A 71,757-nucleotide genomic window follows, 5' to 3' on the forward strand; every position below is an offset into this window, starting at 1 on the left:
GATGCTGTGACTGAGGGTAAAGGGATGCTGTGACTGAGGGTAAAGGGATGCCGTGACTGAGGGTAAAGGGATGCCGTGACTGAGGGTAAAGGGATGCCGTGTCTGAGGGTAAAGGGATGCCGTGTCTGAGGGTAAAGGGATGCCGTGTCTGAGGGTAAAGGGATGCCGTGTCTGAGGGTAAAGGGATGCCGTGTCTGAGGGTAAAGGGATGCCGTGTCTGAGGGTAAAGGGATGCCGTGTCTGAGGGAAATGGGATGCCGTGTCTGAGGGAAATGGGATGCCGTGTCTGAGGGAAATGGGATGCCGTGTCTGAGGGAAATGGGATGCCGTGTCTGAGGGAAATGGGATGCCGTGTCTGAGTGAATCGGAATGTAGAGGTTCAGGTGGCTTGGGATAAAGTGACTGAGGAAAGGGGATGCAGTGACCGCGGGTAATGGGATGCAGTGACCGCGGGTAATGGGATGCAGTGACCGCGGGTAATGGGATGCAGTGACCGCGGGTAATGGGATGCAGTGACCGCGGGAAATGGGATGCAGTGACCGCGGGAAATGGGATGCAGTGACCGCGGGAAATGGGATGCAGTGACCGCGGGAAATGGGATGCAGTGACCGCGGGAAATGGGATGCAGTGACCGCGGGTAATGGGATGCAGTGACCGCGGGTAATGCGATACAGTGCCTCAGTGAAATGGGATAGAGGTACTGACAGAAATGGGTTGCAGTGTCTGATGCAAATGGGATGCAATGATTGAGGGAAATTGAATGCAGCGTCTGTGTGATATGGGAGACAGAGATGAAGGAAATGGGATGGAGTGACTGAGTTAAGAGGGATGCAGTGGCTGAGGGGTTTTGGGATTCACTGACTTGCAAATGAGAAGCAGTGACTGTGGAGCATGGAATACAGTGACTGAGTAAAATGGGATGCAGTGACTCAGGGAAAGGAGATGCAGTGCCTGAGTGAGAAGGGAAGCAGTTACTGAGTGAAATCAGATGCAGTGACTGAGTGAATCGGAATGTACAGGCTCAGGCGGCTTGGGATAAAGTGACTGAGGAAAGGGGATGCAGTGACTGAGGGAAATGAGATGCAGTGATGAGTTAAGTGAGATGCAGTGATGAGCGAATTGAGATGCAGTGATGAGCGAATTGAGATGCAGTGATGAGCGAATTGAGATGCAGTGATGAGCGAATTGAGATGCAGTGATGAGCGAATTGAGATGCAGTGATGAGCGAATTGAGATGCAGTGATGAGCGAATTGAGATGCAGTGATGAGCGAATTGAGATGCAGTGACAGCTGGAAATGGGATGCAGTGACAGCTGGAAATGGGATGCAGTGACAGCTGGAAATGGGATGCATTGACTGATGGACATGAGATGCATTGACTGATGGACATGAGATGCAGTGACTGATGGACATGGGATGCAGTGACTGATGGACATGAGATGCAGTGACTGAGGGAAATGGGATGCAGTGACTGAAATGGGTTGCACTGACTGGGGGAATGGAGATGCAGTGACTGAGTGCACTCAGTCACTGCATCCCATTGCACTCAGCCACTGCATCTCCATTCCCCCAGTCACTGCATCCCATTTTCCTCAGTCACTGCATCCCATTTTCCTCAGTCACTGCATCCCATGTTCATCAGTCACTGCATCCCATTGCACTCAGCCACTGCATCTCCATTCCCCCAGTCCGTGCATCCCATTTTCCTCAGTCACTGCATCCCATTTTCCTCAGTCACTGCATCCCATGTTCATCAGTCACTGCATCCCATTGCACTCAGCCACTGCATCTCCATTCCCCCAGTCCGTGCATCCCATTTTCCTCAGTCACTGCATCCCATTTTCCTCAGTCGCTGCGTCCCATTTTCCTCAGTCGCTGCGTCCCATGTTCGTCAGTCGCTGCGTCCCATGTTCGTCAGTCGCTGCGTCCCATGTTCGTCAGTCGCTGCGTCCCATGTCCGTCAGTCGCTGCGTCCCATGTCCGTCAGTCGCTGCGTCCCATGTCCGTCAGTCGCTGCGTCCCATGTCCGTCAGTCGCTGCGTCCCATGTCCGTCAGTCGCTGCGTCCCATGTCCGTCAGTCGCTGCGTCCCATGTCCGTCAGTCGCTGCGTCCCATGTCCGTCAGTCGCTGCGTCCCATGTCCGTCAGTCGCTGCGTCCCATGTCCGTCAGTCGCTGCGTCCCATGTCCGTCAGTCGCTGCGTCCCCTTTCCCCCGGTCGCTGCGTCCCCTTTCCCCCGGTCGCTGCGTCCCCTTTCCCCCGGTCGCTGCGTCCCATTGCACTCGGATGCAGTGACCGAGGGAAAGGAGATGCAGTGCCCGAGCGTGCTTGGGGTGCGGTGACTGAGGGAATTGGAGTGCAGTGACCACATCAGATTTGGTACTGGGTCATGAGCCTGGCCAGGTGTTAGATTTCAAAGTAGGTGATCACCTTGGTGATAGCGATCACATTTCTGTTATGTTTAGTTTAGTGATGGAAAGGTATAGGTGTGCACCACTGGGCAAGAGTTATATCTGGGGGAAAGGCAATTACGATGTGATTAGGCAAGATTTTGGGAGCATAGGATGGGGAAGGAAACTGCAGGGCATGGGCACAATAGAAATGTAGAGCTTATTGAAGGAAAAGGTCCTGTGTGTCCTAGATAAGTATGTACCTGTCAGGCAGGGAGGAAGCTGTAGAGCGCGGGAGCCATGGTTTACGAAGGAAGTGGAATCTCTGGTCAAGAGGAAGCAGAATGCTTCTGTTACTATAAGATGTGAAGGCTCAGTTAGGGTGCATGAGGGTTACAAGGTAGCCAGGAAAGACCGAAAGAGAGAGCTCAGAAAAGCCAGGAGGAGACTTGAGAAGTTGTTGGTGGATAGGATCAGAGTAAACCGTAAGGTTTTCTATCGGTATTTAAGAAATAAAAGAATGAGAAAAGTAAGATGAGGCCCAATCAAGGATAGTCGTGGTAAGTTGTGTGTGGAGTCAGATGAGATAGGGGAAGCGCTAAATGAATATTTTTCAACAGTATTCACTCTAGAAAACGACAATGTTGTCGAGGAGAATACAGAGATACAGGCTACTGGACTCGGTGGGATTGAGGTTCACAAGGAAGAGGTATTTGAAATCCGACACAGCTATGACCCTTGGGCCGGATGGGATTTATCCTCAGATCCTCTGGGAATCCAGGGAGGAGATTGCCGAGCCTTTGGCATTGATCTTTAACTCGTCATTGTCTGCAGGAATAGTGCCAGATGACTGGAGGATAGCAGTTGTGGTTCTCCTGTTCAAGCAGGGGAGTAGAGACAACCCTGGTAATTATCGGCCAGTGAGCCTTACCTCAGTTGTTGGTCAAGTGTTGGAAAAGGTTATATGGGATAGGATTTACAATCATCTAGAAAAGAATAAATTGATTAGGGATAGTCAGCACGGTTTTGTGAAGGGTGGGTTGTGCCTCACAAACCTTATTGAGTTCTTTGAGAAGGTGACCAAACAGGTTGATGTGGAGTATATGGATTTCAGCAAAGCGTTCGATAAGGTTCCCCATAACAGACTGTTGTACAAAATGCAGAGGAATGGAATTGTGGGAGATATAGCAGTTTGGATCGGAAATTGGCCTGTTGAAAGAAGACAGAGGGTGGTAGTTGATGGGAAACGTTCATCCTGGAGACCGGTTACTGGTGGTACCGCAAGGGTCGGTGTTGGATCCACTGCTGTTTGTCATTTTTATAAATGACCTGGATGAGGGCGTAGAAGGATGGATTAGTAAATTTGCAGACGACACTAAGATCGGTGGAGTTGTGGATAGTGACGAAAGGATTGGTTGCAGAGAGACAGAGATAAGCTGCAGAGCTGGGCTGAGAGGTGGCAAATGGAGTTTAATGCAGACAAGTGTGAGGTGATGCACTTGGGCAGGAGTAACCAGAAGGCAAAGTACAGGGCTAATGGTAAGATTCTTAGTAGTATAGATGAGCAGAGAGATCTCGGTGTCCATGAACACAGATCCTTGAAAGTTGCCACCCAGGTTGCCAGGGCTGTTAAGAAGGCATACAGTGTTTTAGCTTTGATTAATAGAGGGATCGAATTCCGGAACCGGGAGGTTGTGGTGAAGCTGTACAAAACTCTGGTGTGGCCGCACTTGGAGTATTGTATACAGTTCTGGTCACCACATTATAAGAAGGATGTGGAAGCTTTGGAAAGGGTGCAGAGATTTACTAGGATGTTGCCTGGTATGGAGGGAAGGTCTTACGAGGAATGGTTGAGGGACTTGAGGCTGTTTTCATTAGAGAGAAGATGGTTGAGAGGCTACTTAATTGAAACATATAAAATAATCAGAGGGTGAGATAGGGTAGATAGGGAGAGCCTTTTTCCTGTGATGGTGACGGCGAGCACGAGGGGGCATAGCTTTAAATTGAGGGGTGAAAGATACAGGACAGATGTCAGAGGTAGTTTCTTTCCTCAGAGAGTGGTAAGGGAATGGAACGCTTTGCCTGCAACGGTGGTAGATTCGCCAACTTTAGGTACATTTCAGTAGTCATTGGACAAGCATATGGACGTACATGGAATAGTGCAGGTTAGATGGGCTTGAGATCGGCATGACAGGTCGGCACAAGATCGAGGGCCGAAGGGCCTGTACTGTGCTGTAATGTTCTATGTTCTATGGCTAGCTCTCCCTGTGCTCTGGTATGATTGAACTTCCCTACCGGACTAGCGTGATGAACCTTCTTGAATGCCTTACTGAAGCCCATATACGTCCATCTTTCTGCCTTAATCAATGCTCTTGATTACTACTTTAAAAAACTCATTCAAATTACATGAGTTATGATTTCCTGTGCACATGTGTCCTCTGATCCCATGGACTGTTTCCTGTTCTAACAGTCTTCAAATGGGGAATCTTGTCAAAAGCTTTGCTGAAGCCCAAGTAGACTGTATCAAATGCATTGCCCTCATCCACACACCGAGTTAGCTCTTCAGTCATAGATTCATAGAGTCATACAGCACAGAATCAAGACCTTCACTCCCAATCATCTGTACTGATCAGGTGTCCCAAACTTAAGCGGTCCCATTTGCCTGCGTTTGGTATCCGTCTAAACCTTTCCTAATTGTGTACCTGTCCAAATGTCCTTCAAATACAGAAATTTTATCTGCCTCTACCACGTCTGTTGGCAGCTCATTGCATTCACGCACCACCCTCTGTGTGGGAAAAGTTGCCTCTCGGGTCACTTTTAAATCTGTCCCCTTTCACATTTGAAGCTACTCCCTTCTAGCTTTGGACTCCCCTACCTTGGTTATTCCCCTTATCAATGCCCATCATGATTTTTTACACCTCTGAAAGACACCCATTCGTCTCCGATACTCCAGGGAAAAAGTCCGAGCCTATCCACCACTCCTCATAAACCCTCCAGTCCCGGCAATGACCTTTTGTAATTATTTTTGCACTCTGTATAGTTTAACAGCATTCTTCCTACGGCAGGGTAACCAGAATTCACTGAAGTATTATGACATCGAACATGGAACATTACAGCGCAGTACAGGCCCTTCGCCCCCCGATGTTGCGCCGACCTGTCAATCTAACCTGAAGCCCATCTAACCGACACTATTCCATAACCATCCATATATTTAGCAATGTTCATTTAAATGCCCTTAAACGTGGCAATCTACTCCTGTTCCAGGCAGGGCATTCCGCACCCATACTACTCTCTGAATAAAGAACCTCCCTCTGACTTCTGTCCCATATCTATCTCCCCTCAATTTAAACCTATCTCTACTCGTGCTCGCCATCACCATCGAGGTAAAAGGCTCTTGCTGTCCACCCTGTCTAATCCTTTGATTATCTTGTATGTCTCTATTCAGTTGCCTCTTCACCTTCTTCTGACAAAAACAGCCTCAAGTCCCAAAGCTTTTCCTCATAAGACCTTCCTTCCACACCAGACAAGATCCTAATAAACCCCCTCCAAATCCTTCCGATAATGTGGCGATCAGAACTGTACGCAATACTCCCAAGCGCGGCCGCACCAGTGTTTTGTACAGCTGCAACATGACCTCATGGCTCCGAAACTCAATCTCTGTACCAATAAAACCTAACACGCCGTACGCCTTCTGAACAACCCTATCAATCTGCGTGGCAACTTTCAGGGATCTACGCACATGGACACCGAGATCTCTCTGCTCATCCACACCACCAAGATTCTGGGCAGCACGATGGCTCTGGTTCGCATTGCAGCCTCGGGCAATTGTCTGTGCGAAGTTTGCACGTTCTCCCCTTGTCTGCTTGCATTTCCTCCTGGTGATCCGGTTAAGGCGGATAAGGGAGGGGAGGGGAATATGTGTCTGGTGGCGGCATCCTGCTGGTGGTGGTGGAAATGGTGCCTGATGTTCATATGGATGTGGGCATGTGGGTTGATAGGTAAGGTCAAGTGGAAGCTTATTGCTATCTTGGGAGGGAAGAGAAAAGGTGAGGCCAAAAGTGCGGGAGCTGGGTTGAACACAGTTGAGGGCCTTGTTGACCACGGAGCCGGGGAATCCTCAGTTGAGGAAGAAGGTGGACATTTTGGAGGCTCCCTTGTTGATGTTGGCCTCATGAGAACAAATTCGATGGAGATGGAGGAAGTGAGAGAAGAGGTTGGAGTCTTTACAGAAAGTGGCGTATGAGGATATGTGAGAGTCAGAGGGTTTGTAATGGATATTAGTACGAAGCCTACCCCCAGGAATGGAAGCAGAAATGTTGAGGAAGGGAAGGGTGGAGTCAGAGATAGAGCAGGTGAAAGTGAGGGCAGGATGGAAATTGGAGGCGAAGTTGATGAAGTTTTCCAATTTCAGACAAGAGAGAGAAGCAGCTGGATGATATCATTGATGTATCGGAGAAAGTGTTGTGGGTGGGCATGTTCCACGTACCCCGTGAAGAGACAAGTATAACTCGGGCCCATGCAGGTGCCCGGAGCTGCTGCTCTTACCCGAAGAAAATGAGAGGAGTTAAAAAAGAAGTTGTTGAGTGTGAGGATGAGGTCGACCAAGTGGAGGAGGGTGGTGGTGGGAGGGGCATGTTCAAGTCTTTGCTCCAGGAAGAAGAGGACAGCTCTAAGAACTTCCCGGTGGGGAATGGATGTGTAAAGGAATTACACGTTCATCGTAAAGAGGACGCAGCTGATGTTTTTAAACCTGCGTAAGATGTCAGAGTATTTCTGGATGTACATGGGCAGGGCTTGGACCAGGGGACAGAAGATTGAGTCAAGGTGGGAAGAGATGAGTTCTGTGGGGCAGGAACAGGCTGAAACAATGGGTCTGCCGGGACAGTCTCATTTGTGGATTTTTAGGGGGACGTAGGAGGAACCTGTGGGGAGCTGTGGCCTTTCAGCTTGGAAGCAGAGGGGGAAGATCACCGGATAGACCAAGATCAGTTACTGTAGTAGATACAATGGCCCAGTGCGGTCATGGTTCAGGAGAATTCGGAGGAGGTATCTGAGAGCTCGCGCTCAGTCTCTGCAAGGTAGACTTCAGCTCACCCGACCACAACAGCACCACCTTATCGGCAGGCTCAATAACAAAGTCAGGGTGAGATATGAGTGCATGGAGGGCAGTCAGTTAGGCAGGACGTAGGTTGGGTTTGGTGGGGGGAACAGAGAAATTGAGGTGATATCATGTCGACAGTTCTCAATGAACAGATTGAGTGCACCTGCATCCCCACCTTAACAATTCTGCACTGAGGGGGTCTGCACTGAGGGGTGCCATTAACTGTATATTTTTCCTTAATAGTTGATTTCCCAAAGTGGAGTATCTCACATTTAATGGATTAAAATCCACTTGCCGTTTCTACAACTGATCTGTATCCTTTTATGACCTCTACACTCATCACGATTCTACCAATCATTCTATTGTCTGCAAACTTGCTAACCCATCCATCTATATTTTCACCTCAGTCATTTTGTAGAGACCACAAACAGCAGAGGTCCCAGCACAGATCCCTGCGGAACACCAATCGTCCTGGATCTACAGCCTGAAAAGCACCTTTCCACACCTTACCTCTGTCTTCTCTGGGCAAGCCAGTTGTGAATCCAAGCATCCAAGCCACCATGGACTCAGTGCATCTTAATTTTCTGGATGATCCTACCATGAGGCACCTTGTTGAAAGTATTGCGAAAATGAAAACAATATCCACTGCTCTCCCTTCATTGATCACATTTGTCACCTCCTCAAAAATTTCAGTCAAGTTAGTAAGACATGACCTGCCCTGCACAAAGCCATGCTGCCTGTCCCTAATTAGGCCATGCTGTTCCAAATACAGGTAAATATAATCCCTCAGAATTCTCTCCAATAGCTTCCCAATGAACGATGAGAAACTCGCTAGACTATAGTTTCCTGGATTGACCCTATTTCCCTTCTTGAACAGAAGAAGAACATTTAGCAACTTGCTAACCCTCCAGTACCCCTCCAATGGCTACCAACGATACAAAGATATTGCTGAATGCTCCGACAATCTCCTATCTCACCCCGCTCAAAAACCTTGATTCGATACCATTGGGTCCTGAGGACTTATTCACCTTAATGCTCTTTCTTGATTTCAAAACGCTGTTATCATATGAGCATGCTCCACACAAATCCCACTATCCTCTACACCCTTCGCCTGAGTGAATAGTGATGCACAGTACTCATTTCGGATCTTACCCACATCCTCTGCTTCCAAACACAAGTTCCCTCCTTTATCCTGAATGGTCGTACCTTCTTGCTATTTATCCCCTTGTTTTAGATGTATGCACAGAATGCCTTGGGATTTCCTTTCACCCTCCTTGCCAAGGTCATTTCATCGCCTTTCTTTTTCTGCTTTATTTATGTCGGCCCTGTTCGATTTTAGCTTCCTAAACCTGACATATTTCTGTTTTTTTCCCTTTTGACTAAATTCACAACCTCCCCAATTATCCAAGGGTCTTTTACCTTGCCATCCTTGTCCTTCCTCCTTCCTGATCCTAAACTCATAAGCAGGCCTTTAAACAATTCCCATATGGCAAATGTGACAGCTCCTCCCAATTAACACTCCCCAGCTCCTACCTAAAATTGATATAATTTACTCTCCCCCGAAGTCCTGACTTATCCTTCTTCATAGCAATCTTAAAATTTAAGGAGTTGTGATCACTATTTCCAACATGCTTTCCCACCTTTCTCACCAGTTACCTGACCATTACAAAGTCCAGTATGGCCCATCTTCTATCCATATACTGTGTCAAGAAACTCTCTTGGATAGACTTAACAAATTCAGCCTCATTTAAACTCTTGTTGTAAGGGAGTCCCAGTCTTTACCGTGGAGGTTAAATTCACTGACTGTGACAAGTCTGACTTATTGCATTGTTTCAAAAGCTGCCTACATATTTGTTCCTCAGTGTGTTAGTGGTAAGAGGGGAGCAGGCTATTAGTTTAATCTGATCAGAGTGATTGTGTCTATCTTATTTTTGAATGCTACCTCTATTGCCTCAGTGGGCAAGCCCTCCAGAATGTCCTTTCTAGGTGCACATGTAACATTTCCCACAGGTTACGAGTGCACCTCCTCCTTTTCCCTTCCCCTCTATCTTGTCTAAAGCAATGAAACCCTGGAACATTGAGCAGCCAGTCCTGTCTCTGTCTCAACCAAGCCTCTGTAATGGCCTCAGCATCAGAGTCCCATGTACTGATCCAGGCTCTAAGCTCATCTGCCTTACCTGTAATACTCCTTGCAGTGAAATAAACATATTTCAGCTTGTTCGTGCCATCATGTTCATGAACCTGTCTCTGACTGCCATTCTTTTCTGATTTATTGGTCCTAACATGTACCTGCCATCAATTCATCTACTTGCTGACCTGCTGGTCTCGTTCCCAGCTGCCTGCCAGTCTTTAAATCCTCCCAAGTAACACTAGCAAACCTCCCTGTGAGGGTATTTGTTCCCGTTCAGTTTAGGTGCAACCCATCCCTCTTACACAGGTCACCCCTTGCCCAAGAAGCGGTCGCAATTATCCATGAACCTGAAACCTGCCCCCAGTACCAGCTCCTTAACCAATGCATTCATCTCACCTATCTTTGTCTTACTTAACTCACTAACATGTGGCACTCGTGGCAACCCATAAATTATTACCCTCCAGGTCCTGCCTTTCAGCCTCTTTGCCAACTCCTTGCGCACAGTCCGCAGGATCTCATCCCTCTTTCTACCTACGTCATTGGTACCAATGCTCACAATGGCCTCTGGCTGCTCACCCTCCCCCTTAAGAATTTGTTGCAACCACTCAGAGATGTCCTTGACCTTGGTACCAGGGAAGCAACACACAGCCCTGGTATCTCAAATGTGGCTACAGAAACTATGCCCCCAACGAATGAGTCTCCAACCACGATCACTCACTTGGATCTTGCCTGACCCTGTTCCACAGCAGGGCGGTTTGTACCACGGACCTGGCTACTGCTGATTATATAACTCACCTAGTTAGGGTAAGGACATGGAATTTTGTGATGTGGTCATATTCTCTCTGGTTGGAGCTGATTGCTGCCTAGCACTTGTCTGGTGCAAGTGTTACTTATCCTTTATCAGGCCAAGCCTGATCGTTGTCCAAGTCTCACTGTATTTTCTCATCGTTGACATCACTGTTGGAAAAGTCATGAATTCTGCTGGACAGCTGGACAATGTTCAATGAACATTCATGTCTCCACTTTGGTTCAAGTGCAGACTTGACTTTAACCAGTGCAGGTATCCAGTGAATGCCACTGACTCAATTTTCTATTCCTCTGCTTAACACCACATTCAATCAGAAGTTGCCTTGGTGGAAATGACAGATTGCAGTTTCCTTCCTTTTCAAGCTCAGGATCTCTGATCATATTTGTGGTAAATCCTGAATGAGGTTTCGAGAAGTGTGGGCCTGACGAAAAGTAACCTGAGCCTTCGTGTGCAACTGTTTGACAGCACTGTCATCCAGATGTTGCATTACTTTGCTGATGATTGAGAATACACTGAGGTCATAATTGGTCAGGACAATTTGTCTGCCGATTGCGTGATAGGTCATCTTTCTCTGAAATGTGAGTGTTGCAAGTGTTTTAAAATGTACTGGAAAACATTTACTGTTGGTGTGGTGACCTTGGGCCACATTGTTCCAATACAGTTTGTGGGATACTGCCAGGTGCCATGGCATTTGCAGTATCCGGAACATTCAGTCTTGTCATTGCGTGAAATAATTTGAATTGCGTGTCAGTTAAGATCTGTGATGCCTCCTCAGGATGAGGGCAAGAAGATCATCCAGACTGATGCTATGAATGGTTTCATCTGCTCCTACACCTTTTGTTCATAACATCTTGTAATAACTGCCATGTAGCCTGATGAGAAACTAAAGCTCATCTTGATTCATTTGCATTCAAAGGTGCCTATTTTTCCCAAACAAAAGGACCCATTACCGAGCAGGAAGTTTGGAGAATGTTATAGACATCGGTGGTGAGATAATGCTGGATCTTGACCAGCAAAACCATTGTTGTGTTGGTGAAATGCAAACAAAAATCTATATGATGTAAACTTTATTCTCAGCTAATCCCTTTGTCAAATGACAGATTCTGATGTTGGTTCCTGGAAAGCCTCTATTGTTGGAGGACGAGAAGCCATATCCAATTGAAGCAGCACAGGCTTCTGCGATGACTGTGGAAACCACTGCTTATGCCTTGCTTCAAGCATTGTCAAGGAATGATATTGACTACGCAACACGGATTGCGAGGTGGCTAACGATGCAACAGAACTATGGTGGTGGATTTCACTCGATGCAGGTAAATGCTCGAGATCACAACAACAGGCATTCAGATATTTCCATTGATCATGTTACTAACTGGTGGTTGATGCTGTTTGCAATCAAACTGGACACTGCATTTTCATCTGCAGGTTTGGTGCATTGGCACAAATACCAGTTCTTCAATGGTGTTAATCCTTGGTTAAATTCTTACATGCACTTTGACTGTGCATCACTTTTCCTTTTGGCATTGTCCTTGAAAACTATCCGTTTCTGCAAACCTTCACTTGCTTGTCACAGGATCATTGAGGGACAGCATAATAGAGTGCTATGGCAATGGAACAGACCCTTCAGGAAATTGTATGTGCCCTCACAAGATGCAAGTTCTGAACTATTCTCATCACATTTCCCAGCACTCGACCCGGAGCCTTGTATGCCTTGGCATCGCAAATGCCCAATCAAAGACTTGTTAAATGTTATCATGGTTTCTGCCTCTACCACCCACGCAGTCGGTGCGTTCCACATTCTCACCACAGTTTGGGTGCAAAAACAAGTAAGCTTCCTCAAGAGATAGTAGGAACTTGCCAATGCTGGAGAATCTGAGAGAACAAGGTGTAGAACTGGATGAACAGAGCGGGCCGAGCAGCATCAGAGAAGCAAGAAAGCTGACGTTTCGGTCGACACCCTTCTTCAAAAATGGGGAGGAGAAGGGGATTCTGAAAAAAATAGGGAGAAGTGGGGAGGCAGATAGAAGATTGGTAAAGGAGAAGATAAGTGAACTGTCCTGTGCTGTCCACTCACTGTCCCCTGCTCCAGAATCAGAGAATAAGAGAATTCTCCAGAATTAAACCATAAGGCCATGAGACATAGGAGTGGAGGTAAGGCCATTCGGCCCATCAAGTCCACTCCGCCATTTAAATCATGGCTGATGGGCATTTCAACACCACTTCCCTGCACTCTCCGCGTCGCCCTTGATTCCTTTTGTGATCAAGAATTTGTTGATCTCTGCCTTGAAGGCGTCCAACATCCCGGCCTGCACTGCACTCTGCGGCAATGAATTCCACAAGCCCACCACTTTCTGCCTGGAGAAATGTCGTCTGATTTCAGTTTTAAATTGACCCCCTCGAATTTTAAGGCTGTGCCCATGGGTCCTCGTCTCCTCTCCTAATGGAAACAACCTCCGAGCGTCCACCTCTTCTAAACCATACATTATCTTGTAAGTTTTTATTAGTTCTCCCCTCAACCTTCTAAACTCCAGTGAGTACAATCCCAGGATCCTTAGCCATTCATCATAGGTTCAGCCTACCATTCCAGGGATCATCCGTGTGAATTGAACAAGCACTTCATTCCATTGTGTCTGTAATCACTGAAGCCACACTAAGTTCACATTCGGCTCATGTTTTAGCAATAGGCCCATTGCCTTGAATGTTATTTCATTTTAAGTGCTGTACCAACCCTTTTTCTTTAATGAGAAAAGATTATCCACCACCTCAACTAAAGTCCCAGACAATAAATTCCAAACCCCAGCACCTTCTGGGTGTCTTTTCTTTCCTGAAATTCCTCCTGAGCCTTTCAGCTTAAATGTATGTATCTCTTCCCCCTGGCCCCCCGACCTCCCACCCCACGAATGGTCATTCTACTTCCCTCGCCTAGACCCATCAGAATGCAGACCATTTTTTCAAGACCTTCTTCAACCTTCTCTCTTCAGAAGAAAACAAGCCAGCCTTATCCAGATAAAACAGTGATGCTGCCTGACCTGCAGTGTTCCTCCAGCTCCACGCTGTGTTATCTCAGACTCCAGCATTGACAGTTCCTGTTATCTCAAACTTATCCAGACTCTCCATCGAGTTAAAATCCTGATGAATGTCCTCCACACATGCTCAAATGCAATCACCTCTTTTCTATAATGAAGAGACCATTAGAACATAGAACATTACAGCGCAGTACAGGCCGTTCGGCCCTCGATGTTGTGCCGACCCGTCATACCGATCTGAAGCCCATCTAACCTACACTATTCCATGTACGTCCGTATGCTTATCCAATGACGACTTAAATGTCCCGAAAGTTGGCGAATCTACTACCGTTGCAGGCAAAGCGTTCCATTCCCTGACTACTCTCTGAGTAAAGAAACCACCTCTAACATCTATCCTGTATCTTTCACCCCTCAAGTTAAAGCTATTCTTTCACCCCTCAATTTAAAGCGAGAGCAGAACTGCACTCAGTCCTTCAGCTGGGGCCTAACCAAAGTCCTGCACAGCTCTTCAGCCATTTGCTTTCCTAACTGTCCCTTTGAGCTGCCATGCCATGTTCAGCAATCTGTGCACAAGCACCCCAAGATCACACCATTGCTCTGACCTTCTTCGTGTCCTGGCATCCATTGAAAGATTCCTTGCCATGTTAGTTCTTCCAAATTGCATTACCATACACTTATCAGTGTTAACACTCCATCTCCCACTGACCTGCCCATTTGACCAATGTATAACTTTGGATTCAACTTGCTGTATTTTCCTGGACCCCACGAGCTTTTACCTTCTTTGCCAGACTCCCATGTGAGACCCTGTCCAACTCTTTGCTGAAATCTGTTTTCACTGCATCAATTCCCATCTACACACTCTGTCACCTCTTTGAAAGGATCATCTAGGTTTGTGAGGCATGGCCTCCCTCTGACAAAGCTATGCTGACCGTTGCTGATCCAACCCCGCTTCTTTCCAAGGAAATTAAGCCTGCCGTTCAGAATATTCTCCAATATTTTCCTATCTACTGATGTGAGACTCACCAGTCTGTGTAATACTCTGCTTTATGTTTGTCATGCATTTTGATAAGTGGAACTATGTTACTTGTTGTCCAGGTAATTCTTCTAATTTTAAATTCACCGGATCACCTTACATGTCCCCAGTCTCTGTTAATTCTGCGCAGGAATTGTGTGCCGAAATGCTCCTTCTCACATGTAAAAGGTGATGTGAATTTCTCGTTTAACACCTGACAATTGCTGTCCAGTTCAAACCATACATTTGCCTCTTCATCCCTCATGAGACCTGGTTTTCCCTGGATTTTCTCTTTCGCTCTGAGACACTTGTAGAAGATTTTGAGATTCTCCCTGATCCTAATCCTGGTCACCAGCGTTCTGTTGCCCTGTATTTGTTCTCTTAATTGCTTTGACAAGATCCCCCTGCACACTATACATCATCATCATGGTGGTTTCTCGCAGATGTGGATGACAGTCTCCCACTCTCAGGCTGAATCTACGGGTGGCTGTACAGACCGATGCAGCTACCGTAGGCTCTGTTGCACTCGGGGCAGAAGGCGGTCATGGGAAGGGGTGAGGGGGTTGTTGATGTAGCTGCATGGCTTCCGCTGCTTCCAAATCAAGCCTCGAGGTGTTGATGCCTTCCCAGGTGCTCCTCAGGCATTGGACCGTCTTCGGCCGGTGATTCTCGGTGTCTGCAGGAATGTTGCAATTCACCATTGAGGCCTTAAGTTTATCACCGAGTGCTTCCTCTGCACATCTGGGTCTCGCCTGCTGTTTTGAAGCTGGGATTAGAACATGCGGGGAGTCTCGTGTCAGTCATACAGATGAAGTGTCCAGCCCATTGTGGCTGATCGAGGATGGTCAGTGCCTCGGTGCTGGGGATGTTGGCCTGGTTGACGTCAGTGTGTCTACAGGGACTCTGTTGATTTATTGCCTTGATAACTGTTATACACCTCCCTTTTCCTTCTTATCTGGTCCAAGAACAAAGAAAATTACAGCACAGGAACAGGCCCTTCGGCCCTCCAATCCTACGCCACTCGAGATCCTCTGTCTAACCTGTCGTCTATTTTGTCAGGGTCTTTGCTCCCTGCCCATCCATGTACCTGTCCAGGTACATCTTAAAAGACCCTATCGTGTCTGCGTCCACAGCCTCTGCTGACAACGCATTCCAGGCACCCACCACCCTCTTCCTAAAGAACTTCCCGTGCATATCTCCTTGAAACTTTCCTCCTCTCAGTTTGAACTCATGACCCCTTGTAATTGAGTCACTAACTCTGGGGGAAAAAGCTTCTTGCTATCCACCTTGTCTGTATCCCTCATGATTTTGTAGCCCTCAATCAGGTTCCCCCCTCAATCTCCATCTTTCTCATGAAAATAATCCTAATCTACTCAACCTCTCTTCATAGCTAGCACCCTCCATACCAGGCAACATCCTGGTTAACCTCCTCTGCACCCTCTCCAAAGCATCCACATCCTTTTGGTAATGAGGCGGCCAGAACTGTACGTAGTACTCCAACTGTGGCCGAACCAAAGTCTTATACAACTGCAAAATGACCTGCCAACACTTGTACTCGATACCCCGTCCGATGAAGGAAAGCACACCATATGCCTTCTTAACCGCTCTGTTGACCTGCATTGCCAACTTCATGGAACAATGGACCTTAACACCCAGATCTCCCTGAACATCAATTTTCCCCAAGACTTTTCCATTTACTGAGTAGTTTGCTCATGAATTAGATCTTCCAAAATGCATCACCTCGCATTTTCCGAGATTGAACTCCATCTGCCATTTATCTGCCCAACACTCCAATCTAACTATATTCTGCTGTAATCTCTGACAGTCCTCTTCACTGTCTGCTCCTCCACCAATTTTTGTGTCATCTGCAAACTTGCTAATAAAACCACCTGCACCTTCCTCCAAATCATTTATGTATATCACAAACATCAGTGGTTCCAGCACAGATTCCTGTGGAACACCACCGGTCACAGGTCTCCAATTCGAGAAATCCCGTTTCACTACTACTCTCCATCTCCTGTTGCCGAGCCAGTTTTTTTAAAATCCGTCTAGCTAGCACAGTCTGGAGCCCACGCGACTTCACTTTCTCCATCACCTGCCATGGGGAACCTTATCAAATGCCTTACTGACGTCCATGTATGTGACATCTACAGCCTTTTCCTCATCAATCAACTTTGTCACGTCCTCAAAGAATTCTATTAAGTTGGTAAGACATGACCATCCACGCACAAAACCATGTTGTCTATCACTGCGCAGCCCATTTTCTTCCAAATGGGAATAGACCCTATCCCTCGGTATCTTCTCCAGCAACGTCAGGCTCACTGGTCAATAATTATCTGGACTATTAGTGCAACACTTCTTAAACAAAGGGACAACATGAGCAATTCTCCAGTCCTCTGGGACCTCACCCATGTTTAAGGATGCTGCAAAGACATCTGTTCAGGCCCCAGCTATTTCCTCTCTCGCTTCCCTCAATACCTGGGTAGATCCCATCTGGACCTGGGGACTTGTCCACCTTGATGCCTTTTGGGATACCCAACACTTCCTCCCTCCTTATGCCGAATGGTGATATGTTTCCAAGTCAGAATGATGAATGGTCTGGAGAGAAATGCGAAGGTCATGTTCTCATATATTTAAGGCCTGTGTCCTTCTGGATGGAAATGGTCTTGGGTTTGGAAGGTGTTGTCGGAGGATCTTTGGTGAATTTCTGCAGTGCACATTGCAGATGTTCGCAGATGTACTGAGCATCAGCAGTGGAGGGAGTGGATGCTTATGAATGTTGTGGCAAACAAGCAGGTGTCAGGCTTGTTGAGTGTTGTTGGAGCTGCACCGCTGTAGCAAGTTGGGAGTATTCCACCACACTCCGGACTTGTGTTTTGTGGTTAGTGGACTGGCTTCTGGGAGTCAGGAGGGAAGTTACTCACTGCAATATTTCTACTTCGACCTACTGTTGCAGCCACTATGTTCGTGTGATGGTAAATGGTGAAATTTCACAGCATTCATCAGACTTGCAACTCGTGGAGTCAGAGCCAACAGTTTTTAATCAGCAATGTCCAGTTTAGAATAACAAGCTCACAAGAGAGATGACCCGGTTTTAGATATCACTTGGGACCACAGACTCGGAGACAAAGCAAGACGACTCTGCGATTGGATGTAGAAACTGCTGACACTCCGAAGCCTGCAGCCCTCCTCCGATTCTCAAGTCAGAAGTGTGTCAATGATGGTGCAGATCCAACGACACTGAAAATAATCTTGAGTCTTGGCCAAAGCAGCTGCTTGATTGGCACCGTATCCATTCTCTGCACAACCAACTCCAAGAGACAATAATGTGTCCATATACAAGAGGCACTGCCACATTTTTTACCAACTATTCTGACACACACCTTTCCAGACTTAGTAAACTCATCTCCAAGGGCAAGGACATCAGACATGGTAGCACTAACCCCAGTAAACATCACCTCCAAGCTACTCACAAACTTATTTGGAAATGAATGGTTGTTACTGAGTCAATCTTCGTAATCTCTTTTGGAACAGCATTGTGGGTCTCTCTACAGCAACATGAAGCTGTTCAAGAAGTCAGTTCATGCTGGACAATCAGCAACAGCTATGTCTCATTAAAGAATAAATAAATCGGAAAGAAATCCATCTGAGAGTCACAGGCAAATGGGTACTTTTTTTGTTCACTCAGCAGATTGTGGGCTATTACCAATTTTGAAAATGACAAATGAAGCTTTTGTTTGGGTGGGTATTGATAGCAGCTGTCCACAAAATAAAAAAAAATTGGAACTGCAGATGCTGGAGAATCCAAGATAACAAAGTGTGGAGCTGGATGAACACAGCAGGCCAAGCAGCATCTCAGGAGCACAAAAGCTGACATTTCAGGCCGAGACCCTTCATCAGAAAAGAGGGAGGAGGAGAGGGTTCTGAAATAAACAGGGAGAGGGGGAAGGCAGATTGAAGACGGACAGAGGGGAAGATAGGTGCAGAGGAGACAGACGAGCAATAAGGAAGGAGAGGATCAAATATGAAGGAAGGCTAGCTAGTCATATTAGAAATCACAGTCAATACATAAGAAACAAACATGAGGCAAAAGTAGACACTGGGCTGCTCCAAATTGATGCTGGAAGGCTAGTGATGGGAGATAAGGAAGTAGCTGAAGGACTTAACAAGTATTTTGCGTCAGTCTTCACAGTGGAAGGCATGAGTAGTATGCCAACACTTAGGGAGAGTCAGGGGGCAAAGTTGAGTACGGTAGGCATTACAAAAGAGAAAGTGCTCGAAAAGCTGAAAGGTCTAAAAATTGCGAAATCTCCTGGCCCCGAAGAGCTACATCGTAGAGTTCTGAGGAAGGTGGCTGAGGAAATAGCAGAGGCTTTGGATGTGATCTTTCAAAAGCCCCTGGAGTCAGGGCAAGTCCCAGATGATTGGAAAATTGCTGTTGTAACCCCCTTGTTTAAGAAAGGATCAAGGCAAAAGATGGAAAATTACAGGCTGATTAACCTGACCTTGGTAGTTGATAAAATTCGTGAATCATTGTCAAGGATGAGATTTTGAAATTCCTGGAAGGGCAGGGTCAGATTAGAACAAGTCAGCATGGATTTAGTAAGGGGAGGTCATTCCTGCCAAACCTGTTAGAATTCTTTGAAGAGGTAACAAGTGTGTTAGACCAGGGAAACCCAGTGGATGTTATCTATCTAGACTTCCAAAAGGCCTTCCATAAGTGTCTCATGGGAGGCTGCTGAGCAAGGTGAGGGCCCGTGGTGTTCGAGATGAGCTACTGACTTGGATTGAGGATTCGCTGTCTGATAGAAGGCAGAGAGTTGGGATAAAAGGCTGTTTTTCGGAATGGCAACCGGTGACGATTGGTGTCGCAGGTTTCGGTGTCGGGGCCGCGGCTGTTCACCTTATGTATTGATGATCTGGATGAAGGGACCGGGGTCATTCTGGCGAAGCTTTTCGATGATACGAAGATAGGTGGACAGGCAGATGGAGAGGCAGCAGAAAGATTTCGACAGTTTTAGGAGAGTGGTCCAGGAAATGGCTGATGAAATTCAATGTGAGTAAATGTGGGGTTTTGCACTTTGGTAAAAAGAATACAGGCATGGACTATTTTCTAAATGGTGAGAAAATTCGTAAAGCACAAGTACAAAGGGATCTAGAAGTGTTGGTCCAGGATTCTCGAAAGGTTAACTTGCAGGTAGAGTCCGTGTTAAAGAAAGCAAATGTAATGTTGTCGTTTATCTCAAGAGAGTTGGAATATAAAAGTGGTGATGTGCATCTGAGGTTTTATAAAGCTCCAGTTAGGCCCCATTTAGAATACCGTGTCCAATTTTGGGCCCCACACCTCAGAAAGGACATACTAGCCCTGGAGCATGTCCAGCGGAGATTCACACGGATGATCCCTGGAGTGGTAGGTTTGACATACGATGAACGGCTAAGGATCCTGGGATTGTCCTCATTAGACTTTAGAAGGTTGAGGGGAGATCTAGGAGAAACTTACAACATAATGTATGCCTTGGAAGGGGTGGACGCTGGGAAGTTGTTTCCGTTAGGCCGGGAGACGAGGACCCGTGGGCACAGCTTTAAAATTAGAGGGGGTAAATCTAAAATGGAAATGAGATGACATTTGTAAAGCCAGAAAGTGGCGGGCTTGTGGAAATCATTGCCACGGAGTGCAGTTGGAGCCAGAACGTTGGATACCTTCAAGGCAGAGATCGATTAATTCTTGATCTCACGAGGAATCACGGGCAACGGGGAGAGTTCAGGGAAGTGGAGCTGAAATGCCCCTGAGCCATGGTTAAAATGGTGGAGTGGACTTGATGGGCCGAATGGCCACACTTCCATTCCGATGTCTTCTGGCCTTAAGTTAAAGGGGCGGATCTGAAGCCAGCAGAGGTCAGTGTAGGTGCGGAGGTAGGGAGGGGATAGGTCAGCCTGGGGTGGACGGACAGGTCAAGGGGGCAGGAAGAGGTTAGTTGGTAGGGAATGGGGGTTTGGCTTGAGCTGGGAGGAGGGGATCGGTCAGAGGAAGAACAGATAAGGGAGGTGGGGACGAGCTGGGCTGGTTTTGAGATGCAGTGGTGGGAGGGGATATTTTGGAGCTTGTGAAATCCACGTTGATACCATTGGGCTGCAGAGCTCCCAAGGCTCAGTTCAGGAAGGACAATAAACACTGGTCAGTCAGTCATACATCCAGCAAAAAAAGTTTATTTTTTTTTAAAAATAGGATGCATCTGTTAATCAAGTGGCAAAGCATTATCGAGTTTTGAGAAGATTTGTAGCTCAGGGTTGAGGTTCTGGATGTAAGATTGCTCACTGAGCTGGAAGGTTAGTTTGCAGACGTTTCGGCACCATTCCAGGTAAAATCATCAGGGAGCCTCCGGGGAAACGCTGGAGTTAGGTCCCGCCTTCTCTTTAAGTGTTCCGGTTTCCTTGGGTTGGTGATGTCATTTCCGGTTCCTTTTCTTAGCGGATGGGAGGGGATTTGCCGCCAACGTGTTCTCCCAAGTGTAGTCTGTGTGTGGCATGAACTGCCAGAGGAGTGACAGAGGCTGTTATACTCACAGTATTTAGAAGTCACCTGCAGGGACACATGAATAGGAAGGGGCTGGAGGGATATGGGCTCCAGGCTGGCAAACAGAACGAGTCAGTGAGGGTATCTGGTCGGCCTGGAGGAGTTGGACTGAAGGGTCTGTTTCCCTGCTGTACAACTCGACAACTCTGTCTCTCTCTCTCTCCCATTTTCTCCAACCCCACCCCCCGCCACACACACAATCTCTGTCTCTCCATCTCTCTGTGTGTGCCTCACTCTATGTCTCTGTCTCTCTCTGTCGCCTTGTCTCTGCCACCTCGCTGTGCACTTCTGTCTCTCTCCTCTCTCACTCTGTCTCTTTGGTCTATGTGTGTGCCCCTCTCTATCTCTCGTCTTGTATCTGGCTCCCTCTGTGCGTGCTTCTGCCGTTCTCTCTCCCCTGTCTCTCTGTGTCTCCCTGTGAACTTGCCTCTCCCCGCTCCCGCCCTTCCCTGTGTCTCTCTTCCTCTCTATCCGAGCCTCTCCACCCGCTCAGCAGGGAGCGTTGTGAGTTTTTTTTGAACGAGTTTAAAAATCTCTGTTTAAACCCAATCCATCCGCAATCAGACTGCATTTCTTATCCCCTCTCTCACACACACACACACACACACACACACACACACATACAGTCTGTCTCTTTCTCCCTCTCAGTCAATCCCCTTCCTCTCCTGTTCCTACTCACGCCTTTTCCCACCCCCGACTCTGCCTCGGCGACGAGTCCGCTGTCTGGAACCCTTTTACCTGGAGGGTTCTGAGGACCCAGCTGTTCGGCAGCGGGGATTATCGCACCACGCTCCCGGACCCCTACAACCTCCTGTTCTCCAGCGGCCTCCAGCATGACCACTGGGCGAGGAGCAGGCATCCGGGCTGCTGGAGCGCTCGCTGCTCAGTGGCTCAGCCCTGCGCCACCTGTGCCAGGAGCGGGGATCCGAGGTGGGAGAAGGGCTCTTCGCCCGGCTCCTGGGCACAGCTGCCTGGCACCGAGCCCGCCCTCCCCGAGCACCCAGCCACGGGTCCGCGACGCCTTCCGTACCTGAGCAGCCGACAACTATCTCCTACTGCAAGGTAAGCTGGGGGTGGTGGTTTGGGGTGAAGGGAGGATTGGGGACATGAGCACGGTCCCTGTTTCACACCCTGCGCCGCTCCTATCCCCCAAACGAGGGGTTGGGAATGGATGTTTTGGGGGTGAGAATTCCCCTCCCCGGGTGAGGGGAAGGCTGGGGACATTGTCTATTATCCAGCCCTGCGCGGGTTTCCTTATCCGAACAGCCTACAGCTCTCGTAGTACAAGGTGAAGGGAAGGAGTGGGATGGGGTGGGGTGGGAGTTGGAGGATAGCCATTCTGGAAGTTAGGGGACATGGGGAGAGTCCCTATCGTACAGCCCTGTGACTGAGTGGCCGACAGCGACTGCAAAAAGGTCGTGGTGGAGGTTGGGTTAGGAGAGGGGTGTTGTAGGGACATTTGGGGTCACGGGCAGCGCTGCTTTCTGCAGCTGAACAGCCATTGCCACAAGATTGGATGGGAGTGGGTGTTTCAGGAGCCTAAGGGATGCCCCCTCCACCCGCCGCTGTGGGAAGTAGGATCTTTATCGCACAGCCCTCTGTAGCCGAATAGTACTCCGACGACAAGGTGAGAAGGCAGGAGGGGCTCCCTGGGATGAGGGAAGGACACCACCACTATCAGTATCAGGTTTGGGGGGGTGGTAGTAGGGTGGTGAACATAGCCCTTCCTGGAGTTGAGGGGAGCTCCTGATGCCCTGCGCCAAGCGAACAGCCGAGATCGACCCGCAGCTCTCCGACCTCAAGGGGACCCTGTCTCAGAGGCTGGAGTATTTCTAGCCGGAGCTCTGAGGGAAAGGGTCATCGCACCCAAAACGTTACCTCGGTACTTTTTCTTCACAGATGCTGAGCATTTCCAGCAACTTGTGTTTGCATTTCCACCCGGAGGTGGGTTTGTGGAGAGACACCATGGGACGGGAATGGGTGTGGGGTTTGATGGGGCAGTCACAGAGACTGTCGAGAGAGAGAGAGGCAACCCCTGTGTCAGGGTTTGGAAAATCTCCGGCAGTTCTTCATTTCTCTCTCAGCCGAAGGCGCTGCGTGCTTTGGTTTCCTTTCCTCTTGTACTCTCTCCCCCTGTGAATAAAGCCAGAGTGAGTTTGTGGGCGGAGAGAGAGAGAGAGAAGGGACAGAAAGATGGAAATAAGGGAACATGACAAGGGAGTGAAATTAGAGCCAGCAGAGGTGAGAGAGGGGGAGAGAATCAGAGGGAGGGAGGAAGAGCAAGAAAACACAAACAAAGGAGAATGGGGGGTAACAAAGCGTTGATGTGGATGAACACAGCAGGACAAGCAGCATCAGGGACGCAGGGAAGCTGATGTCAGCCTGTCTGCTCTGTTCATCTCCTTTCCTCCTTTCCCCCCCACCACCGTCCTGCTCCTTCCCCCCCCCCTCGTCCTGCTCCTTCCCCTCCCCTCGTCCTGCTCCTTCCCCTCCCCTCGTCCTGCTCCTTCCCCCTCCCCTCGTCCTGCTCCTTCCCCCTCCCCTCGTCCTGCTCCTTCCCCCTCCCCTCGTCCTGCTCCTTCCCCCTCCCCTCGTCCTGCTCCTTCCCCCTCCCCTCGTCCTGCTCCTTCCCCCCCGCCTCGTCCTGCTCCTTCCCCCCCCTCGTCCTGCTCCTTCCCCCCCCTCGTCCTGCTCCTTCCCCCCGCCTTGTCCTGCTCCTTCCCCCCGCCTCGTCCTGCTCCTTCCCCCCGCCTCGTCCTGCTCCTTCCCCGCCCCCGTCGTCCTGCTCCTTTCCCGCCCCTGTCGTCCTGCTCCTTCCCCCCGCCTCGTCCTGCTCCTTTCCCGCCCCCGTCGTCCTGCTCCTTTCCCCCCGCCTCCGGCCATCCATTCTTCATAATTGGGGTTAGCCAGCAACATCCACATCCCGTGAATATAAAAAGAATCCTCCAGGCTACCTGTGCCAATTGGATTCACAGTTTATTGTAACATCTTTCTTACAAGATGCGATTACCTCTTGGTCTCTCGATTGTATGCTGTCCTGGACTGTATCTTCTGTCAGGGGATGTTTGAATCTGAAACTGTCACAGCTGTGACGACTTTCCTTTGGTGTTCATATCTCTACCCAAACTGATTGTATATTTTGCCTGGGAGCCAGTTCGCTCAGTTGGCTGGTTTGTAATTCAGAGTGATACCAACAGCATGGAATCCTACACCTTGTGAAGTTACTATGAAGGAGTCTCCTTCTCAACCTGTCTCCTCATCTGAGGTGTGGCAACCTTCAATTTAAACCACCTCCAGTTATCTCTCTCTACTGTGAGAGCAGCCCTGTGGTCCCGTCTGGGACTATAGTGACTTTGAATCTCCAAACCAAGATAATTTCTCACCAATGTATTGATCTCATCTTTGACTCAATACACAAAACCAAAAAAATGAAACCCAATGAGATGAATTTTGGATCAGTAATTATAGATGGCATAATTGGACAAAAAATGCACTCTTGTTAAAATAATTAGCAATTCAACCAGAAAGGCCACGAATGTGAATCCTGGATCTGTGTATCATTTGAAATTACTTAATTGTATAGTTTTAGTATTTGACCACAAGATGGAGAATTCTGTTCAGGTGATGTTGTAGCCAGAAGTTAGAAAGATGATAGAAGTGTTTGGAGAAATATGGGCCAAGCACAGGCAGGTGGAACTCGTTCAGTTTGGGATTGTGATCAACGTAGACTGGTTGGACCGAAGGATCTTTTTTCATGCTGTATGACTCTATGAAACTCAAGCTTAATTGTTCGAAACTCACATTCAGACATATCTAACCTTTATCATAATCTTACAGAAAGATGGCCGAGTTTATCCCTCAGAATTGCAGACTCTTTCGTTGTACATCCTCAAAGACATTTAGCAGGGATAGCATGGATTATAGAGTGAGTTGAGTAGATTGGTTCATTATTAATTCTTAACTAAATTTGATTGATTTTACATTTTTAGACAACATCAGGTGAAGATGTGCGTGATTTCACCAAGGTGCTGAAAAATAAGTTCAGATCAAAGAAATACTTTGCCAAACATCCTCGCTTGGGTTATTTACCAGTACAAACAGTTCCAGAAGGCGAGAACCTTGAGACGTAAGTTGATTGATGTGAGATTTACTAATCTATCAATGCCCATTTGGGAGTTGACAAATATTGCAGCATTATTCAGTCTGCAGCTTTGCAGGAGAGTGAGGTTGTCCATTTGCGCATATGTCAGAAGTACACAGTACAAAAACAAGAGGGGCTTAACTGATATCATTGGTCCTCTCGCCTTCAAAACAGTGTAGTTACTCAGAGCGTACATCTGCTGAGGACTTGTTGATACTGTCACTAACGTGCAGCCTTCCTTGATATCTTTCTCTGTCCTCCAGTTGTGTCTTTAAAAACTACAATCAATTACCCTGTCCTCAAAAGAAAAGAACCTTTGGCTGAGCATAGAACAAAGAACAATACAGGCCCTTCGGCCCACAATGTTGTGCCGACCTATTATCCCATTAAGATCAAACTACCCTGCATACCCTTCATTTTGCTGTCCTTCATGTGCCTATCCAAGAGTCGCTTAAAAGTCTCCAAATGTATCTGATTCCATTACCACTGCCAGCAGCGCATTCCACACACCAGCCACTCTCTGTGTAAAGAACTTAGCTCTGACATCTCCCCTATTCCTTCCTCCAGTCACCTTAAAATTTCTTCCCCTTGTAATAGTCATTTCTGCTCTGGGAAAAAATATCTGACTATCCACTCCAGCTATGCCTCTCATCATCTTGTATACCTGTATCAAGTCACCTCTCATTCTTCTTTGCTCCAATGAAAAAAGTCCTCGCCCCCTCAACCCTTCCTCATAAGACCTGCCGTCCATTCCATGCAGCATCCTGCGAACTCTCCTCCACACCCTCTCTAAAGCTTCCACATCCTCCCTGTAATGAAGCGACCAGAACTGAAGGTGATATTCCAAGGGCTGCTCCATCCCCATGAACTAATGCTCGATTCCAAATCCCTTTCCTCTTGATGCTTTAAATTCATCGCTGTCTTTCATGTAATTTCATATTTGAATTGACCGGTTCAACTTGCCCCTGCACTCCTGAGACGCTCACAGCGACTTGCCCCCCGCTGTCTTGACCCGCTCACGGCGAGGTGCCCCAGCGGCCCTGACCCGCTCACAGCGACGTGCCCGCTCCGCCCTGACCCACTCACGGCGACGTGCCCGCTCTGCCCTGACCCGCTCACGGCGACGTGCCCCAGCGGCCCTGACCCGCTCACAGCGACGTGCCCGCTGCACCCTGACCCGGTCACGGCGACGTGCCCGCTCTGCCCTGACCCGCTCACGGCGACGTGCCCCCGCCGCCCTGAACCGCTCACGGCGACGTGTCCCCGCCGCCCTGACCCGCTCATGGCGACGTGCCCCAGCGGCCCTGACCCGCTCACGGCGACGAGCCCGCTCTGCCCTGACCAGCTCACGGCGACGTGTCCCCGCCGCCCTAACCCGCTCACGGCGACATGCCCCCGCCGCCCTGACCCGCTCACGGCGACGTGCCCCCATCGGCCCTTACCCGCTCACGGCGACTTGCCCGCTCCGCCCTGACCCGCTCACGGCAACGTGCCCCAGCGGACCTGACCCGCTCCCGGCGCCTTGCCCGCTCCGTCCTGACCCGCTCCCGGCGACTTGCCCGTTCCGTCCTGACTCGCTCACGGCGACGTGCCCCAGCGGCACTGACCCGCTCATGGCGACGTGCCCCAGCGGTCCTGACCCGCTCGGGGCGACGTGCCCCAGCGGTCCTGACCCGCTCCCGGCGCCTTGCCCGCTCCGTCCTGACCCGCTCCCGGCGACTTGCCCGTTCCGTCCTGACCTGCTCACGGCGACGTGCCCCAGCGGTCCTGACCCGCTCGCAGCAACGTGCCCCAGCGGTCCTGACCCGCTCGCAGCGACGTGCCCCAGCTCCTACTCCCCCTCTCCCCCAACCCTCCTCCGACTCACCCCCCCCCCCACCGACCCTCCTCCTCCTCCTTTGTTATCACGGAGTAGAAGGAGGGCTGTGGGGGAAGGAGTAGGAGGAGCGTTGGGGGGTAAGGAGCAGGGTTTGGGGGAAGGAGGAGGAGGGGAGTTGTGCGAAGGGGATGGGGGTTTCGGGGAGAGGAGGAGGAGGGGTGTTTGGGGGAGAGGAGGAGGAGGAGGGGTGTTTGGGGGGGAGAGTAGGGGGAGGAGGCGGGTGGGGGGAGTGGAGGAGGAGGCGGGTGGGGGGAGTGGAGGAGGAGGAGGAGGGAGACGGAAAGGAGGAGGATGAGGAGGAGGGGGAGAGATAAGGGGAACTGCAGATGCTGGAGAATCCACGTCAACAAAGTGTGGAGCTGGATGAACACAGCAGGCCAAGCAGCATCTCAGGAGCAAAAAGCTGACGTTTCGGGCCTAGACCCTTCATCAGAGACGGGGATGGGGAGAGGGAACTGGAATAAATAGGGAGAGAGGGAGAGGCAGACCGAAGATGGAGAGAAAACAAGATAGGTAGAGAGGAGAGTATAGGTGAGGTCAGGAGAGGATAGGCCAGTCCAGGGAAGATGGATAGGAGGAGGAGGCAGGATGAGGTAGAGGTAGGAAATGGAGGTGTGGCTTGAGGTGGGACAGAGGGTGAGAGGAAGAACAGGTTTGGGATGCAGTGGGGGGAGGGGACGAGCTGAGCTGGTTTTGGGATGCAGTCGGGGGAGGGGACGAGCTGAGCTGGTTTTGGGATGCAGTGGGGGAAGGGGAGATTTTGAAGCTCGTTTTCTCTCCATCTTTGGTCCGCCTCCCCCCCTCTCCCTATTTATTCCAGTTCCCCAACCCCATCCCCGTCTGTGATAGAGGGTCTGGGCCCGAAACGTCAGCTTTTTGCTCCTGAGATGCTGCTTGACCTGCCGTGTTCATCCAGCTCCACACTTTGTTAACGTGGATTCTCCAGCATCTGCAGTTCCCATTATCTCTCCCTCTCCTCCTCCTGCCCCCCACCACTCTCCTCCTCATCCTCATCCTCCTCCTTTCCCTCTCCCTCCTCCTCCTCCACTCCCCCCACCCGCCTCCTCCTCCACTCCCCCGACTCGCCGCCTCCTCGTCCTCCACTCCCCCAACCCGCCTCCTCCTCCTCCTCTCCCCCAACCCCACTCCTCCTCCTCCCCCCCGAACCCCCGTCCTCTTCCCTCAACCCCCCTCCTCCTCTCCCCAACACTCCTCCTTCCACCCCACCTTCCTCCTTCCACCGCACCCTCCTTCTTCCCCCACCCAACCCCCCTCCTTCCCCCCTCAACCCTCCTCCTGCCGCCCCCAACCCTCCTGCTTCCCCCCCACAACCCTCCTCCTCCTACTTCTCCCCCCAACACTCCTCCTCCTTCCCCCCACCCTGCTCACAGCTACTTGCTCCTGGAGTCCTGACCCGCTCTCGGTCACTTGCGCCTGCAATCCTGACCCGCTCACAGCAACTAGCCCCCCGCAGCCCTGACCCGCTCACGGGCACCGGCCCCCCGCAGCCCTGACCCGCTCACAGGGACTGGCCCCCGCAGCCCTGACCTGCTCACAGGGACTGGCCCCCGCAGCCCTGACCCGCTCACGGGCACCGGCCCCCCGCAGCCCTGTCCCGCTCACGGGCACCGGCCCCCCGCAGCCCTGTCCCGCTCACGGGCACCGGCCCCCCGCAGCCCTGTCCCGCTCACGGACACCGGCCCCCCACAGCCCTGTCCCGCTCACGGGGACCGGCCCCCTCAGCCCTGACCCGCTCACAGCGATTTGCCCCCGCAGCCCTGACCCGCTCACAGGGACTGGCCCCTGCAGCCCTGACCCGCTCACAGGGACTGGCCCCTGCAGCCCTGACCCGCTCACAGGGACTGGCGCCTGCAGCCCTGACCCGCTCACAGGGATTTGCCCCCTGCAGTCCTGTCGCGCTCACAGCGGCTGGCCCCGCAGCCCTGACCCGCTCACAGGGACTGGCCCCCGCAGCCCTGACCCGCTTACAGCGATTTGCCCCCTGCAGTTCTGTCCCGCTCACAGCAGCTGACCCCCGCAGCCCTGACCTGCTCACAGGGACTGGCCCCCGCAGCCCTGATCCACTCACAGGGACTGGCCCCCGCAGCCCTGACCCGCTCACAGGGACTGGCCCCCGCAGCCCTGTCCAGCTCACAGCGAATTGCCCCCTGCAGTCCTGTCGCGCTAACAGCGATTTGCCCCCTGCAGTCCTGTCGCGTTCACAGGGACTGGTCCCCGCAGCCCTGACCCGCTCACAGCCCTTTGCCCCCTCAGTCCTGACCCGCTCACAGGGACTGGCCCCCTCAGCCCTGACCCGCTCACAGTGATTTGCTCCCGCAGCCCTGACCCACTCAGAGCGATTTGCAACCGCAGTCCTGTCGCGCTCAGAGGGACTGGCCCCCGCAGACCTGACCCGCTCACAGCGATTTGCCCCCTGAAGTCCTGTCCCGCTCACAGCGATTGGCCCCCGCAGTCCTGTCCCTCTGACAGCGGCTGGCTCCCGCAGTCCTGTCGAGCTCACAGGCACTGGCCCCCGCAGCCCTGGCCCGCTGACAGAGACTTGCCCCTGCAGCCCTAACCCGCTCGCAGCAATTTCCCCCTGCAGTCGTGTCACGCTCACAGGGACAGGCCCCCACAGCCCTGTCCCGCTGACAGCGACTGGCCCCCGCAGCCCTGACCCGCTCACAGGGACTGGCCCCCACAGCCCTGACCCGCTCACAGGGACTGGCCACCGCAGCCCTGACCCGCTCACAGGGACTGGCCCCTGCAGCCCTGACCCGCTCACAGCAATTTCACCCCTGCAGTCGTGTCGTGCTCACAGGGTCTGGCCCCCGCAGCCTTCACCTGCTCACAGGGACTGGCCCCCACAGCCCTGACCCGCTCACAGCGATTTGCCCCCTGAAGTCCTGTCCCGCTCACAGCGATTTGCCCCTGCAGTCCTGTCGCGCTCACAGGGACTGGCCCCCACAGCCCTGTCCCTCTGACAGCGGCTGGCCCCTGCAGTCCTGTCGAGCTCACAGGCACTGGCCCCCGCAGCCCTGGCCCGCTGACAGGGACTTGCCCCCGCAGCCCTAACCCGCGCAGCAATTTCCCCCCTGCAGTCGTGTCGCGCTCACAGGGACAGGCCCCCGCAGCCCTGACCCACTCACAGGGACTGGCCCCCGCAGCCCTGACCCACTCACAGGGACTGGCCCCCGCAGCCCTGACCCACTCACAGTGACTGACCCCTGCAGCCCTGACCCGCTCACAGCAATTTCCCCCCTGCAGTCGTGTCGCGCTCACAGGGACAGGCCCCCGCAGCCCTGACCCGCTCACAGGGTACGGCCCCCGCAGCCCTGACCCGCTCACAGCGGCTGGCCCCCTGCTGCCCTGACGCGCTCACAGGGACTGGGCCCGCAGCCCTGACGCGCTCACAGGGACTGGCCCCCGCAGCCCTGACCCGCTCACAGGGACTGGCCACCGCAGCCCTGACCCGCTCACAGGGACTGGCCCCTGCAGCCCTGACCCGCTCACAGCAATCTCCCCCCTGCAGTCATGTCGCGCTCACAGGGTCTGGCCCCCGCAGCCTTGACCTGCTCACAGGGACTGGCCCCCACAGCCCTGACCCGCTCACAGCGATTTGCCCCCTGCAGTCCTGTTGTCGCTCACAGGGACTGGCCCCCGCAGCCCTGGCTCGCTGACAGCGATTTGCCCCGCAGCCCTGGCGTGCTCGCAGCGGCTGGCCCCCGCAGCCCTGTCCCGCTCACAGCGGCTGGCTCCCGCAGCCCTGTCCCCCTCACAGAGGCTGGCCCCCCGCAGCCCTGTCCCACTCACAGTGGCTGGCCCCCGCTGCCCTGACCCGCTCACAGGGACTGGCCCCCCGCAGCCCTGAACGCTTGCAGCGATTTTCCCCCTGCAGTCCTGTCGCGCTCACAGGGACTGGGCCCCCGCAGCCATGGCTCGCTGACAGCGATTTGCCCCCGCAGCCCTGGCCTGCTCACAGCAGCTGGCCCCCGCAGTCCTGTTGCACTCACAGGGACATGCCCCCCGCCACCCTGATCCGCTCACGGCGACGTGTCCCAGCGGGCCCTGACCCGCCCCCGGCGTCGTGCCCCAGCGGCCCTGACCCGCTCCCGGCGACGTGCCCGCTCCGCCCTGACCCGTTCCCAGCGACGTGCCCCAGCGGTCCTGACCCGCTCCCGGCGACGTGCCCCAGCGGTCGTGTCCCGCTGCCGGCGACTTGCCCGCTCCGTCCTGACCCGTTTCCCGCGACATGCCCCAGCGGTCCTGACCTGCTCCCGGTGCCTTGCCCGCTCCGTCCTGACCCGCTCCCGGCGACTTGCCCGTTCCATCCTGACCCGCTCACGGCGACGTGCCCCAGCGGTCCTGACCCGCTCACAGCGACATGCCCCAGCGGTCCTGACCTGCTCGCAGCGACGTGCCCCAGCTCCTACTCCCCCTCCCCCCCAACCCTCCTCCTACTCCCCCTCCCCCCCAACCCTCCTCCTACTCCCCCTCCCCCCCAACCCTCCTCCTACTCCCCCCTCCCACCCCACCCTCCTCCTCCTCCTTTGTTATCACGGAGTAGGAGGAGGGCTGTGGGGAAGGAGTAGGAGGAGCGTTGGGAGGTAAGGAGCAGGGTTTGGGGGAAGGAGGAGTAGGGGAGTTGTGGGAAGAGGACGGGGGTTTGGGGGAGTGGAGGAGAGGGGTGTTTGGGGGAGAGGAGGAGGAGGGGTGTTTCGGGGGAGAGGAGGAGGGGGGTTGGGGGGAGAGTAGGGGGAGGAGGCGGCTGGGGGAGTGGAGGAGGAGGCGGGTGGGGGGAGTGGTGGAGGAGGAGGAGGGAGACGGAAAGGAGGAGGATGTGGAGGAGGGGGAGAGATAATGGGAACTGCAGATGCTGGAGAATCCACGTGAACAAAGTGTGGAGCTGGATGAACACAACAGGCCAAGCAGCATCTCAGGAGCAAAAAGCTGACGTTTCGGGCCTAGACCCTTCATCAGAGACGGGGATGGGGAGAGGGAACTGGAATAAATAGGGACAGAGGGGAGAGGCGGACCGAAGATGGAGAGAAAACAAGATAGGTAGAGAGGAGAGTATAGGTGAGGTCGGTGAGGATAGGTCAGTCCAGGGAAGATGGATAGGTCAAGGAGGCAGGATGAGGTAGAGGTTGGAAATGGAGGTGTGGCTTGAGGTGGGACAGAGGGATGGGTGAGAGGAAGAACAAGTTTGGATGCAGTGGCGGGAGGGAACGAGCTGAGCTGGTTTTGGGATGCAGATCGGGGGAGGGGTCGAGCTGAGCTGGTTTTGGGATGCAGTGGGGGAAGGGGAGATTTTGAAGCTTGTTTTCTCTCCATCTTCGGTCCGCCTCCCCCCCTCTCCCTATTAATTCCAGTTCCCCCCACCCCATCCCCCCACCACCCCTCCTCATCCTCATCCTCCTCCTTTCCCTCTCCCTCCTCCTCCTCCACTCCCCCCACCCGCCTCCTCCTCCACTCCCCCGACCCGCCGCCTCCTCGTCCTCCACTCCCCAACCCGCCTCCTCCTCCTCCTCTCCCCCGAACCCCCGTCCTCTTCCCTCAACCCAACTCTCCTCTTCCACCCCACCTTCCTCCTTCCACACGCACCTTCCTTCTTCCCCCACCCATCCCCCTCCTTCCCCCCTCAAACCCTCCTCCTTCCCCCCCCAACCCTCCTCCATCCCCCCAACCCTCCTCCTTCCCCCCCCACAACCCTCCTCCTCCTACTTCTCCCCCCAACTCTCCTCCTCCTTCCCCCCACCCTGCTCACAACCACTTGCTCCTAGAGTCCTGACCCGCTCTCGGGCACTTGCGCCTGCAATCCTGACCCGCTCACAGCAACTTGCCCCCCGCGGCCCTGACCCTCTCACGGGCACCGGCCCCCCTGCAGCCCTGACCCGCTGATGGGGACCTGCCCCCCGCAGCCCTGTCCCGCTCACGGGCACCGGCCCCCTGCAGCCCTGTCCCGCTCACGGGAACCGGCCCCCCCGCAGCCCTGTCCCGCTCACGGGGACCGGCCCCCCCGCAGCCCTATCCCGCTCACGGGGACTGGCCCCCTCAGCCCTGACCCGCTCACAGCGATTTGTCCCCGCAGTCCTGTCGCGCTCACAGGGACTGGCCCCGCAGCCCTGACCCGCTCACTGGGACTGGCCCCCGCAGCCCTGACCCGCTGACAGCGATTTGCCCCCTGCAGTTCTGTCCCGCTCACAGCAGCTGACCCCCGCAGCCCTGACCTGCTCACAGGGACTGTTCCCCGCTGCCCTGACCCGCTCACAGGGACTGGCCCTCGCAGCCCTGACCCACTCTCAAAACCCCCACCCGACTCCTCCTCCCCCTCCCGACCCTCCTCCTACCTTCCCCCCCCCCGACCCTCGTGCTCCTTCCCCCCCCAACCCTCGTGCTCCTTCCCCCCCCACCCTCCTTCTCTTTCCCCCACCCTCCTCCTCCTTCTCCCCCAACCACCCTCCTCTTTCCCTCCTCTACCCTCCTTCCCTTTCCATCCCCTACCCTCCTCCTCCTTCCCCCCCCACCCTCCTCTTCCTTTCCCCACCACCCTCCTCCACCACCTCCTTCCCTCCCCCACCCTCCTCCTTGCCCCTCCCACCTCTCCTTCCTTCCCCCCACCCTCCTCCTTAAACCCCACCACCCTCCTTTTTCCCCCACCCTCCTCCTTTTCCCCCCCAACCCTCCACTTTTTCCCCCCAACCCTCCACCTTTCCCCCCAACCCTCCTCCTTCCCCCCCACCCTCCTCCTTCCCCCCCCACCGTCCTCCTTTACCCCCACCCTCCTCCTCTCCCCTCCCCCACCACCCGCCTCCTTTCCCCTCCCCCCCACCCCCTCCTTTCCCCATCACCCTTCTCCTTTCGCCCCAACCCTCCTCCTTTTCGCCCCTAACCGTCCTCCTTTCCCCCCCACACTCCTGCCTTTTCCCCCCACCCTCCTCATTTCCCCTCCCCCCCACCCTCCCCCTTCTCCTCCTTTGTTATCACGGAGTAGGAGGAGGGTCGGGGGGAAGGATGTGGAGTGGGCTGGGGGCAATGGAGGAGTTGAGGAGGAGGAGGAGGAGGAGAGATCAGGGAACTGCAGATGCTGGAGAATCCACGTTAACCAAGTGTGGAGCTGGGTGAACACAGCAGGCCAAGCAGCAAAAAGCTGACGTTTCGGGCCTCGACACTTCATCAGAGACGGGGATGGAGAGAGGGAACTGGAATAAATAGGGAGAGAGGGAGAGGCGAACCGAAGATGGAAAGAAAACAAAGAGGTCGAGAGGAGAGTATAGGTGAGGAGGTCGGGAGAGGATAGGTCAGTCCAGGGAAGATGGACAGGTCAAGGAGGCGGGATGAGGTAGTGGTAGGAAATGGAGGTGTGGCTTGAGGTGGGACAGAGGGATGGGTGAGAGGAAGAACAGGTTTTGGGAAGCAGAGACAGGATGGGATGCAGTTGGGGGAGGGTCGAGCTGAGCTGGTTTTGGGATGCAGTGGGGGAAGGGGAGATTTTGAAGCTTGGTTTTCTCTCCATCTTCGGTAGCGCCTCCCCCTCTCTCCCTATTTATTCCAGTTCCCTCTCCCCATCCCGTCTGTGATAGAGGGTCTGGGCCCGAATGTCAGCTTTTGTGCTCCTGAGATGCTGCTTGGCCTGTTGTGTTCATCCAGCTCCACACTTTGCTAACGTGGATTCTCCAGCATCTGCGGTTCCCCAGATCTCTCCTCCTCCTCCTCCTCTTCCTCCTCCTCCTCAACTCTCCATTGCCCCCCAGCCCACTCCTCCTCCTTCCCCACCCACCCTCCTCCTCCTCTCACCCCACCCTCCTGCTCCTCCTCCTCCTCTCACCCCCACCCCCCTCCTCCTCCTCCACTCACCCCCACCCCCCTCCTCCTCCTCCCCACACCACCCTCCTCCTCCTCCTCCACTCACCCCCACCCCCCTCCTCCTCCTCCTCTCACCCCACCCTCCTCCTCCCACCCCCACCCTCCTCCTCCTCCTCTCACCCCAACCCTCCTCCTCCCACCCCCACCCTCCTCCTCCTCTCACCCCCACCCTCCTCCTCCACCTCCTCCTCTCACCCCCACCCTCCTCCTCCTCCTCTCACCCCCATCCTCCTCCTCCTCCTCTCCTCTCACCCCCACCCTCCTCCTCCCACCCCAACCTCCTCCTCCTCCCACCCCCAACCTCCTCCTCCTCCTCCCACACCACCCTCCTCCTCCTCCTCCACTCACCCCCCACCCCCCTCCTCCTCCTCCTCTCACCCCACCCTCCTCCTCCTCCTCCTCCTCCTCCTCCTCTCACCCCACCCTCCTCCTCCTCCTCCCACACCACCCTCCTCCTCCTCCTCCACTCACCCCCACCCCCCTCCTCCTCCTCCTCTCACCCCACCCTCCTCCTCCTCCTCCTCCTCTCACCCCACCCTCCTCCTCCTCCTCCCACACCACCCTCCTCCTCCTCCTCTCACCCCCACCCTCCTCCTCCTCCTCTCACCCTCCTCCTCCTCCTCCTCCTCCTCTCACCCCACCATCCTCCTCCTCCTCCTCTCACCCCACCCTCCTCCTCCTCCTCCTCTCACCCCAACCTCCTCCTCCTCCTCTCACCCCCACGTCCTTCTCCTCCTCTCACCCCCACCCTCCTCTTTCCCCCCACCCCCTCCTCCTCCTCCCCCCCAATCCTCCTCCTCTCACCCCACCCTCCTGCTCCTCCTCTCATCCCCACCCTCCTCCTCCTACCCTAACCCTCCTCGTCCTCCTCCCACCCCCACCCTCCTCCTCCTCTCACCCCAACCCCCCTCCTCCACCTACTCCTCTCACCCCACCTTCCTCCTCCTCCTCTGACCCCCACCTTCTTCCTCCTCGTCCTCGTCCTCCTCCTCTCACCCCAACCTCCTCCTCCTCCTCCCACCCCCACCCTCCTCCTCCTCCTCTCACCCCAACCCTCCTCCTCCCACCCCCCACCCCCCTCCTCATCTCACCCCCACCCTCCTCCTCCACCTCCTCCTCTCACCACCACCCTCCTCCTCCTCTCACCCCCACCCTCCTCCTGCTCCTCTCACCCCATCCTCCTCCTCCTCCTCTCACCCCCACCCTCCTCCTCCCACCCCAACCTCCTCCTCCTCCCACCCCCACCCTCCTCCTCCTCCTCACCCCCACCCCCTCCTCCTCCTCCTCCTCCTTTCCCCACCCACTCTTCTCCCAGCCACTTGCCCCCGCAGCCCTGACCTGTTCACAGCGATTTGCCCCTGCAGCCCTGACCCGCTCACAGCGATTTGCCCCCGCAGCCCTGACCCACTCACAGGGACTGGCCCCCGCAGCCCTGACCCGTTCACAGCGATTTGCCCCCGCAGCCCTGACCCGTTCACAGCGATTTGCCCCCAGCAGCCCAGACCCACTCACATGGACTGGCCCCTGCAGCCCTGTCCCCTTCACAGGGACTGGCCACCACAGCCCTGTACCCCTCACAGGGACTGGCCCCCGCAGCCCTGTCCCCCTCACACCGACTTGCCCCCTCAGTCCTGACCCCCTCACAGTTACTAGCTCCTGCAGCCGTTTCCCGCTCACAGTGGCTGACCCCCGCAGCCCTGACCGCTCACAGCGACTTGCCCCCGCAATGCTGACCCGCTCACAGGGACTGGCCCCCGCTGCGCTGACCCGCTCACAGGGACTGGCCCCCGCAGCCCTGTCCCCCTCACAGGGACTGGCCCCCGCAGCCCTGTCCCCCTCACAGGGACTGGCCCCAGCAGCTCTGACCCGCTCCCAGCGATTTGCCCCCTGCAGTCTTGTCGCGCTCACAGCGATTTTCCCCCTGCAGCCCTGACCCGCTCACAGCGATTTGCCCCCTGCAGTCCTGTCGCTCTCACAGGGACCGGCCCCCGCAGCCCTGACCCGTTCACAGCGACTTGCCCACTGTAGCCCTGACCCGCTCACAGGGACTGGTCCCAGCAGCCCTGACCCACTTGCCCCCTCAATGCTGACCCACTCACAGTGACTGGCCCCTCATGCCCTGACCCGCACACAGGGACTGGCCCCCGCAGGCCTGTCGCGCTCACAGCGATTTGCCCCCTGCAGTCCTATCACGCTCACAGCGATTTGCCCCCTGCAGTCCTGTCGTGCTCACAGCGATTTGCCCCCTGCAGTCGTGACCCGCTCACAGCGATTTGCCCCCTCAGCCCTGACCTGCTGACAGTGATTTGCCCCCTCAGCCCTGACCCCGTCACAGGTACTGGCTCCTGCAGCCGTTTCACGCTCACAGCGGCTGACCCGCGCATCCCTGACCGCTCACAGTGACTGGCCCCCGCAGCCCTGACCCGCTCACAGCGACTTGCCCCCTCAATGCTGACCCGCTCACAGGGACTGGCCCCCGCTGCGCTGACCCGCTCACAGGGACTGACCCCCGCAGCCCTATCCCGCTCACAGCGGCTGGCCCCCGCAGCCCTGACCCGTTCACAGCAACTTGCCCCCTGCAGTCCTGTCGCGCTCACAGCTATTTGCCCCCTGCAGTCCTCTCGCGCTCACAGGGTCTGGCCCCCGCAGCCCTGTCCCGCGCACAGCGGCTGGCTCCCGCAGCCCTGACCTGCTCCCAGCGATTTGCCCCCTGCAGTGCTGTCGCGCTCACAGCGATTTGCTGCCTGCAGTCCTGACCCGCTCACAGCGATTTGCCCCCTCCAGTCCTGACCCGCTCACAGCGATTTGCCCCCTGCAGCCCTGACCCGCTCACAGCGATTTGCCCCCTGCAGTCCTGTCGCTCTCACAAGGACCGGCCCCCGCAGCCCTGTCCCCCTCACAGGGACTGGCCCCCGCAGCCCTATCCCCCTCACAGGGACTGGCCCCCGCAGCCCTGTCCCCCTCACAGGGACTGGCCCCGGCAGCTCTGACCCGCTCCCAGCGGTTTGCTTCCTGCAGTCCTGCCGCTCTCACAGGGACCGGCCCCCGCAGCCCTGATCCGCTTACAGCGGCTGGCCCCCACAGCCCTGATCCGCTTACAGCGGCTGGCCCCCGCAGTCCTGTCGCGCTCACAGCGATTTGCCCCCCGCAGTCCTGTCGCGCTCACAGCGATTTGCCCCCGTAGTCCTGTCGCCCTCACAGCGTTTTGACCCCTGCAGTCCTGACCCGCTGACAGCGATTTGCCCCCCTGCAGCCCTGACCCACTCACAGCGATTTGCCCCCTGCAGTCCTGTCGTGCTCACAGCGATTTGCCCCCTGCAGTCCTGTCGCGCTCACAGGGACCGGCGCCCGCAGCCCTGACCCGCTCACAGTGGCTGGCCCCCACAGCCCTGACCCGCTCACAGGGACTGCCCCCCCCAGCCCTGTCCCCCTCACAGGGACTGGCCCCAGCAGCCCTGTCCCGCTCACAGGGACTGTCCCCCGCAGCCCTGTCCTGCTCACAGGGACTGTCCCCCGCAGCCTTGTCCCCGCTCACAGCCGCTGGCCCCCGCAGCCCTGACCCGCTCACAGGGACTGGCCCCCGCAGCCCTGACCCGCTCACAGGGACTGGCCCCCGCAGCCCTGACCCGCTCACAGCGGCTGGCCCCCTGCAGTCCCGTCGCGCTCAAGGTATTTTCCCCCTGCAGTCCTGTCTGCTCACAGGGACTGGCCCCCGCAGCCCTGACCCGCTCACAGTGGCTGGCCCCCTGCAGTCCTGTTGCGCTCAAGGTATTTTCCCCCTGCAGTCCTGTCTGCTCACAGGGACTGGCCCCCGCAGCCCTGTCCCGCTCACAGCGGCTGGCCCCCGCAGCCCGGACCCGCTTACAGGGACTGGCCCCCCGCAGCCCTGACCCGCTCACATGGACTGGCCCCTGCAGTCCTGACCCGCTCACAACCCCCCCACCCTCCTCCTCCCCCATGTCCTTTGCCCCCACCCTCCACCTACCCCGACTCCCTCCTCCTCTTCCCTTCCCCCCGTCCCTCCTCCTCCTTCCCCCCCACCACCTTCCTCCTTCCACCCCCCACCCTCCTCCTCCTTCCACCCCCTTCCCTCCTCCTTGCACCCCTCCCCTCCTCCTCCTTGCACCCCTCCCCTCCTCCTCCTTCCACCCCCTCCCCTCCGCCGGCTTCCACCCCCTCCCCTCCTCCTCCTTCCACCCCTCCCCTCCTCTTCCTTTCCCCACCACCCTCCCTCACCACCTCCTTTGCCCCCACCCTCCTCCTTTGCCCCACCCTCCTCCTTTTCCCCCACCACCCTCCTCCTTTCCCCCGCCACCCTCCTCCTCCTCCCTTCCCCCAACCCTCCTCTTTCTCCTCCTTTGTTAACACGGAGTAGGAGGAGGAGTGTTCTGGGGGGCAATGGAGGAGTTGAGGAGGAGGAGGAGGAGAGATCAGGGGAACTGCAGATGCTGGAGAATCCACGTTAACGAAGTGTGGAGCTGGATGAACACAGCAGGCCAAGCAGCATCTGAGGAGCACAAAAGCTGACGTTTCGGGCCTAGACCCTTCATCAGAGACGGGGATGGGGAGAGGGAACTGGAATAAATAGGGAGAGGGGGAGAGGCGGACCAAAGATGGAAAAAAAATGTTAGGTAGAGAGGAGAGTATAGGTGAGGAGGTCAGGAGAGGATAGGTCAGTCCAGGGAAGATGGATAGATCAAGGAGGCAGGTTGAGGTAGAGGTAGGAAATGGAGGTGTGGCTTGAGGTGGGACAGAGGGATGGGTGAGAGGAAGAACAGGTTTGGGAAGCAGAGACAGGATGGGCTGGTTTTGAGATGCCATGGCGGGAGGGGACGAGCTGAGCTGGTTTTGGGATGCAGTGTGGGGAGGGGACGAGCTGAGCTGGTTTTGGGATGCAGTGGGGGAAGGGGAGATTTTGAAGCTTGCTTTCTCTCCATCTTCGGTAGCGCCTCCCCCTCTCTCCCTATTTATTCCAGTTCCCCCACCCCATCCCCGTCTCTGATGGAGGGTGTAGGCCCGAAACGTCAGCTTTTGTGCTCCTGAGATGCTGCTTGGCCTGCTGTGTTCATCCAGCTCCACACTTCGTTAACGTGGATTCTCCAGCATCTGCAGTTCCCATTATCTCTCCCCCTCCTCCTCCTCCTCCCCCCCACCACCCTCCTCCTCATCCTCCTCCTTTCCCTCTCCCTCTTCCTCCTCCTCCTCCTCCACTCCCCCCACCGGCCTCCTCCTCCTCCACTCCCCCCACCGGCCTCCTCCTCCACTCCCCCCACCCGCCTCCTCCTCCACTCCCTCCACCCGCCGCCTCCTCCACTCCCCCCACCTGCCGCCTCCTCCTCTCACCCCCACCCTCCTCCTTCCCCCCAACCCCACTCCTCCTCCTTGACCCCACCCCCCTCCTCCCTCCGACACCCCTCCTCCTCCTACGCCCCACCCTCCTCCTCCACCTCCCCGACACTCCTCCTTTCCCCCATCATCTCCTCCTCCTCCGGCTCCTCCTCCTTTCCCCACCCTCCTCCTCCTTTCCCCATCCTCCTCGACACAGCCACTTGCCCCCTCCGTCCTGATCCTCTCACAGGGACTGGCCCCCCCAGCCCTGTCCCGCTGACAGGGACTGGCCCCCGCAGCCCTGACCCGCTCACAGAGATTTGCCACCTGCAGTCCCTTCGCGCTCAAAGGGACTGGCCCCCGCAGCCCTGCCCCGCTGACAGGGACTGGCCCCCGCAGCCCTGACCCGCTCACAGGGACTGGCCCCCGCAGCCCTGACCGGCTCACAGCGGCTGGCCCCCGCAGCCCTGTCCCGCTCACAGTGGCTGGACCCGCAGCCCTCTCCCACTAACAGGGACTTGCCGCAGCAGCCCTGTCCCGCTGACAGCGGCTGGCCCCCGCAGCCCGGACCCGCTCACAGGGACTGGCCCCCCCAGCCCTGTCCACCTGACAGCGTCTTGCCCCCGCAGCCCTGACCCGCTGACAGCGACTTGCCCCCTGCAGTCCTGTCGCGCTCACAGCGACTTGCGCCCTCAGTCCTGACCCGCTCACAGGGATTTGCCCCCTGCAGTCCTGTCGCACTCACAGCAGCTGGCCCCCGCATCCCTGACCCGCTCACAGCGGCTTGGCCCCTGCAGCCCTGTTCCGCTGACAGCGACTGGCCCCGGCAGCCCTGACTCGCTCACAGCGGCTGGCCCCCTGCAGCCCTGACCCGCTGACAGGGACTGGCCCCAGCAGCCCTGTCCCGCTCGCAGGGACTTGCCCCCGCGGCCCTGACCCGCTCACAACCGCTGGTCCCCTCCGTCCTGACCCACTCTCAACTATTTGCCCCTAAAGTCCTGAACCGCTGTGAGTGGCTCTGCATGGTTTTATGAAGGGAAGGTCATCCCTCACAAACCCTGTTGAGTCTTGGAGAAGGTGACCAAACAGGTAGATGAGAGTAAACCAGTTGATATAGTGTATATGGATTTCAGCAAGGTTTTTGATAAGGTTCCCCACAATAGGCTATTGTACAAAATGCGGAGGAATGGAATTGTGGGAGATACAGCAGTTTGGATCGGAAATTGGCCTGCTGAAAGAAGACAGAGGGTGGTAGTTGATGGGAAATGTTCATCCTGGAGACCAGTTACTGGTGGTGTACCGCAAGGGTCGGTGTTGGGTCCACTGCTGTTTGTCATTTTTATAAATGACCTGGATGAGGGTGTAGAAGGATGGGTTAGTAAATTTGCAGACGACACTCAGGTCGGTGGAGTTGTGGATAGTGATGAAGGATGCTGTAGGTTGCAGAGAGACAGAGATAAGCTGCAGAGCTGGGCTGAGAGGTGGCAAATGGAGTTTAATGCAGACAAGCGTGAGGTTATGCACTTGGGTAGGAGTAACCAGAAGGCAAAGTACTGAACTCATGGTAAAATTGTTAGTAGTGTAGATGAGCAGAGAGATTTCAGTGTCCACGTGCACAGATCCTTGAAAGTTGCCACCCAGGTTGACAGGGCTGTTAAGAAGTCGTACAGTGTTTTAGCTTTTATTAATAGAGCGATTGAGTTCCGGAACCAAGAGGTTATGGTGAAGCTGTACAAAACTCTGGTGCGGCCGCACTTGGAGTATTGTACAGTTCTGGTCACCGCATTATAAGAAGGATGTGGATGCTTTGGAAAGGGTGCAGAGGAGATTTACTCGGATGTTGCCTGGTATGGAGGGAAGGTCTTACGAGGAAAGGCTGAGGGACTTGAGGCTGTTTTCGTTAGACAGAAGAAGGTTGAGAGGTGACTTAATTGAAACATATAAAATAATCAGAGGGTTAGATAGGGTGGATAGGGAGATCCTTTTTCCGAGGATGGTGACGGCGAGCACGAGGGGACATAGCTTTAAATTGAGGGGTGAAAGATACAGGACAAATGTCAGAGGTAGTTTCTTTAATCAGAGAGTAGTAAGGGAAAGGAATGCTTTGCCTGCAACGGTAGTAGATTCGCCAACTTTAGGTTCATTTAAGTCGTCACTGGGCAAGCATATGGACGTACATGGAATAGTGTAGGTGAGATGGACTTGAGATCGGTATGACAGGTCGGCACAACATCGAGGGGCAAAGGGCCTGTACTGTGCTCTAATGTTCTATGTTCTGTATCCTTACCCGCTCAAAGCCTTACCTGCCCACTCCGTCCTGACCCACTCTCAGCGACTGGCCGCCTCCATGCATAGCAGCACAGCGTCTTGCCCCCTCCTTCCTGACCCGCTCAGAGCGACTTGACCTGCAGGCCTATCCTGCTCACAGCGACCTGCCCACTCCGTCCTGACCCGCTCACAGCAACTTGCCCCTGCAGACCTGACAAGCTCACATCAACTGTCCCCTGGAGTCCTGACCCGCTCACAGCCTCTTGCCTCCCATCCCTCTGACGCAGGTCACCCCTTGCTCAGAAGCGGTCCCAATTATGCATGAACACGAAACCCTGCCCCCTGTGCCAGGTCCTTAACCATGCATTCATCTCACCTATCTTTCTCTGACTTAACTCACTAACATGTGGCACTCGTGGCAACCCATAAATTATTACCCTCTCAGTCCTGCCTTTCAGCCTCTTTGCTAACTCCTTGTACACAGTCCGCAGGATCTCATCCCTCTTTCTGCCTATGTCATTGGTACCAATGTGCACAGTAGCCTCTGGCTGCTCACCCTCCCCCTTAAGAATTTCTTGCAACCACTCAGAGATGTCCTTGACCGTGGCACCAGGGAGGCAACACACAGCCCTGGTGTCTCAAATGTGGCTGCAGCAACTATGCACCCAACGAATGAGTCTCCAACCACAATCACTCACTTGGATTTGCCTGACCCTGTCCCACAGCAGGGCGGGTTGTACCACGGACCTGGCTACTGCTGATTATATAACCGTTCCAGTTTAGTTTTAGATCAGTGTTAACCTTGATGAAGTGGATAGCCAAGCACCTCAGTGGTCGACAATACAGGAGAAATAAATTCTTAAGCTCATGGATTCTGTGACAGTCAAGGACACGCACTGAATTGTTCTGACCTCATTTCCAACACCTGGCCCGTAGCCTTGCATGGCTTACATAGCACTTGCACATTTCAAAAAAAATAAATGTGAGGATGATGTGAGGGTAAGGGCATGGAATTTTTTTGATATGGTCATTTTCTCTCTTGTTGGAGCTGATTGCTGTTTAGCACTTGTATGGTGCAAATATAACTTATCCTTTATCAGGCCAAGCCTGATCGTTGTCCAAGTCTCACTGTATTTTCTCACCGTTGACATCACTGTTGGGCCTGACCAACATTATGCACATACCCTGCCTATTCTTAAACTCTGTCACTTAATATGAAGTGTAATAAAGACAAGTGTCCAAGATGCCTTCCAAACCACTTCAAATAACTAGTCCATTGCATTGGGGGATCAACAGGCACAAACATCAAGATCCTAAGATCCCGCTGATCATTGGTGCTTGTCAGGTCCCTATGATTCATCATGGGCTCCAAAATGTGTTTGTGCATTGTCACCTAATCCTATCCCGTTTGTCCTTACATGAAATAATATTCCCAAACGCTTCTCAAAAAATCTTCCACTCCTAGTTTTTGCAATCACGACACAGGTGAGCACAAAACTTGGAACACCACAGCAACAGGAATGTGCCCTTTGGCCCACCATGTTGGGCCAAACATGACAACGAATGAAATAATCCCTTCTGCCTGCCCTTGATCCATAGCCCTCCATTCCTTGCATATTCATGTGCTTTTCTAAAAGTCCCTTTTGAATGCTTTTATCAAATCTGCCTCCACTCCCACCCCAGGCAATGTATTCCACACTTTTAACATACTCAGTGTGAAATATTTGCCCCTTACATCCCTTTTGAACTTGCCCCCTCTCAGCTTTAATGCATGCCCCCTAATAGTGAACACTTCAACTCCGGGGGAGAAATTTTCTCACCGTTAGCCGTATTTATGTATCTCCTAATTTTATAGACTTCGATCAAGTCTGCCCTCAGCTTCTACTGCTCCAGAGAAAACGAAGAGTTTTTCCAGCTCCTCCTTCTCGTTCATACCCTCTATTCCAGTCAGCATGCTGGTAAATCTCTTCTGCACCCTTTCCAAAGCCTGCACATCCTTCGTGTAATGTGGCGGCCAGAATTGAATGCAATACGCTGAGTGTGGTCTCACCAAAGTCTTCTAAAGCTGCAATGTGACATCCTAACTCTTACACTGAGTTCCCCTATGAATAAAGGCAAGCATGCGATATGCCGCCTTGACCACCATATTTAGTTGTGTGGCTACTGTCAGGGAGCTATGGTATAGGACCGCAGAAATCCTTCTGGACATCACTGCTGTTTGGGGTCCTGCCATTAACTGTATCCCTTTCCTTAACACTAGGTCTCCTAAAATGCAGCACCTCATGCCTGCCCAGATTAAATTCCATCGGGCATTTCTCCACTCATGTTTGCAATTGGTCTGTATCTTGCTGTGTCCTTTGACAACCTTCCATGCTGTCCACAAGTCCACTGGTCCTCATATCATCTGCAAACTTACTTATCCCTGATCTACAACCCAGTCATTTATATATATATCACAAACAGCAGAAGTCACATCCATGCGGAACACACTCGTCACTGAGCTGCAGCCTGAGAAACAACTTTCCACCACTGAGACGGCAAGAACTGTAGATGCTGGAATCAGAGTTAACCAAGTGTGGAGCTGGCGGAACACAGCAGGTCAGGCAGCATCAGAGGAACAGGAAAGCTGACGTTGCTGATGCTGCCTGGCCTGCTGCGTTCCTCCAGCCCTATACTGTGTTATCTTTGATAGCCTTCCACCGCTACCGCCTGCCCTATATGGGCAGGCCAAGTCACCATGGATCGCATGGATCTTAATCTTCTGGATGAGCATATCATGAGGGACCTTGTTGAAAACCTTTGTAAAATCCATGTAAATGTTATCAACTGTTCTCCCCTAATCGATCACCCTTGTCAGCTCCTTGAAAAATTCAACTGACTTAGTAAGACATAACCTGCCCCGCATAATTCCATGCTGGCTCATCCTTATTAGCCCATACTTTTGAGACATGAGACACTCATCAGTCTGTAGTTTCCTGGAAAGTCCCTGTTTTCTTGCTTGAACAGACTTTATCCACTCGCCAGTCTCCAGAACCCCTCCAGTGCCCAGCAAGGATACCAGATGCTATTGAAAGTGGCGTGTTGATGCATTTGTGTCATGATTGTGTTTTGTTTGAGCCCCAACATTCAAAGCAGTGCAAGAATGTCCTTGTGCATTAGGCAAGGTGTGATGAGACTGAGCCTTCATACAATTGCAAGATGTTGAAAATTTGCCATTATTTATGAAAACAAGTGATAAATTTCCATGATCAACATTTCTGTTACACTGCAATGATTATCCCATGGCATGTAAAATCAGAAAGATACGATAAAATGAGACTGTGTCATGACCTAGTCTTGCAGACTTGGCCAGCATGCAGCGAGAATGTTTGCCTTTCATGTCTTTAGAAGTACTGAAATATTTCCATGAATCTAAAAGTCACTTTTCTGTTCATTGAAGGACACAATCATTGCCTTGGAAGCTTCATCACCATACTACATTGCATTTCTGCAGAGGGAAGAAGAAATCAATATGCAAATTCAATTCCATGTTTTTGGAAGTCCCATTGAGAACACGATTCATTTGCGCAGGCATAATACTCTGACTGAGCAAGAATTGAAGGTGAGTTTGTAGTTTGGAAGATCGCAGCAATTTATGCATCAACTTCTTCATCGATAATGTTCCATTGCTTTCAATCTACATTTTCCACTCTGCGAGATAATAACTGTTAGAACAAGCAACAGTATCAGTAGATGGTCCGTGGGGAATGAAATGTTACAAAACCCAATCCGTTCAACAACATATTTCAGGTATGTTGACAAATTAAATATTCCAGCAGAGGGATAAAACAAGGAAGATGAGAGAGAGGAAGCAATAGTTCTGATGACAAAAGAACACCAATTTACCTTTATCCATTTGAGCAATAAAGCAGGCACCCAAATAAATAATCATCCAACAATGCACATGTGCAACGGAGGCTACAGGGGGACTAAAAATGCTGAATTGTTGTCATGCGTATCGCTGAAAGGGTGATTGAAACAGATTCTGTGGTAAATTGAAGAAATACAGATAATGCATCACAGGATGTTGGAGAAAGAACATTGTGGACTGACGCAAATTGTATTGCCCTTTTCAGGAGTTATGAGGTTCATAATGAATTGAAAGACTTCCTTCTGTGCTGAAAGCTTTAGTTTAGTTGCAGCTGGATCACAATTTCTGTTCCTGGTAGTATTTAGCAAACTGTTAAAAGTGAATGTCACTGCACAGAATTCCAAACATGACTCCAATCAGAAGAGAAAATATCCAAGGGGTATGATGAGTTGTATCCTCTAATGTTGAACAATGCAGCTACAGATACAATGGAGGCACTGATGATAATCTTCTGAGAAACCTTAGATTGTGGAAAATTCTCAGAGGATTGAAAGATTGTGAACATAACACCATTATTACAAAGATACTTCGACAAAATAGTGAGCAAGTATTGCCAATTTAGGTCAACCTGGGTACATGTTTGTGCCGGCAATGAAAGATGAAATAACAGGGTACTGAGTGTGCTATAACATCCTACAGAGTTAACATCCTTTCATAACGGGGAAATAATACTTGACAAACTTGCGACAGTGCTTTGAGAAGGAAACAAACATTACTGATGAAGGACCACCAGTTGATGTAGACAATTGAGATTTCAACAAAGCATTTGATAAGGTACAGCTCGTAAGGTGTCTCAAAAGAAAAGAGCCCATGTGTTCAAGGGTAGTATGTTAGGATGCACAGAGGACTGCATCGTAAATAGAAGTAGAGTCGTAGCAGCAGGATGGTAACTTACAAGTCATGTACGGCCACAGAGCGAGTGCTGCGGAGGCCGTACACCTCATGTTGACTGGGTTGATTTCGGAAATGGCGGAGGGGATTACTATGCTTAGGAAAGTTGGGCAGGCTGGGACTACATTCATTGGAGTTTATAAGATTGAAAAAAATCTTATTTTTTCAACATTTAAGATTCTTAAGAGGCTTGATAGTGTACATCCGTAGAGATTACTCGCATTTGTGAAAGATTTTACAACCAGAGGCTTCATTTTCCAATTGGTTGCCTATTAATTCAGGGAAGAATTACTTCTTTCAATTTATTGAACACTTTAGCAGAGAAGGCTTTGGAGGTAATGCCATTAATCATATGCTAGGCTGAGATGGCCAGGTTAATTTTTAAATCAAGAAACAACGAAAATGAGAGAAGTGTCTAGGCCCAAAACGTCAGCTTTTGTGCTCCTGAGATGCTGCTTGGCCTGTTGTGTTCTTCCAGTTCCACACTTTGTTATCTTGGATTCTCCAGCATCTGCAGTTCCCATTATCAGTGATAATGAGAAAAGGGTAGTCTTGACAGTGGAAGATACTTCAAGGATCCCCTTATTACTAAAGAATATGGGGGGGAATCTTAAACATCAGTACCACACCATCACTACCATCAGAGAAGTAGTAGTAGACAATCTAAGGGAGTAACAGCAGATTGGACTCTTTGCCGTGATGGTTTACTTTCTAAGATTCTAAACAATGAGCTTCAGAGTCGGTGTATGCGTTGATTGTAATTTCCCAAAAAGGTTCAGATTCGAGAGAAGCATCTGAGGGCTGGAAAACTGCCGATGTGACATCCCTATTTAAAAAGGAGAGAGGCAAAAAGAAGATAACTACAACCGAACCAGTCTAACATCTATTGTTGGAAATATGTGGCAATCAGCGATGAAGAAAATAATAGCAGGACATTTGGAAAATCATAATCTAATCAAACAGAATCACCATAGCCTGCTGAAAGAGAAATTATGTCTGGCTAATTTGTTTGGGTTTTTGGAGCAAGTTTTGGAAGGAGAATTAATAGAGGAAAACCAGTAAATGTGTTGTGTTTGGACTTGGGGAACGCATTTGAGAAGGTACTCAAAAGCGAAGAGCTGAGGTTTTGAAGGTAGTATATTGCTAGGGATCAGTATGCTTTGCATGTACTGGAAGGAGAGATCACATCTGGAGTGAATGCACATTTTGGTGGCAATGTCTGTGCAGAGTGCAAGAGGTGCTATTTCTGTGCTTTTTTTAGCCTGACAGTTCATAAGCATTTTTTTTTCGAAACAGGGTAATTTGAAGCCAGAATCAGGGACCCAGAGGGCGAACCAGGCTCATTGGTTGGTGATAGCTACTGGTTTAAGATCAATTATCGGTAACTTTCAGATTGAAAGTAAATCAGGGAAATATTTACAGGCTACAAACTAAGGGACCAGAATGTTTTTAAAATCAAATTAAGATTGAAGTAATTGAAATGGAGATGCCAGATGATGATTTATACCTACATGACAGGGGAGTGGTCAGACCCCATATTCCAGCTCAGGGTTGATGAACTGGAAGTTCAGTTTCGACCAATCAACAAATCATGTGGGGGAGAGTTACCTGGGAATGCTCTGCTTCAGGAGGCAGTCACACCCACCTTCGATTAACTAGCTGAAACTTGGTCAGTGGCCAGGGACGTGAGACTGTGACAAAGAACAGGGCAGATGGAAGGATCCAGGATGTAGTGCAGAAGGAACCTTGGCCTTTGATCTTATCTCACAGATTTGAGATTATTTCTTCCTGTGTGGATGAGAGTGCAGGGTGTAGGGAAGATGAGTAAACTGGCTATAGCACTGTGGCACAGGGGGACATTCAAAAGGGGATAAAAAGTGAAATGTAGTTATAATCAGAGGTAGTATAGTTTGGGGAATGAACATTGTTCATTGTGATGAGGATCGAGAGTCTCGAAAGTAGTGTTGCCTGCCTGGTGCCCAGGTTCAGGATACTCCATCTCGGCTACAAAGGAACTTGAAGTGGGAGTAGTAGAAATCCAGCTATCGTGGTACACACTGGTACCATTGATATGGAAGAAAGAGGAAAGAGATTCTGCTGAGGGATTATGAGTGCTGAGGTGAGAACGCAGAACCAGAAAGGTAATAATCTCTGGATTATTATCTGAGCAATTTGGCACAGTGTGAACATAATTATAGATGGAAATGCTTTGTTCAAATAGTGGCATGGCAGAAATGTGTTTGAATTCATGGGACATTGGCCTCGGTGTGGGGAAGGAGGGAGTTGTTCTGGTGGTATAGGCTCGACGAGAATCATATTGGGACTAGTATCCTGGCAAAGTACAGAGCTAGGTCTGGGGGTAGGCCATTAAAATAAATATCCAATGTTTCAGTTGCCGTAACACACATTAAATTACACTGTTGGCCATACTGTCCATGATTATTTCATTATCTTAGGTTTCAAACAGACAAGGAAATATTGGTGATGCAATCAAGAGTTTAATTATAAAATATAATTGTTGTTATAGTTTCCACTTGGACAAAAGATTCACATCAAATTGACTGGTCAAGGAAATGGGACACTGACTGTGAGTACTTTGAATGTTCGAGTTATTCCTAAAATGAAAGTTATGACCCTGATGATTTCTCTTTCATGCAAATATGAAGAGACTATTTTAAAATATCCTCTAGGTTAGTGGTTCAGGCATAAAAGTGTTATATGTATATTTATGTATATACATGTACTTGAGTAATCTGAAAAGAAAATGACTATAAATCATTTGTTACAAGGTGAGAATGAGTTATCCAGATAGTAAGAACTGCCAATGTTGGTGTCTGAAGTAACGCATTGTGGAGCTGGAGGAACACAGCAGGGCAGGCAGCATCAGAGGCTCAAGAAAGGTGAGGTTTTGGGTCAGGATTCTTCCTCAGAAATGGAGGGTGGAAGGGAGCTCAGAAACAAATCGCGTGGTCGGGCCGGGGCGGGGTGGGGGGTGCGGGGGTTGGTGCTGGGGAAGGTCGGTGGGATGGTAATAAGTGAGTACTATTTTAGTCTGACTTGTTTCAGTAATTGCACGACAGTTTGAATAGTTCGTTGAGAATGAGGAACCTATGGACTCACACACACCAAGATGGAATTTAGTTTGAAGAATGACTCCTCTTCAAAATAGTCACTTGCTTTTAAAATCTTGACCACTTCTGCTGTCTAGTTGAACAAACTTAGCTTAATACTGCTTCAATAGGAATTCGTGTTTAATAGGAACATATTTGTGAAACTTACAGTTCCGCAAGTTTTACCATAAACTGGTGCAGCCTTTCGGTGCTTGCAAAAAGGCTCACCTCTCCGTTAATACCGAAGGAAAACTGGAATTTAAAAGTAAGTTCACCTGGTGTCAGGGAATGAAATGTTAATGTTGACTCGAATACAATTTTTAAAAAAGTAATATATTTGTGTAACACTGAACTCAAATTACAATTTGGATATGCCAGTTTTACAGATGGCTGGACATTGGATTCATTTTAAAAGAGGGTGAAGATCACTTTAAATCCAGCATATTTGTGAAGAAAAGAAATAGCGTGTCAAATAAAATGAACTGCATGACTCGACATAGCCCTATATAAAGAATTTTGTGATAAACTATGAGACAGTTCTGACCCCATACTACCTCACTGCTCATGACAAGAGTAAGACTCCTGTTTGACGTACTGTGCACTGCATGGAATGACGGTGTCATCAGATTCGTTGATGATTGAGAATCAAAAGAATATAATGATAAGATTTAAAATCAAATCTCATTGAACACTTCAAGAAATGCATTTCTGGACGAGGGGGAAAGCATGTATGACCAATAGAACTGAATACACTCTGAAGGCGGTGGCACAGATCAAACAGACCTGTGTGTTAAAACTTATCTAAAATTTCACATTGAATGGAACAATTTAAACAGGTTGGAGGAAACAGACATGCCAGCTCACACTTTTGAATTTGTGCATTCTGTTCGTAAACATCAGCAAAATTGTGGGAAACCAGTTTATTCTTTCTCTTTTATTGCACAGAACCATACGATTACACTAATTTTGATGAGGAATTTAAAGATGACGAGTCCCGTCCGTTTGACTCACAATTTGGTAACATAGGTTGGTACGATCTTCGTTCGAGAAGGAAAAGGGATGTTCCAGATACAGACAATCATCAAACCATTTACTACAAAGTCTACTTCTGGTTAGTATTAATTAATGCAGTTAACATTTTTAGATCAACATGATTGAAAAATGGAGTCAATAAAAAAAATCCATCTGATATTCAACATAAATTTTAAGTGGATATTAAAGCAGTTCATTTCTTTTTCATGCTGTCTGATGCTTTTAAGAATATTTGTCTTATTGTCGAAATGTTTTGCTTCGACTCCATGGCTTCTTCCATTAGCTCACATTGAAACACATGTTTCTTCAGCCAAAAATGTACGTTTACCCGGTGTAGCTTGACCAACATTCATCTTCCAATGCCATGCTCATTCAAGGTCGTCGATATGCCTCTATCACCACATTCCCCCCATCGCTGCAAACTTGTTGGTGCCCTTGATGTTTTGAAGCTCCATGTACCTTCATTTTGCTTTGCTTTGTTCGTCAAAATATATAATTGAGTAATCGAAGAAGGACATTTTCGCTCCTAGTGAGTTGCAAACCTAGTGTCAATTGATCTCAAGAGGCCTGTAAAAATATTTGCAGTTATTTAAATTGGATGATGCCATCATTCAGACACCCTGTTTTAATTTTTAAAAAAATATTATAGTCCCTGATAAAGATTCACTCACATATAGATTAGAATAGATTTAGATTAGATTCCCAACAGTGTGGAAACAGGCCCTTTGTGCCAACAACGGAGGAAACCCGCGTAGACATGGGGAGAATGTGCAAACTCCACACAGAGGACTCGTCCACTGAGGTGGGATGGGCTGATGTCAGAAACAGGAGAGGAGAGGCCACACTGCTGGGAGTTTTTTTATAGGCCTCCGCAAAGTTCCAGGGATCTGAGGGAGAGGATTGGAAAAACGATTCTGGGCAGGAGTGAAAGAAACAGGGTGGTCATTATGGGAGACTTTAACTTCCTAAACATTGACTGGAAATGCTGTAACTCTCGTACGTCGGATGGATGAGTTTTCGTCCAATGTACGCAGGAGGGTTTCCTGACAGAGTATGTCGAAGGGCTGACAAGAGGGGAGGCCACACTGGATCTGGTACTTGGCAATGAACCAGGCCAGGTGTTTGATTTAGTGGTAGATGAGCACTTTGGAGAGAGTGACCATAATTCAGTTACATTTAGTTCAGCAATGGAAAGGGAGAGGAACATGCCACAGGGCAAGAGTTACAGATGGGGGAAGGCAGTTATAATTGGGCAAGACTTAGGAGGCAAAGAATGAGGTAGCAAAATGCAGGGGATGGGGACAATTGCAATGGGGAGCTGGTTTAAGGAACAGATATTGCGTGCCCTTGATAGGTACGTCCCTGTCAGGCAGGGGTCAGTGATAAGGTAGGCGAACCGTGGTTTACTAAAGAAATTGTATCTCGCGTTAAGCAGAAGAGCGAGGCTTATTATGTGATGTTGAGATGAGATGGATCAGTTGATGCGATGGAGAGTTACAGATGAGCAAGGAAGGATTTAAAGAGAGAGTTAAGAAGAGCAAGGAGGGGTCGTGAGCAGTCATTCGCAGGTAGAATAAAGGAGAACTGTAAAGTTTTCTATAGGTATGTGAGGAATATAAGGATGACTGGGGTAGGAATAGGGCCAATCCAAGACAGAAGTTGGAAGTTGTGTGTGTACCCGGTGGAGATCGGAGAGGTGCTAAATGAATATTTCTCATCTGTTTTCACTGAGGAAGAGGAGAACATCATCGAGGAGACGACTGAGATACGTGCTATTAGACTTGAAGGGATTCAGGTTAGTAAGGAGGAGATGTTATCAATTCGAGAAGGTGTGAAGCTAGATAAATCCCCTGGGCCTGACAGGATTTTTCCGAGAATTCTCTGGAAAGCTAGGGAGGAGGTGACGGAGCCCTTGGCTTTGATCTTTGAGTCCTCATTGTCTACAGGTTTAACACCAGAGGACTGGAAGATTGCAAATGTTGTGCCCTTGTTCAAGAAGTGCAGTAGAGATGGCCCAGGCATTTACAGCCAGTGAGCCTTGCGTCTGCTGCAGGAAAAGTTTTGGAAAGGGTGAAGAGATAGGGTTTATAATCATCTCGGAAGCAACAATTTGATTGGAGATAGTCAACATGGATTTGTCAAGGGCAGGTCGTGTCTCACAAACCTCATTGAGATTTTGAGGAGGTGACCAAGCATGTGGATGAGAAAAGGTCGGTTGACGTAGTGTACATGGACTTCAGTAAAGCCTTTGATAAGGTTCCACATCGTAGGCTATTGGAGAAAATACGGAGGCATGTGATTGAGGGAGGTTTAGCAGTTTGGATTAGAAACTGGCTTTGGTTAAGAAGGCAACCAAGGTGGTTGATGGAAAATATTCAGCCTGGTGTCCGGTTACTAGTGGTGTGTCTCGAGGATCCGTTTTTGGACCACTGCTGTTTGTCATTTTTATAAATGACTTGGATGCAGGCATAGATGGATGGGTTAGTAAGTTTGCAAATGATACTAAAGTCGGTGGAGTGGTGGACAATGTGTAAGAATGTCGCAGGTTGCAGGGAGACTTGGATAAAGTGCAAAATTGGGCGGAAAGGTGGCAAATGGAGTTCAATGTGGATAAATGTGAGGTGATTCACTTTGGGAGGAATAATAGGAAGGTAGAATACTGGGCCAATGGAAAGATTCTTGGTAGTGTGGACGTGCAGAGGGACCTTGGCATCCATGTTTGATCTCTGAAAGTTGTCACCCATGTTGATAGTGCTGTGAAGAAGGCATACGGCGTGTTAGACTTTATTGGTAGAGGGATTGAGTTCCAGAGACGTGATGTCATGCTGCAACTGCACAAAACACTCGTGCGGCCTGTTCTGGTCGCTCCATTACAGGACGAATGTGGAAGCATTGGAAAAGGAGCAGAGGAGATTTACCAGGATGTTGCCTGGTCTGGAGCGAAGGTCTTATGAGAGAAGGCTGAGAGACTCGGGTCTGTCCTCATTGGAGAGAAGAAGGCTAAGAGGGCCTTTAATAGAAACATACAAGACGATCAGAGAAAGATGAGACAGGGTGGACGGTGAGAGTCTTTTTCCTAGGATGATGATGTTGGCTTGTACGAGGGGGCACAGCTACAAATTGAGGGGTGATGGATTGAAGACAGATGTCAGAGGCAGGTTCTTTACCCAGAGAGTGGTAAGGGTGTGGAATGCCCTGCCTGCCAACGTAGTTAACTCAACCACATTCGGGGCATTTAAACAGTCCTTGGATAAGCATATGGATGATGGTGGGATAGTGTGGGGGAATGGGCTTAGATTAGTTCACAGGTTGGCACAACATTGAGGGCCGAAGGGCCTGTTCTGCGCTGTATTTTTCTATGTTCTATTACAGTTGACAGATGACACTAAAATGAGTGGGAGAGTAAAGTCTGAAGAGGACAATGAAAATCTGCAGAAGGATACAGAAAGTTGAAGTGAATGGACAAGGGTCTAGCAGATGGAGTGCAATGATGGTAAATGTGAGGCTATCCATTTTGGTAACAATTATGGAAAAATGGAGTATTACTTAAATGGTGAAAAATTGCAGCATGCTGCTATGCAGAGGGAGCTGGGCAGTCTTGTGTATGAATCACATCGTTTGCAGATGCGGCTGGTAATTGAGACAACACATGGAATAGTGTCCTTCATTGCGAGAGTGATGCAGTTTAAAAATCGGGAGGGTATGCTACAGTTGTATAGGGTGCTGGTGAGGCTTGGTGTGGAGTAGTTTGTACAGTTTTAGTCTCCTCACTTGAGAAAGGATGTACTGGCACTGGAGGTGGTGCAAAGGAGGTTCACGAGTTCGATTCCAGAATTAAAAATGTTGCTGTATGGGGAGAGATTGAGTAGACTAGGATTGCACTCACTGGAATTTCGAAGAATGAGGGGTGATCTAACAGAAACTTTTAAAATTATGAAACAAATGGATAGGAAATTGTTTCCACTGATGGGTGAAATTACAACTCGGGGGCACAGCCTCAAAATAAGGGTGAACAGATTTAAAACCGAGTTGAGAATGAGCTTCTTCATCCAAAGGGTTGTGAATCTGTGGAATTCTCTGCCCAGTGAAACAGTTGAGGTTCCCTTGTTGAATGTTTTGAAGGCCAAAACAGATAGATCTTTGAACAGGAACGGAATTGAGGGTTATGGTGAATGGGAGGGTAAGTGGAGCTGAGTCCGCAAAAAAGATCAGCGGAGCGAGCTGGAAGAGACAGATGGCCTACTCCTGTTTTATTTCTTAAGTCCGTATGTCCTTAGATTGCCATCCTTGTCATTCCCCCTTCTCTGGAATAGGCCAGTTCTGAACGCTGATCAGTAGGACTTGAAATAACTCCCACGTATCAAATGTTGACTTGTTCAATAAAAGCTCCTCCCAATTAATACTGCTCAGCTCCTACCTAACACTGATGTAATTTTCCCTCCCCCAATTTTGTCCTTTCCCTCAAGGTCCTGATTATTCATCGTTGTCTTAAAATGTAAGGAGATGCGATCGCTCCATTTAAGAAGCTCCTGGTTCAGTGTTTTTCCCAAGTGGGAGTCAGCTACAGGTTTTCTTGTTCCAAGATGGGGGAGGAAATGGCCTCGTGGTATTATTGCTGGACTGTTAATTCAGAGTCTTAGATAACATTCTGGGGATCTGTGTTCAAATCCCAGCACAGCAGATGGTGGATTTTGAATTCAATATAAAAGAAAATCATGAATTAAGAATATAATGATGACCATGAATTCATTGCCAACTGTCAGAAAAACCCACCTGGTTCACTGATGTCCTTTAGGGAAGGAAAGTGCTACCCTTACATGGTCTGGCCTACATGTGACTGCAGACCCACAGCAATATGATTGACTTTGAACTGTCCCCTGGGCAATTTGGGATGGACAATAAACATTGCCTAGCTAGTGATGTCCTCCTCCCATTAACAAATAAATAAAATTGGATTCTACATCTTCCGATCCAAGATCGTTTCTTGCTCTCATACTAATTTCTTGGCTTACAGTCACTTTCCCTCTTGCCTGTCTTTGTAATAGCTATAAAATCATGCCCGTCAACCTAGAAATGTGCTATTAATTTGTTGATTTTGTTCTGAATACAATGAGCACGCAAGCAAAGAGCCATGAATTTAGTTTTATCACTTGATTTCACCTCTTGACACTATTTACAGCTGTTTTCTGTTTGTACATGCTGTCTTTTCCAGTCCCACGCTGAGTATTGTTATCCCAATAGTTCTTTCATCTCAGTCCATGTGTATTCCTGGGCGAATGTGCTCGTGTGGTCTCAGGAGTTGGGGAGGTCACGGCTCTGGGACAGCCGTTTCATGGCCCTATGCTGCAGGTAAGAAGAAAAGAAAATCTCTTGCTCTGAGCTCTGCAAACCAGGGCAATGTCAAAAGGGAAACAAGGTCAAAAGAATTTCAACAAGAATCTCAAAATTAACTGCTGAATTCATATCAACATTACGGGGATCGCCCAACTTAGTGGCCACAACATCCCACTTTCTGTTCTTCACAAACAATCCAAAGGCTGAAGTATCCGTATCCCTCTTAACTTTTATGGTTTTTGAGCAAATTTCTTGTTTCTAACTTGTGCATATTTGTGGTGCCTTATGACTTCTTGCATTTGGCAATTGATAAACTCACTCTCTCACGAATTCAGGAGAAGCTAGTTTTATAGAATCCCCAGTGTGGAAACAGGCCACTCAGTTCAACAAGCCCACAGCAAGCCTCCAAAGAGCATCCCACCTAGACCCATCCCCATTCCCCTACTCTATCCCTGTCAGCCTGCATTTCCCATGGCTAATGTACCTAACCTACACATCCGTGGGCACTGTGGGTAATTCAGCATTGCCAATCCACCTAACCTGCACATCTCTGGACTGTGGGAGGAAACCAGAGCACCCAGCAGAAACCCACACAGACAAGGGGAGAATGTGCAAACTCCACACAGACAGTCATCCGAGGCTGGAATGGAACTCGGGTCCCTGGTGCTGTGAGGTAGCATTACTAACTACTGAGTCACCGTGTCACCCTGAGTTATCTTGACTCCTTCTGAAACATAGGAAGGTATCCACAAGACAAAGATCCTTTTTAATCAGCTTAATTCGTACCAACTGAGGTGGATCTAGTTGGGTGTGTAAAGAAGGGGAGTCTTTCACGAGGGAACTTAACAATTTGGGAGACTCAGTCACCGAGGGAGTCTGACCCGAAGACTGGTCAAAACAATAATGATTCGATATGAATTAGTTAGAATGCAGCTGTTAACAGTAATCCTCCATCCCTCTGTGGGAGCGAGATTTAACATTCAAGATCAAAACTGAAACTCTTGAACAAGGTAGTTCAAAACAGCCAGTTCTCTGATTGAGGTTGTGAACTTGCTCGCCGAGCTGGCTTCTTCTCATTCAGACGTTTCGTCACCATGATCGGTGACATCATCAGTACAGCCTCCAATGAAACGATGTTATTCTACTCTGTCTGGAATTGACACTGTCCAGTCTGTTACCATGAGCACTGTCATTTCCGGTTTTGATCTGTATGGGTTTGTATGTGGGGGTCCAATTGTATCTGTTTGTTGGTTGCATTATGGGTGGAGAATCACGCCTCTCAGAGGACACTGCGACAAGGTAACCGTAGTAGCCCAAACCAAGCATAGACACGCAGAGGAATTCCTAGAGGCATGGTTCTCTACCGATTCTCCAGCCTCACATTCTTGGTCTCTTCAGTTTGAATATGATCACTCAACCATATCCTTGATGACAAACAATAGAGTCTTACTTCCCAAAATCTACAAACAGGACTGTCCAGACAGATCCATTTGTTCTAATGATATCATCTTCTGCTGGAGGGATTCCGAAATGTCTGCATTCCTCCTCAACTGAGCATTCCTTGCATTCGTGGTTGACAGAGCTGTCAGCCATGTCCATTGTGCTGCAGGGTTCCCAAGCGGAATATGAGTTGCTGTTCCTGCAACTTTGGGGTGGCATCATTTGTGGCACTGCAGGAGGCCCATGTTCAGTTTGGTTATGACTTTTGAGGAACGGATGGTCCATTTGAGATTGAAATTGCAGAAAGATTTCAGGATTTTTTCATGTTCTTGTCTTTCTGTTATGCCCCTCGGAAAAAAGCAATGAAAGTGCCATTAATTTTTTGCATGGCGAGCTGCTGCATACTAACCGGTCTCACACCATTACCATCACCTTGCCCTTGTGAAGGCAGATATGGATAAGGTTCTCAAAGCTGATAGAAGATTGAAACCACTCGCATCCTGTGACGATGCGAAGTTTCCTTTCTTTAAAAAAAATGCTTGCAGCTTAATGAGCATAATAAAGAGCACAGTGGCTCTGGTTAACACCGCTGTCTCAATTCCACCCTTTGGTGACTTTCTGTGTGGAGTTGGCACATTCTCCATGTGCCTGCATGGGTTTTCTCCGGGTGCTCAAGTTTCCTCCCACAGTCAAAAGATGTGCAAGGTCGGTGGATTGGCCATGCTAAATTTCCCAAGGTGTTCAGTGATGTGTAGGTTAGGTGAGTTACAGGTGGATGGGTCTGTGTGGGATGCTGTGAGGGGCAGTGTGGACATGTTGGGCTGACGGACCTGTTTCCACACTGTAAGGGTTCTCTGATTCATGATTCTATGATTTTACTGAGCGCAAAGGTACAATATTAACTCGTCATATTTGTCTCACCTCTTTATGCATTAACAAGAAAGCTTTAATTTAAACTTTTCAGTGTTCTATTCAGATGTCCAATAACAGTGATGAAGAAGCTGTTCTTGAATCTTTTCACACGTATACAAACTTTTTTACATGTTCCCTTAAGAAAAAGGGAGAAGAGAGTGTAATTGTGGGGTGAGAAGGGCCTTTGCTAATGTCAGTTTCTTTCCCGAGGCAGCGGGAAGTAGAGGTGGAATCAACGAATGGAAGGCTGGTTTGCATGATGGCCTGTGCTGTGTTCATGACTCTGTAGTTTCTTGTGGTCTTAGGAAGAGCTGTTGCCAAACTGTGCTGTGATATGCATCCAGATAGGATGCTTTCTGTGGTACATCAATGAAAGTTGCCCTTGTGGACACACGGAATTGCCTCAGCCTCCTGGGAAGTACAGACAACGGTGTGCTTTTTTGCCCATTGCGATGATCTGGATGGACCAGTGAACTCATCTAAGCCCATACCCCGACACGACCCCATTATCATCCATATGCTTATCCAAGGACTGTTGAAATGCCCCTAATGTGGCTGAGCTAACTGCATTGGCAGGCAGGGGGTTCCACATCCTTACCACTCTCTGAGTAAAGAACCTGCCTCTGACATCTATCTCAAATCTATTACCCCTCACTGTTTAGCTGTGCCCAATCATACAAGCTGACGTCATCATCCGCGGAAAAAGACCCTCACTGTCCACCCTATCTCATCCACTGATCATCTTGTATGTCTCTATTAAATCCACTCTGAACCACCTTCTCTCCAATGAGTACAGACCCAAGTCCCTCAGCCTTTGTTCAGGAGACCTTCGCTCCAGACCAGGCAACATCTCCTCTGCACCTTTTCCAATGCTTCCACATCCTTCCTGTAATGGGGCGACCATAACTGTACGCAATATTCCAAATGAGACCGCACCAGCTTTTTGGACAGTTGCAGCATGACATCATGGCTCTGGATCTCAATCCCTCTGCCAATTAAACCTAAAACACCGTAAGCCGCCTTAACAGCACTATCAACCTGGATGGCAATTTTCAGGGATCGACATACATGGACACCCTCTGCACATCCACACTACCAAGAATCTTTCCATTGACCCAATATTCTGCCTTCCTATTATTCATCCCAAAGTGAATCACCTCACCTTTATCCGCATTGAACTCCATTTGCCACCTTTCCGCCCAATTCTGCAGTTCATCCAAGTCTCCTGGTAACCTGCAACATTCTTCCACATTGTCCACCACTCCACCGACTTTAGTGTCATCTGCAAACTGACTAACCGATCTACCAATGCCTCCGTCCAAGTCATTTATAAAAATGACAAACAGCAGTGGTCCCAAAACAGATCCTTGAGACACACCACTAGTAACCAGACTCCAGGCTGAATATTTTCTATCAAGCACCACTGGTTGCCTTCTTACCCAAAGCCAGTTTCTAATCCAAACTGCTAAATCTCCCTCAATCCCATGTCTCCATGTTTTCTCCAATAGCCTACCATGTGGAACCTTATCGAAGGCTTTACTGAAGTCCATGTCCACCACATCAACTGCCCGACCCTCATCCACGTGCTTGGTCACCTTCCAAAATTACTCAATGAGGCTTGTGAGACACGACCTGCCCTTGACAAATCCATGTTGACTATCTCCCATCAAATTGGTGCTTGCTCGATGATTATAAATCCTCTCTCTTATAATCCTTTCCAAAACTTTTCCTGCAACAGACGGAAGGCTCACTGGGTTTATAATTACCTGGGTCATCTCTACTGCCCTCTTTGAACAAGGGCACAACATTTGCAACCCTCCAGCCTTCTGGTACTAAACCTGTAGACAATGAGGACTCAAAGATCAAGGCCCAAGGCTCCGCCACCTCCTCCGTAGCCTCCCAGAGAATCTGCAAGTTTCGAAGGATGATGCGTTGTATCCGGAGGTTGGTGGGGTGGTACGTCAGGACGAGGGAGACTTTGTTTTGGTTGTTGTTGCGGGGTTGGGGTGAGAGGGATTTGTTGCAGGAAATGCTGGAGACACGGTCGAGGGCGTTATCAACCACAGAGTGGGGCAAGTTGTGGTCCTTGAAAAATGAGGACATCTGAGATATACGGGAATAGAATACCTCATCCTGGGAGCGCAGATGCAGAGGCAAAGGAATGGGGAATAGGGGATGAATTGTTGCAAGAATATGGTGGGAGGAGGTGTAATCTTGGTAGCTGTGGGAATTGGTGGAGTTGAAATGGATATTTGTTTCTCAGTGGTTGGAAATAGAGTGGTCCAGGGAGGAGAGAGAGGTATCAGAGATTGTCCAGGTTAACTTCAAGTTGGGGAGGAAGGTGTTGGTGACGTGGATGAACTGTTCGAGCCCGTTGTGGGAACACGAGGCGGTGCCGATACAGTCATCAATGTAACGGAGGAAGAGGTGGGGTTGAGGGCCAGTGTAGGTACGGAAGAGGGAGCGTCCCGTGTAACCTACAAAGAGGCAGGCATAGCTTGGGCCCATTTGGGTGCCCTGGCCACCCCATTTGTCTGTAGGAAGTGGGAGGAATTGAAAGAGAAACTGTTGAGGGTTGTTCAAGGACCGGAACTTCCCCCTCCTCAGTGGTCAAAAACGCCCTCGACCGTGTCACCCACATTTCCCACAACTCATCCCTCACACCCGCTCCCCATAATAACTACCAAAACAGTGTCCTCCTCGCCCTCACGTACCACCCCACCAACCTCCGGTTTCAATGCATCGTCCTCCGACCCTTCTGCCATCTGCAATCCGACCCCACCACCAAAGACATTTTTCCCACCACCCTGAGGTGACTCCCTTATCCGCTCCGCACTCCCCTCTAGCACCCCCTACACCCAGCACTTTTCCCTGCATATCCATAAATGTTGTTGTCACAATGTTTAAAATTCACTTGTCCCGATACCTCCCCCCTCACCCCCATCCCAGGCCCCAGGAAGAATTTCCACATCAAACAGATGTTCACCTGCACATCTTCTAATGTGGTTGACTGTATCCACTGTTGCCGTTGTGGCCCCCTCTACATCGGGGAAACCAAATGGAGGTTTGGGGACCACTTTGCAAATCACCTCTGCTCAGTTTGCACTAAAGAACTGCACCTCCCAGTCACGAACTGTTTCGACTCTCCCTACCAATCCTCAGGTAACATGTCCATCCTGGGCCTCCTGCAGTGCCACAACGATGTCACCTGAAGGTTGCCGGAGCAGCACCTCATATTCCGCTTGGGAACCCTGCAGCTCCATGGTATCGATGTGGACTTCACAAGCTTCAAAATCTCCCCTCCTCCTCCCGCATCCCAAAACCAGCCCACCTATCCCATCCTGCCACCTCAAACCCTACCCCCGTTTCCTACCTCCTCACCTCTTCCCGGCCCCGAGACCTGTTCGACTTCCCCGGACTGACTTATCCCCTCCCTACCTCGCCACCTACACTCACCTCTACTGGCTCCATCCCCACCTCTCTAACTTGTCTGTCTCCTCTCCACCTATCTTCTCCTCTAACCATCTTCAATCCACCTCCCCCTCTCTCGCTATTTATTTCAGAACTCTCTCCCCCTCCCCCTCTTCGGATGAAAGGTCTCGGCCCAACATGTAAGCTTTTGTGCTCCTAAGATGCTGCTTGGCCTGCTGTGTTCATCCAGCTGCACACTTTGTTATCTCTACATCTCTTAACAACCTCATTAAGTGAGTTCTAGAGAGAACTATGCAGGGTAGACTTTGGGTTTATCATTCTAACTTGCCAGTCCTGAAAGATGAAAGTTGGTTTGTGTTGGATGTTTGTTTCATAGCTACGAAAGATACACTGAAAGGATTTTTCAAATCTTTTGTTGAGAATTGTACCCATTTAGTCACTAATCCTTTTCCTTTTTTGAAGTTTCCTTGGTAGTTACAAATTTCAAATATCTGCGGAATTTTATTGGCTTTGTACTGGTTCTCTGTGATTCTCTGTTAATGGCCCCACGACCTGCCAGCTAATTACAGAATTTATCATTGATGTGCTTCAGTCTTATACTATATATCCCAATTTCAGGAGAAAGTCCAGAGAGACCTTTTAAAGGAAAGGGGTTTAGAAAGAAAATCTATCGTTCAAAATCATGAATAGTTGAAAAATTATTTGCATTTCATATTTCCAGAACCGACCCCAGAGAATTGCCAAAGCTGTCCGCAAACAGTCAATAGAAGTGAAGGAAAATTGGGAGCAATTGAAAACCCGTGCGAGCATCTGGCAGAAACAGGTGAAAAAGGTGTTGGAGAAACTTCAAGAACTGCAGAAAGCTATGGATGATGTTGAGGCTCATGTGATAACAGCTGAGGGGGCCCGCACTGATTGGCAACCTGTGGGTGACCTGCTTATTGACTCATTGCAGGGTCACATTGATAAAACCACAGTAAGTGCAATTACATTACACTTCACTTAGGAACAGATGTAACCGCACTGTTGTATCGAGACGATCAGTAATATGAGTACTTCAATAATATTGATTGAACGGTTGTTAACTTAATTTGCAAATTAAAACTTAGTTGACCATGCCTTGTGATGATATCACATCGTTAATATTAGTATAATTGAGGATTCTATTAGTCAGTGACATCAGCTGAGTTATCTGCTTGTTGCCATGTTATCAGGATTAAAGGTAAAGCCTTACCACGCCATTTGGCTGCTCCTCAGAGAGTGACAACTGGTTATGATTTAACCTGAAGATCACCATGCCTCGGGCAAGTAGAGGGGTTGAGGTGAAGACCCTTTGTGGTCAGCTCACTGGTATGGCAATTGAGCCCTCTCTGCAGGGCATCACTCTGCATCACAAACCAACCGTTCAGTCAACTGAATTTGAATAGAGTTTAGGATTGGAGAGCAATCCATGCAATTATATTTTGTTTGATGAATGTTTCTCACTGGGACTCTCTCACTGGGAAACTTTTTAAAAGCCAGCCAAGCCATACAGGCGAGATCAGTTCCTGATCTCAGCTGATTTTTTTTTGATCTGGCGTGGGTCAGCGTTAGGAGTTCAGTGATTGGAACGAATTCTCATTAAGTTAACGAGAGGGATACTACACGTGAATAGATCAATGTTTTGAAAAGCGGATGAGATATGAGCAAAGGTTTAATTGATGTGGAAGACCAGCCACAATCATCATCGACGGTGGAGCAGGCTTGAGCGGCCATGCAACATTGTGCTGCCGCTATTTGACTTGTTCTGTGGAAAGGAAGGAAAATGGTCAAAGTGTCAAAAATGCTGAAGACCACATCATTCTGCAACCTCAAAATTTGATTGTGTTCAGCATATTATCACTCCTGGTACCCCTAAATCCTGGTCGATCATCTCAGCAGCTCTACTCTGCCCAAAAGCTGGTTACTTGTGACATTTTTGACGGATCTTCCCAAGTCTGAAAATCGTTTTTGTTTTTGTAGAATCAGAATTGGCCAGTGTGAAAGAGGTCGTTTGGCATATCATAGCTCTTTGAAATAACTCCCCAATTCGTCCCCCTTTGCTTGGCAATGACTTCAACCACTTATATAATTTCTTAAATGGAGGGAAACTTTGAAGGCATCTGAAAGGAGTATTAACGATCCCAGAATACAACTGAGCCTTATTAAGTTCTTCGTTCTGATGATCAAGAGCTTGATGAAAGAGGATTCTTTTAAAAAGTGCCTTAAAAGAGGAAATGTACAGAGGCTAAGGGGTGTAGAAAGTTAGCGAGTTTTGAGAAGATTTGTTGCTCAGGTTAAGGTTCTGGATGTGAGTTTGCTCGCTGCAGGTGTAGGAAGTCTCCTCTTGGGTTTGAAGCCGACACAATTAAATGTTTGGCAACTAGTAGTGGGCCGTTTAAAATCAAGTGTGCGCAAGAGGACATAATTAGATGAGTGCAGATATCCTGAAGTACGGTTGGACTGGTGGAGATTCTCAAAATAGCGATTGGCATAGCCAAAGAACAATTTGTAAACAAAAATGAGAATTTAATAAAATTACTGTTAATCGTATCAGTCAGGTAGAAAGTGCAGAGAATAGGATTTGGCTCAAGATGAGAGTCAGGCAGTGGAGTTTCAGACGACCTCAAGTTTTCAATGGGCAAATGTGGGACTCCAACAGGGAATGCATTGGAATTGTCAGGCCCAGAAGTGAAGTAGTTCCAGATGAAGGTTTAACTGCTAATGAGCCAAGACAGGAGACAGGTAGGCAGGATTAAAAAGATGTAAAGAGACAGCTTTAGGGATTGCATGAATGTGTTGTTGGACGTTCATCATGGGATAAACAAGATGCCAATGTTGTGCTGAGACAAGCGTAACATTACGTTGTTGCCAAGGGGGAGTAATGCAATCAGTAGGTAGTGAACAGAGATTGGTGTGGGGACCACAAACAGTGGTCTTCCCAGTTTTAAATTGTTGTCTCTACACAGTTCCGCAACTTTATGTTCTGTTCAAAAGGCATTACTGACAAGGAAACAGAAGTAAGCCATTTGTTTACTGGTCAACATATCTTGATTTTTCCACCATGTTCTCCAGTTATTAATACAACATGTGCACTGTACAAAGTGAACCATTCAAACCTTAAAAGGAAATGTTAAAATTGTGGAATATAAAGTTAAATTTATTTCATTGAAAATTTAAATAAATTACATGAAGGTTTGACCAAGACTGAAAGGAATTAGATGGAACACCAGATGAATAAAACAAGCACGAGTAAGGTGTTATTAGCTGGATGTTCCTAAAGAAAGAGTACACAGCCAACCTTTCTTCCATCAGGGGGATTAATTATGTGTCAGACACAGTCGATTCAATCAGTCCTTCTGTCTTTACTGTCTGACTAGACTATAGTTGTAATATTTCCTTTTTTAAATGCTCAAGGTTAGACATAGTTCACTTGACATTCTCATTTTATAAATTTTAAGAAGTTGACTTATTGTCAATTCAGGTAGGATTGAAAACACATTCTATAGCTGTTTGGAGTCAGAAGTCACATGACACCAGCCTATAGTCCAACAGGTTCATTTGAAATCACACAAGCTTTTGGAGTGCAGCCCCTTCATCAGGTGCAGTTGGTGAGGTGACCACAGAGAGACACAGCTTATCAGCAGAGAGATCAAAAGATCATAGAATTGGCGTGAGTGGAGTGTCAGATAATAACTCTATACAGGTGACCAAGAGTGTTCAAGGCAAGTAAAGCGTTTATAAAGTCCATGTCAGTGCTGTGTTGTCATGATAATCAGGCAGCGCAACAGGAATGTACAAAAGGTGACATCTCAGGTCAGACTCTGACTTGTAGTTGAGAGGCTTGTGTTCAGAATCTGTCTTAGAGTTTGAACCTTTATTTCAAAAGCAAGAATTTATAAGATACCACACTGACTGTAACTACAAGTTGTGTGTTTCTTCAACAAAATATCTGCAAACAATCAAACGTCCTGGATGAAGACTTATTATCTGACACTCCACTCACACCAGTTGTATGATGTTTTGATCTGTCTGCTTATCAATTGTGTGTCTGTGTGTTTTCCTCCCTGACCGCACCTGATGAAGGGACTGCACTCCGAAAGCTTGTGTGATTTCAAATAAATCTGTCAGATTAGTACCTGATGTCATGTGACCTCTGACTTTGTCCATCCTAGTCCAACACCAGCACCTCCACATTATAACTGTTTGGAACCAAGTCAGTGCAACAGATATATATCGAACATTTGACTTCGGAAGAATGCCTAGTGCTGAAAAGTTCATTAATAACAAAGGATTTCTTCATTATGCCATCTATTGTAATCCTTCTCTCGAACTCATTCCACATATTTCACAGAATTGAAATATATAGGTACATACTGAAGAGATTTTAACATCAAGTGAGCAGTTCTCGCACTTCACCTTGTCACTAAAAATGGAAAATATGACTTACAAAGAGTGGGTCTTTATTTTGTTCTGTTGTGATGATGAAGCAGATGCAAGTCAAAGTGCTGGAACTGGCCTCTTGAACTTAGAAACTGTTCAACGTGTATAAAATGAATTCTGTGCGCATCTACTAAAAGCAGTTTTATGGAAGGAAAAGGTACCAAAGAAGATTTGGTGTATTGTGCTTGGTGTTATTATACTCCAACCTGAGAAAACAGAACTCTACGACTGTGAGTGTTGAGATCTGAGAGGGGGCTATCTTGTTTGAATTTACATTGCTAAGTCTAGGCCTATTTTCCCAAGAGCAAAATTGGTAATCCAGCAAGAAATGGATATTTCTCACATTTGTTGGCTGTCGGCGTCTGTTTAAAGTTTGAGTACAGTTTCCTTATATACAGGTGCTTAACCTGCTTTTACAGTTTGAACATTTGTTGTGCCAATGAAATTTTTTTGAATGGTTTCACCTCCAGTTTTCTTCTTTATACATAATTGGTATTTTTTCAGGGTAAGGACTGTCTGCAAAATCTGAGATTGGCTTTTGAAAGACGGCAGCCTTTGTTTTGGAGAGATAATGGGACTGCAAATGCTGGAGAATGTGAGATAACAATGTGTGGAGCTGGATGAACACAGCAGGCCGAGCAGCATCTTAGGAGCACAAAAGCTGACGTTTCGGGCCGAGAACCTTCTTCAGAAAATGAGGAGGGGGTGCGGGTTCTGAAATAAATAGGGAGAGGGGGGAGGCGGATGGAAGATGGATGGAGGAGAAGATAGGTGGAGAGGAGAGTATGGGTTGGGAGGCAGGGAGGGATAGGTGAGTCTGGGGAGGCCGGACAGGTCAAGGGAGCGGGATGAGGGGAAATAGGGGTGCGGCATGAGGTGGGAGGGGGGATGGGTGAGAGGAAGAATAGGTTTGGGAGGTGGGGATGAGCTGGGCTGGTTTTGGGATGCAGTGGGAGGACAGGAGATTTGGAAGCTTGTGAAATCCACATTGATACCATTGGGTTGCAGGGCTCCCAAGCAGAATATGAGTTGCTGTTCCTGCAACCTTCGGGTGGCATCATTGTGGCACTGCAGGAGGCCCAGGATGGACCTGTCCTCTCAGGAATGGGAGGGGGAGTTGAAATGATTCATGACTGGGAGGTGCAGTTGTTTATTGCAAACTGAGCGTCGGTGTTCTGCAAAGCGGTCCCCAAGCCTCTGCATCGTTTCCCCACTGTAGAGGAAGCCACAACCGGGACAGCGGATGGTTTGGATATTTCTTAAGCATTGATTTTCATTCAGAGTTGGTTGGATTTTGCTGAAACAATAGACATAACTCACTATGGCGTAGACAATGTCAGAGTTCATGTTTCAGGTCCTGTGACCCTTCCTCAGATCTCACTCTTCACTGATGCTGCCAGACCTGCTGAGCTTTTCCAGCAACTTCTGCTTTTGTTGCTGATTTACAGTGCCCACAGTTCTTTTGTTTTTTATGACACAGACAAAACTTGATCTCTGCAGGAAGCATGATGCTGCATTCTCCAACCTCCCTGCCTTTTTGTAATATAATATTGTCTGTTTCGGACAAAAGTGGCTTTTTTTTGTCTGTTTTAACTTCTGCACATACTTTCTATGCAGGTTAAAAGTCTACACCTTTTCAGTTCACTGCAGTGCTGCAGAATGAAGACTTGGAACAATTTTTTTTATAAAGTAGAAAATCAGTGTGGTTTGTTTTCCAAAATGTGATGTGTAAGTGCAACACTTAACAGGGTGTTCATCAAACTATTGTTTCCTTTGATCTTTGTGTTGCAGAAATTTCTAGAATCATTTCATATATATTTTTCTTGATATATTTTCGCAGCTTTCCTGGAGCAAGTCTGTTTTCCTTCGGATGAGACGACTTTCAGACATACTCCCTTTATTATGAGATATAATTGGGGTAAAATGAGGAGGATTTTTATTCACTGAGACACACATGACTATATGTTTAAAGCATTGGAAAATGCATTCGGTTAGGACTGTCATGTTATCTGGTGTTTGTACCAGGCTTTCCGATTAACTGCAAGTGATTAAGGATGCTAATGGATGCCACATGTTATTACCAGAGGAAATGAACATACAAGTAAGGATTTTATGCCAGATTTATACATAGCATGGACTATGCAGCATGGATGCAGTGACTGAGTGAAACGGGATGCAGTGACTGAGTGAAACGGGATGCAGTGACTGAGGGTAATGAGCTGCAGTGACTGAGGGAAATGGGCGGCAGTGACTGAGAGAAATGGGCTGAAGTGACTGATGTAAAAGGGATGCAGTGACTGATGGAAATGGGACGTAGTGACGGAGTGAAATGGGATACAGTGACTGAGTGAAAGGAGATGCTGTGACTGTGGGAAATGGGATGCAGTGACTGAGGGAAATAAGCTGCAGTGACGGAGGGAAATGGGCTGCAGTGACGGAGGAAATAGGGATGCAGTGACCAAAGGGCTTTCTGATGCCGTAACTGAGACAAATGGGATGCACTGACAGAGGGAAATGGGATACAGTGCCTCAGTGAAATGCTCACAGCGAATTTCCCCCCTCCGTCCTGCGACTTGCCCTCTCCGTCCTGACCCGCTCACAGCGACTTGCCTCCTCCGTCCTGACCCGCTCACAGTGACTTGCCCCCTCACTCCTGAACCGCTCACAGTGATTGGCCCCCTCACTCCTGACCCGCTCTGCATTGAGGAAACCAAGCAGAGGCTTGGGGACCGCTTTGCAGAACACCTCCACTCGGTTCGCCACAAACAACTGCACCTCCCAGCCGTGAACCATTTTAACTCCCCCTCCCATTCCTTAGACGACATGTCTATCATGGGCCTCCTGCATTGCCACAATAATGCCACCCGAAGGTTCCAAGAACAGCAACACAAAATCCGCTTGGGAACCCTGCAACCCAATGGTATCAATGTGGACTTCACCAGCTTCAAAATCTCCCCTTCCCCCATCCCAAAACCAGCCCAGTTCTTCCCCTCGCCCCACTGCATCCCAAAACCAGCCCAGCCTGTCTCCGCCTCCTTAACCGGTTGTTCCTCTCACCCATCCCTTCCTCCCACCTCAAGCCGCACCTCCATTTCCTACCTGCCACCTCATCCCGCCTCCTTGACCTGTCCGTCTTCCCTGGACTGACCTATCCCCTCCCTACCTCCTCACCTGTACTCTCCTCTCTACCTATCTTGTTTTCTCTCCATCTTGGGTCCGCCTCGCCCTCTCTCCCTATTTATTCCAGTTCCCTCTCCCATCCCCCTCTCTGATGAAGGGTCTAAGGCTTAAATGTCAGCTTGTGTGCTCCTGAGATGCTGCTTGGCCTGCTGTGTTCATCCAGCTCCACACTTTGTTATCTTGGATTCTGCAGCATCTGAGCTTCCCATTATCAGTGGCCTTTTCCTCTTCATCAAAGTTTGTGCAAAAGCAACACGATATGGGGCGGCATGGTGGCTCAGTGGTTAGCACTGCAGCCTCACAGCACTGGGGACCCCGGTTCCATTCCAGCCTCAGGCAACTGTCTGTGTGGAATTTGCACCTTGTCCCTGTGGCTGCATGGGTTTCCTCCAGGTGCTCCGGTCTCCTCCCACAGTCCAAAGATGTGCATGCTAGGTGGATTGGCCATGCTAAATTGCCCATAGTGTTCGGGGCGTGGGTCTGGGTGGGATGCTCCAAGGTTTGGTGTGCACTTGTTGGGCCAAAGGGCCTGTTTCCACACTGTAGGGAATCTGAACAATCCTGTTTCCACATCTCCATGTTATAACCCTGCTGATCACTGCACATAGAGATGTTTGATAACAAAAGGATAACAATAATATTCAAACCCAGTGCTGGAGAGGTATTTTAAATGAGTATTTTAAATGCACTGAGGCCAGTGTCGATCTCCAATTCAATTTTTATTTACAAATGAACTGTCTTCAACTTTAGCACTGCCTCATTCAGAGATAGTTACCAGGGTGTCAGCCTCTCTGACCCTCACACTTCTTATCTGTCAGCCAGGGCTCCCTGATTTGGGCTGTTAATATGGACCAATCAGGCAACTCATATTCTGTGAGGTTCAACTGGCCGACCTGGTCACAAACCAGTGTAGTGTGTTCGTCGAAAATCAAACATGTACTAGAAAGATACCATTACATACCAGTGTAAAGGAAGGCATGAGGCTAAACTGGGGAGGGAAAGGGAACTGCTTACTGGGGGTGGCCCAGAGAGTGGAAGAAAATCGAATGGGAAGAAGACCATTTGAGACTGAGGGAGAGAGATGTAATTGCCTGACTGAGGCATTCCAATTGCGAAATGGATTTTTGTGTGTACACCATGTTCAGTTGCCCCGATCTTAATCTGTACTCCTCTTTAAATCATTAGTATCTGAAATTTCTGTATCATTTCCAAATGTTCTGTCTCTAATGTTATTCTGTTGGAATTGGTTGAACTGCAGAGATATCATCTATTTGCACAAATGTGTTCAGTGAAATGAGTTGCATGCTATATATGTATTATTCTTCCTGATTCTATGATACGCATACAAATTAAAGTTAGTTCCACTTCTGAACAACAAACTGCTTTTAGATGTATGATGTATCTCATTTGCCTGCCACTTATTCTTGTTGATGAGTTGTGTTTCTGTTTTGTGAAGAAATATGAATGAGCTGGAGCACTAAGGGCAATGCCCAATGTGGTGATCTTCCAACATTGCAGCTGGAAGGTGGAGCAG

The 71,757-nt window shown here is 50.2% G+C and overlaps 1 protein-coding gene and 1 long non-coding RNA gene across 2 annotated transcripts; both read left to right on the forward strand.

The window, feature by feature from the left end:
• Positions 1 to 25,032: 25,032 nt before the first annotated feature.
• LOC132208048 (uncharacterized) lies at positions 25,033 to 51,537 on the forward strand. Its single transcript, XR_009444161.1, has 5 exons — positions 25,033 to 25,165; positions 45,961 to 46,122; positions 49,850 to 49,909; positions 50,112 to 50,222; positions 51,378 to 51,537. It is a non-coding gene; the product is annotated as an uncharacterized LOC132208048 (long non-coding RNA).
• A 5,153-nt stretch (positions 51,538 to 56,690) lies between these two features.
• On the forward strand, positions 56,691 to 71,559 carry LOC132208047 (utrophin-like). Its single transcript, XM_059643789.1, has 3 exons — positions 56,691 to 56,813; positions 63,304 to 63,558; positions 68,884 to 71,559. The coding sequence occupies exons 1-3, from the start codon at positions 56,805 to 56,807 to the stop codon at positions 68,947 to 68,949; spliced, it is 330 nt and encodes a 109-aa protein (XP_059499772.1). The 5' UTR covers positions 56,691 to 56,804; the 3' UTR covers positions 68,950 to 71,559.
• Positions 71,560 to 71,757: the final 198 nt, after the last annotated feature.

The sequence above is a fragment of the Stegostoma tigrinum genome, unplaced genomic scaffold, assembly GCF_030684315.1.
Source record: "Stegostoma tigrinum isolate sSteTig4 unplaced genomic scaffold, sSteTig4.hap1 scaffold_266, whole genome shotgun sequence".
In the NCBI taxonomy this organism is placed as follows: domain Eukaryota; kingdom Metazoa; phylum Chordata; class Chondrichthyes; order Orectolobiformes; family Stegostomatidae; genus Stegostoma; species Stegostoma tigrinum.

Excerpts from the sequence above, each read along its gene's own strand:
- LOC132208047 (XM_059643789.1), top strand. Across the intron at positions 63,559-68,883 it reads GTCACATTGATAAAACCACA|CTTTCCTGGAGCAAGTCTGT; the intron begins GTAAGTGCAATT and ends ATATTTTCGCAG.